Consider the following 72089-nt stretch of genomic DNA (forward strand, 5'->3'; position numbering starts at 1 on the left):
GATTCACTAAGTTTAAAAACTATTGTTGAAAGTTCACCTGAATTTATTCATTTATTTATACATTGGTACTTTTATATTATAAACCATGTTGATTTTTTTGAAAAAGAAGCTGGACAAGAATGTAAATGCATAAACCGAAGCAAGATGAAATCTTTCAACTTGATTTTGAATAAGTCAAGATAAATTTCCAGGACCAATTATTCAAATGAATAAATAAATAAATGTGTTTAGTTTTATAGTTTTAATATGGTTGTGTATGTTGATTTAAGTTTTAATTGAAAGCTGTTCAGAGCTGGTTATAACAAGAGTGGTTATATAAATGTTTTAAATAAATAAAATAAATCTCATTAACACAGTGGTTCTCAACCTGTGGGTCGGGACCCCATTTGGGGTCGAATGACCATTTCACGGGGGTCGCCAAACAACGCAGTCTGCCATTTTTTCCCACTTTTCCTTAGCTGTGCTACTCCCTTTTATTCTATTGGCTTTTGAAAGCCAATAGAATAGACTCTCTTGAATAGAGTCTAATTCTATTGGCTTTCAAAAGCCAATAGGAATTGTCCAGGCTGTCTCTGCCCTGCTGAGCCCGCCCAAAGTCCCATTCTGCAAACGGTGCTGCACCAATTGAGTAGTCCTCGACTTACAACCGGTTGAGTAGTCCTCGACTTACAACCGGTTGGGGGTCGCGGCATTAAAAAGGTTGAGAACCACTGCATTAACATGAGGTTCAACCTCATTTCTCTTATCAAAAATATGAACAATAATGTTAACATTAACCCAAATTTGTCAAGTCATAATACAAACTGGTAGACCTAGGCTACGAACTATGATGAAAATCATTGACAGCAAGCATCTAATGGTTCTACATCTTCTCCCACAGTATCATATGGAGATGCCTCAAAGAATGAAAGAGAATCACCATCTTTTTCCTTTTAGAAGCCAACAGAGATTTAAAAAAAAGGAAAAAGGAAGGAAGGAAGAAAGGAAGGAAGGAAGGAAGGAAGGAAGGAAGGAAGGAAGGAAGGAAGGAAGGAAGGAAGGAAGGAAAAGAAAAAAAAGCCTCTTTGCTGCTTCCACTGCCATGGAATAGGATTATAAAGAGGCCTTAAGGGTCCTACTTTGTGTTCCTCTACTCAGGGATGTCAAACTGCCGGCCCACGGGCCAGATGCATCACGCTAAAACTGCATCCACTGCATTGCTGGCAATGGGAAAAAAGTCACGATACGTTGTGACACGTCATGTGACGTTGTGAGTTTTACACTTGTGCTCTACATGCTCTCTTATACAAGTAAACTAAGTGCTGCTTTCACTTTGCTGGGGAGAAAAAGTTGCTTAGGAGCATTAGGTCAGCTGCCCATGTCATTTCCATGGTCCACAGATAGAGCTACAACCCTTTTCTCAATTTCAAACCATTTATAGACACAATTGCTTCTTACAAGCAACTAATCAAGAATGGAGTAGTATTGTTTTTTTTCCTGTGATGTCTCAGTATTGCTTATTTTGCACTATTGATTTTTTTTTCTGTATTCTTTTCATTTAGGAGAGGCCATTCCTTTCATACAAGCAGTGTTGTTTCTTAGTAATGATTCTCAGTCTGCGGTTTCTTTTTGTATCTGATTTGCTTTTTATGTGATCCATACTTAACTGTCAATCTATTTGTCTGACTCATTCTGGTCAGTTGCTTCCTTTAAGTTTCTTTCATACATCTTCCATTCTTCCCACTTCTTCTTCCTATAGGGAAACCCTCCCCTCTTTATTTCTGCTACCTGTATGGGTCTGTCTTGATCTGTGCTGAGTAGATTTTATTCATTGTGTGAAGGAGAATAATAGCAAGTTTTCTAATTATGAAATTTTATTAGGTGACATAAGCCGTTGTGAGCTGTAACTCACTTCATCAGAGGCATAGAGTGCCAAGACTCATTTAAGATTTTAAGTGGGGTGAAGTGGGGTTGGCAGGAAGGAAGCAGAGGACAGGTTGGTTATGCATATGCAAAATATGAAAGCGTATGTCTCTTGATAAAATATATTAATCAGAAAAGAGTTACCAGCCTCCTGATTTCTGACATCATGAACTAACATGGTTCTTCTCCTACGTCTTAATTTGCTTGCTCCTAAATTGTTATTCACAGTATTGAGGATTTATGTATATCACAGTGCATAATATATGTACTGATATCACACAAACTGCAAAAAAAAACCCATTGTCCAAGCAATATTCATTCTGATTCTGCTATGCCAATAAATCTGCCAAACTAAGTAGTTGAGGACTGTGGATTTTTTTTCACTTTTCAAAATCAAGTAGAACACTATAACTTGGTTATATTGGTTCCCAAAATATTTCTATAGGGTTTTTTTGAAGGCTGCTGTATTGTCTTTTCTTTTCTCATTCCTAGGATCCCTGCTTTAAAATACTGTAAATATTTCAAAAAGTTGTGAAAAAAAGAGATAGCTTGGCTAAGGCATCAGGTTAGAAACCAATAGACTAAGAATTCTGGTCCCACCTTAGCCACTTCATCAGTAGGGTGGCCTTGGGCCAGTCATTCTCTCTCAGCCCTTGGAAGGAGGCAATGGCAAACCACTTCTGAAAATCTTGCCAAAAAAACTGCAGGGACTTGTCCAGGCAGTTTTTGAGAAAAAGTCACATTTCTAAAAAACACTTCTTTTATTTTATTCAAAAGTTAAAATACAAACTCTAAAAAAGAAAAAAAAACAAAACAAAAGACAAAAAAGAAAGAAAAAATAACATATATTATCCTCCCAATTGAATATTGATACATAGTAGTTTTCTTTCCTTGCAAAACAAATCTACCATATATAAACTGTTATGTATTGAATATATATAAAGTTGTGTTAATCCCTGCTAAAGTGAAACTAACTTAACTCCAACTGCTAGTGAAGCTAAAATGAAACTAATCTTTAGATGACCCTGACTGTTAACGCCAACTGTTTTGGAGGGAAACTTTGAACATTCATATTTGGGCGGGTTTTTCACGTATTGTGATTGGTTAAGGCCCTGTGGGCTCAAAGTATAAATTACAGGAATTGCCTGCAATTCTCCAGTTTGTTTGTTTGTTTATTTATTTATTTATTTGTGAGACTTATATACCGCTTTAAGTGCAAGCACTCTCTAAGCGGTGTACATCAGTAAGCAATGTATATATATTTACATTGCCCCCAACAATCTGGGTCCTCATTTTACCTACCCTGGAAGGATGGAAGGCTGAGTCAACCTTGAGCCGGTGAGATTTGAACCACTGACCTGCTGAACACAGTCAGCTAAAGTGGCCTGCAGTACTGCACTCTAACTGCTGTGCCACCTCAGCTCAGTTCTAGTTTGAGTCAATAAATAACGTTGTAACTATGTTGGTCTGCTCCTTGCCTACTGAAGCTCACTACACAATATAAACCTCTACAATTCTATTTATCAGAGTAATTTGATCAACTATCTATCTATTAAAGAACCAGTTAAACGGCAAGCCCAACAGCAAAAACTAGCTTCAAAACCCTCTGTTAACACTATTACTGTATTCAACTCGCTGAAAGTCTGCAATGGCTTCAATTCCAGCCTTATCCACCACATTCAGTGTCTCTGCTCCATCTTATTAATAAAACTTTTCCTTAAAGTTATTACTAGGGTATTTCCATATAATTGCATTTCATTCCCCAAAGTCATAAATCTCTGTTGTAGATATCTCCATACTTCAGATCACAAATTCAGATCTTATCTGATTCGCATATTGATGCTAAACAGGAGGCTGTCCTTGTACTTTAAATAGCCATTTGCCATTGTAGGAGAAATAACAATTATCCATACGGAATAAAATTAAAAATAGGCATGAAATTGGAGTTCTCATTTATAAATTCCAAACCTCCTTCTGCATGCACTAATAGCAATGGAACATAGTAATGTACTGTAAATGCACATAATAATGTAAATGCAGGTATAGAATCAGATTTTATGACTTTACTATGGATAGAGATCAGTCCTAAAAACAGTTTCCAAAGCTATTCTAAGAACAAATCTACTCCAAGCTACCTTTTGGGGCAAGACAAAAAGATGGAGAAAAAGGTGAGTAAAGTGATGTATGTGAGAAATACTTTTGGAGTTTTCTTTGTGCCTGGCACAAATGTGAAGTCTCTTTCCTAGGAGAGAATCTCTCTGAAAAGAAATAAAAATGCATAAAACTGTGTTTAATTTATGGAATTTATACGGTGCTGACCAGTAAGTATAAAGTTCTGTTCCCCTGGTCCTCACTATCACTCATGTATTACTTGTCAGTAAATGTGGTGCACTCAGAACATAACAGCTACAGTAATATTTCTGTTCCCACTGCAGCTTTACTGCACCCATGAAACCCTGTAATCTTTAAATTCCCTCACTGTTAACATCTGCTGAAACATTATTGCTCCCAGCATAGCCAGGCTGCTTTGAAATTACATTTAGCAAAGTATTTAATGCTAACAGTATAATTTTAGAAGCAACTGGTTTTTTTTTAAAAAAAAAGATTTGATAAGTAGAGCAACAATCTTACTTCCTTTTATATGCTATTTTTTCCTGTTTCGGGTTTATGCTGTTATCTCGTGTGTCACTAATTATACTTTATAGGAGAAGTTCAAGGATTTTTAGAAAGATCAATATTCAATCTCCTGACTAATTTCATAAAATCCACGAAGGGGGGAGGGCAGAATACTGAAAAAGCAGTATACTACAGCAGTGTTTCTCAACTTTGGGAATTTTAAGATGATTGGACTTCTTAAAGTTTTGACTTCCTAAAGTTGTGAAATGCTGCTCTATAGGAATATATCATTTGAATCATATTATATTATTATTTAGTCTGGAAGTTGAATTGTAATCAGGTTTTTAAAAAATGAGTACATTCTACCCTGCAGCCAAGCTGGCTTACATGTTTGAAATATAGATGATTTTCCATATGAACAAAATAAACCAGTTAGCACAGATGCTTTTAACCAGAAAGTACATGTGCAGATTAAGATAAGAAAGCAAATAAGATATATTTGAATTATCCACTAATAATTCAACAAACAATTCAAACTAACAAAGTGCCATGTGAAAGAAGGTAAAATTCTTCCATTTCCCCCTTTCTTTTCCCCTTTTTAGATGAGCACAAGATTGGAAATACTCAGTTCCATTTGCAACCATGTTATTTCATAACACTTGGTCTAGAGTTCGCATCAAGCTATTGTCTTTGATTTTGATTTACTTGGAAAAACTGATACTAAAACAAACTACACTGTGCTGCAGAAACCTCTAAAAAAGAACTATCTATGTAGTGTTAAACTTCAGTTTTGTCCAGAAAAGCCCAATGTAATTATATCATTCAGATCTAATTAAATAGACTATATCACTTTATAATGATTCTCTTGGCCTTTGACAGATTCATCTGATTTTTTTCAAGTGTTCAGGGTTTTGCTTGATCTCTCATGAGAGTGAATATTACATGTGTGCTTATTTTTTGGCATTGTACATTTTATTGTTGTTTTGTTGTTATTGTTGTTTTGTGGTTATTGTTATTATGAATAATTTGATATTGTTTTACCACTTTAGTGGTAAAATATTTCCTCAGCTGCAGATCATCACAATTTCTCAGCATAATATAGCTCACAATGGTGGCATGGGTATAAAATTCGAAATTTTCTGTGTTAATGCACCATCTTGAGCTTTCAGAAAAAAAGGCAAAATATAAATTCAGTTTCAATGCGATTTTTATTGTGAATATCCAACATTTGTGGACATTTTTCTCTCTCAAACCTTAAAATAGATGATCTAAAACTCTGAAGTGAGTAACAAACAACATGAGGCCTGCCATATAGTGCTTAGCCACTCCCAAAGTGCTAATCATGATCATTTTTCTGAAGTTCTACTCCTGAAGTCGGTATCACCTAGTTCTGCAGAGACTCAATTTTTCCTGACGACTCTATTCTGCCAATTTATATTATACAATTTATTTAAAATTAGAAAGAACATTTATATTTACTCTGGAAATGCTATTGGACTATTCTTACATAGAATAGTTCAACTTCCTAACATAAAAAAAAAATCAAGATGATCAAGACCTTGTTAGGAAAATAAGGTCTTCTCTCATTATTATTTTCATTTTGGAATGCTCGGTACAAGAACAAGTGGCATAATTTTATTAACATAAGAACATCTAAACTACATTTGTTTATCTATGATTTATGAATAGTTACTGCTTGATTTGTATGATTTTTAAGGATTTTAAAATATGTATTTAATTGATATAAGTTTAATTTATGATTTTACTATTGTTTTTTAAATTTTACTACTGTCACCTGACATAGGTTTATCTACCTTTCAGATATTACATATTTGAAAAAGTAAACTATAAAGAGAAATACCTATGCTTACTTTAATCATCACATCATATAACAAAAGATGGTCAAAACGTCAGCCATACATATACTTCAAATTGTTGATAAATGCCTTTTAAAAATAAAGAAAATGGATCTCCATAGCAGGAACTGTGTTTTATATTAAATATATCAGCAAACTGAGTTCTAAATCTGACAGATCTTTAGAGACCTGAGTCATATTTTCAATAGCTGATACTACTCCAACAAAACATATTGACTTCTTCAAGGAACATATATCTTGAATGAACATATATCTGAGCAGGAATTTTTTGGGCAGCTATAAAAGAAGGTAAAATTGATAAAAACAAAAAAAGGGGAGATTTTACAAATTTTTTAAAATATATGTGGGTGCCTTATTTTAAACAGTATTTTAGAGAATGAAAGCTATCAGGCACATAAAAACAAACAAATTATGGTACTACAGCTCTATACTGGCTTTCCCTAAAAGTAAGACCTACCCCAAAAATAAGCCCTAGCTTGATTTTGGGGGATGGGCCTAATATAAGCCCTACCTCCAAAATAAGTTTTGGGATGAAGCGCACACCTAAAAATCAAGCTAGGGCAGGGGGGTGGGGGTGGGGATGGAGCTTACCATTGCAGCCAAGCTTCTCATGGATCACCTCTTGCCTCGCCTCATCGGCCCACGTCTTCTGCAGCCTAAGGAGCAGCTTCATTCTGCAGCTGAGAATGAAGCTCCGGCCTACATTTTGCAGTCAGAGGCCTTTCTGGAAGGCCTTTGCAGCTGAGAACCAAGCTATGATTCAATCTGTAGCTCAGTTCTCAGCTGCAGAGGCCTTTCCAGAAGGCTTCTGACTGAAAATGAAGGCCACAGCTCCATTCTCAGATGCAGAATGAAACTGTTCCTTTGGCCACAGAAGAAAAGGGCTCTCAGGACTGCTGCTGCAAAGAAGTGCCTCTTTTGGAGGTAAAAGTAAAATAAGACCAGGTCTTATTTTGGGGAAACAAGGTAGTCATCTAAAATCAGTAAACAATAACTAATCCATTAAATACAATAATTTTAAGTTACCAAAGAGTTTAATTTGAACTGCCCAAACTAAGTTTATACTGCAAAAGCAGTTAAGAGATTTGATCCAGTGAATAATAAATGTTGTTCATGTCAGAAACACTGACAAAATAACTGTTGCCATGGCATTGACTTTAAAAGCATTTGATCATGTTGAATGGGAGTTCTAGAAAAATTACCCAAGTAATACATAGGGGAGAAATCCTTAAATATATGTTGCCAGCTGTTCCACAAAACAGTATTTATTGACCCACAGAACAAAACTATCTGACTTATTCTTTCACTTTGTATTCGTCTTGACCAAAGAGGATACTTTTGAGATTAAATGGTTGAATAGAAATTTCCAGTGGGAAATTGCAGTTGGCTGATATTCCTTGAAGGAGTGGAGAGACACCACAACAAGAACACTGGCTAGAAGGTGAATTCTGACAGTGTAATCAGGAATTTTTGCAATTGGCCCAGAAACTGAGCTTCCAGGCATCCCAAGGTTTCATCTATGCTCCCAACTGCTGTGTAGCCTAAATGGACATTAAGTCCTGCCTTCTTCATTTCTTAATCACTTTTAAAAGTAATTAATCTACAGATATAGAGAGATTTCCTTTGTGGTAAAGATAAGACTCCTTGCAGTTAGTTAAATTTTCTTTCAGGAGTACAAAACTATCAAACAAACAAAAAAGACAGACTTTGATTTAAAGATTGAAAAATCATTTACTAAAAACTTAATAAAGAGAAGACTTAAGAAAGTTTTAAAATGAAAAAGGGAAAGTCTTTTTTATTTTTATTTTGGAAAAATGCTCTGATATAAATTCGTGCTAAATTTGAGTATGCTTTTGTTTACTGTTAAAAAGTACATCTACTTGAGGGACTCTAGATAACAAAAGATAAAGTAATGGATTAGAATGTGATGGTTTAGATAGATGGTGATTTTAGACAAGATTATTTTTAACAAAATAATTATTAATGGAAATTAGCCAAACCATTTGAAATACAAAAAGGAACAAGACAAGATTATCTACTGTACCTTCTCTTGTTTATTTTGGTTCATGAAATATTGAATAGACACAAGAGACAAAATAAGAGGATTGTGTATATAAAGATTAAAAAAGAAATAAATATGTTAAGAGTCTTTGCAGATAATTTGTTGTTGGTTTTGAAAACTGTTTTAAAGTGCATTGAACTATTAACAAATAAAAGAATTTGGTGTTCCCTGCTGTTGTTTCTTTTGGTGGGGTTTTTTTTGAGTCAGATAAGTTATTAATCAATTGCTTATGTCTTATTTATGCAATACTTCATCACCATCAGATGGATCCGTAGCTGGCTGACTGGCAGTACTCAGCGTGTGGTCCTCAATGGAACTGCATCTACATGGAGGGAAGTGTGTAGTGGGGTGTCCCAGGGCTCTGTTCTAGGCCCAGTGCTCTTCAACATCTATATCAATGATTTGGACAAGGGGATAGATGGGGAACTCATCAAATTTGCAGACGACACCAAGCTGGCAGGAGTAGCCAATGCTCCAGAAGACAGGCTTAAAATACAGAAGGATCTGGACAGACTTGAACACTGGGCACTATCTAACAAAATGAAATTCAATGGTGAAAAAAAGCAAGGTTCTACATTTAGGCAAGAAAAATCAAATGCACAGGTATAGTATGGGGGGTACCTTGCTCAATAGCAGTAACTGTGAGAGGGATCTCGGAGTCCTAGTGGACAATCACCTAAATATGAGCCAGCAGTGTGCTGCAGCTGCCAAAAAGGCCAACACAGCGCTAGGCTGCATTAACAGAAGGATAGAATCAAGCTCACGTGAAGTATTAATACCACTTTACAAGCCTTGGTAAGGCCACACTTGGAATACTGCATCCAGTTTTGGTCACTGCGATGAAAAAAAGATGCTGAGACTCTAGAACAGTGGTTCTCAACCTGTGGGTCGGGACCCCATTTGGGGTCGAACGACCATTTCACAGGGGTCGCCAAATAACACAGCCCGCCATTTTTTCCCCCTTTTCCTTAGCTGTACTACTCCCTTTTATTCTATTGGCTTTTGAAAGCCAATAGAATAGACTCTCTTGAATAGAGTCTAATGCTATTGGCTTTCAAAAGCCAATAGGAATTGTCCAGGCTGTCTCTGCCCTGCTGAGCCCGCCAAAAGTCCCATTCTGCAAACGGTGCTGCACCAGTTGAGTAGTCTTCGACTTACGACCGGTTGAGTACTCCTCGACTTACGACCGGTTGGGGGTCGTGGCATTAAAAAGGTTGAGAACCACTGCTCTAGAAAGAGTACAGAGAAGAGCAACAAAGATGATTAGGAGACTGGAGGCTAAAGCATATAAGGAACAGCTGTTGGAATTGGGTATGTCTAGTTTAGTGAAGAGAAGGATGAGGGGGGACATGATAGCAATGTTCCAATATCTCAGGGGCTGCCACAAGGAAGAGGGAGTCAAGCTATTTTCCAAGGCACCTGAAGGAAGGACAAGAAGCAATAGGTGGAAACTAAGCAAGGAGAGAAGCAACCTAGAACTAAGGAGAAACTTCCTGACAGTTAGAACAATTAACCAGTGGAACAACCTGCCTCCAGAAGCAGTGAATGTTCCAACACTGGAAGTTTTCAAGAAGAGACTGGACAGCCATTTGTCTGAAATGGTATAGGGTTTCCTGCCTAAGCAGAGGGTTGGACTAGATGACCTCCAAGGTCCCTTCCAACTTTACTATTATTATTATTATTATTATTATTATTATTATTATTATTATTATTATTATAATAAACTGTTTGGCTATAATTGGATGAAATGAGAGAATGAGTAAAATAGCTGATTTTGCCTAAATTGGATAATAGTAATAATGATAATGACAATGATAATCATCATCATCATCATCCTTGGGAAGGACTCGATAGGTAGACAAAAATGCCAAATCCAGTCTGAACATCTGGCTGACTGTGTGATGATTAATAATAATAATAATAATAATAATAATAATAATAATAATAATAATAATAATAATAATAATAATGTTGGAATGGACCTTGGAGGTCATCAAGTCCAACCCCCTGCTCAGGCAGGAAACCCTATACCATTTTGGACAAAATGGCTGTCCAGTTTCTTCTTAAAAACTTCCAGTGTTGGAGCATTCACTGCTTCTGGAGGCAGGTTGTTCCACTTGTTAATAGTTCTAACTGTCAGGAAGTTTCTCCTTAGTTCTAAGTAATTTGTGCCTTATAGCATTCAGTTTCCCAACTATTGCTATTATTTGTTGCTTTATGATTTCCAAAGCTTCTTTAATTTTTCTGCTGTGAAGCCATTTTTTAAAAATTAGGCTTGTCTTGATCCTTACATTCTTCACCTTTTGCTCTTTGAATTATTTATAAAAATAAAAATGGAAGGATAAAACATCTAAAAAAGTGATTGCTCTAAGTATTAAAAAGCAAACACACCTTCTAAAAAAACAACTACATACAACTCTTTCAGTTGCATCAATTTTCCTGAGAACATAAATTCTGTCAATCCAAATGACAATTCTTCGTAAATGTGCACAATAGAGTTCTCTATGGATTTTCTGTATGCATGAGACAGAGAAGAGGAAGTTTTACTGTTCCCTGTATGTATTGAGAGACTAGACAAGTTATTTAGAAAGTAAACACAGGGTTAAATGTCTATACACCAATGCACAGAGTATGAGCAATAAATAGGGTGAATTAGAAATTCAGGAAAATGAGGGCAGATATGATATTGTTGCCATTACAGAAACTTGGTGGGATGAAACCCAAAAATGGAACACACAGCTAGAGGGATTTAAATTATTTAAAAGAAACAGACCAAATAAAAGAGGAGGTAGAGTTGCTCTCTATATAAGAAATAACTACATCTCTACAGAATTAGAGCACAACAATGATGAAAACTGTCTTGAATGCATTTGGGTCAATATAAAAGGGAGTGAAATGACATTGCCATAGGTGTATACTTATAGGCCACCCAACCAAACAGAAGAAATAGATGAACTTTTTGCTAGTCAGTTAACTAAGGTATGTAGGAAGCACATCAGGATAGTAATGAGGGACTTTAATTACTCTGAGATTAACTGGGAGACAAACTCTGCACCAAGTGGAAGATCAAAAAGATTCCTGACAAACCTAGCAGACAACTTTGTCTCCCAAAAAGTACAGGAAGGAACTAGGGGATTAGCCACATTGGGCCTAATTCTCACTAACAGGGATGAAATGATAGAAGGTATTGAAGCCACAGGAACCTTGGGGGGGGAGTGCTCATGCAATATTGGAATTCAACATTGTGCAAGCACAAGCAATAGAACACAGTCAGACTAGAATCTTGGACTTCAAGAGAGCTAATTTCAATAAACTTAGAGAGGGCTTGGGAAGGACTCCATGGATGAGAATCCTCAAGGGGAAAACAACTCAAGAAGCTTGGGAAATTTTGAAAAATGAGATAATAAAAGCACAGTCTGTCATAATACCAACAGAGAGGAAAAACAACAGCTCTCAAAAGAAGCCAGCATGGCTGCATAAAGAACTCTCTGACAAATTGAAAGATAAAAAGGACAAGTATAGAAAGTGGAAAGAGGGGCACATAACTAAGTCAGAATATCAGCAAATAGTCCGAGCCTGCAAAGATGAAGTGAGGAAAGCCAAGGCTCAAAATGAACTAAGGCTTGCGACCAAAGTCAAAAATAATAAAAAAAGCTTCTTTCAACATGTAAAAACAAGAAAAAAGTGAAGGAAACGATTGGTCCATTAGTGGGTGAAAGTGACAAGAAGGTGACAAGCAACAGGGAGAAAGCAGAACTATTTAACTCATTTTTTGCATCTATCTTTACACAAAGGGAAAAAACAGACCAACCTATCAAAAATAGTCCCATAAAAAACAGAAAAGAAACACAAGTTAAGATAGGCAAGAAAATGGTAAGTGAACACCTGTCCAGCCTAGACGAGTTCAAATCGCCAGGACCAGATGGATTACACCCCAAGGTTCTCAAGGAACTGGCAGTTGTGATCTCAGAACCACTGAATTATATTTTTCAAAGATCCTGGAGCACGGGAGCTACCAGAGGACTGGAAAAGAGCTGATGTATTCCCATCTACAAAAAAGGGGGGAAAAATGGACCCAGGAAATTACAAACCTATCATCCTGACCTCAATACCTGGGAAGATTCTGGAAAAGATAATCAAACAACGAATCAGCCAACACCTAGAGGCAAACAAAGTCATTACCAAAAGCCAACATGGTTTTGTCAAAAACAGATCATGCCAGACAAATCTTATTGCATTCTTTGACCCAATGACAAAATTAGTGGAGCAGAGGAATATTGTGTATATAATTTATTTGGACTTCAGTAAGGCATTTGATAAAGTAGATCACAACCTACTACTTGATAAGATAGAAAAATGAGGGTTAGACAGCATCACCACCAGATGGATTTGTAGCTAACTGACTGGCCGTACTCAGTGTGTGGTCCTCAATGGAACTGCATCTACATGGAGGGAAGTGAGTAGTGGGATGTCCCAGGCTCTGTTCTGGGCCCAGTGTTCTTCAATATCTTCATCAATGATTTGGATGAGGGGATAGATGGGGAACTCATCAAATTTGCAGACGACACCAAGCTGGCAGGAATAGCCAACACTCTAGAAGACAGGCTTAAGATACAGAAGGATATTGACAGACTTGAACATTGGGCACTATCTAACAAAATGAAATTCAATGGTGAAAAAAGTAAGGTTCTTCATTTAGGCAAGAAAAACCAAATGCACAGGTATAGTTTAGGAGATACCTTGCTCAGTAGTAACTGTGAGAGGGATCTTAGAGTCCTAGTTGACAATCACTTAAATATGAGCCAGCAGTGTGCTGCAGCTGCCAAAAAGGCCAACACAGTGCTAGGCTGCATTAACAGAGGGATAGAATCAAGCTCACGTGAAGTAAGCTGCATTAATAGAGGGATAGAATCAAACTCACGTGAAGTAAGGCCACACTTGGAATACTGCATCCAGTTTTGGTCACCACAATGTAAAAAAGATGTTGAGACTCTAGAAAGAGTACAGAGAAGAGCGACAAAGATGATTAGGGGACTGAAGGCTAAAGCATACAAAGAATGGTTGCTGGAATTGGGTATGTCTAGTTTATGAAGATAAGAATGAGTGGGCCATGATAGCAGTATTCCAATATCTCAGGGGTTGCCACAAAGAAGAGGGAGTCAAGCTATTCTCCAAAGCACCTGAAGGCAAGACAAGAAGCAATGGATAGAAACTAACCAAAGAGAGATGCAACCTAGAACTAAGGAAAAACTTCCTGACAGTTAGAACAATTAATCAGTGGAACAACCTGCCTCCAGAAGCTGTGAATGCTCCAACACTGGAAGTCTTTAAGAAGAGATTGGACAGCCATTTGTCTGAAATGGTATAGTTTCCTGCCTGGGCAGGAGGTTGGACTAGATGACCTCCAAGGTCCCTTCTAACTTTATCATTATTATCATTATCATTAATCATCGCACACTCAGCCAAATGTTCAGACTGGATTTGGCATTTTTGTCTACCTATCGAGTCCTTCCCAAGGACCTGGGATAGGCATATGTGGATGTTTGATGGTATTACAGATATCATCGCAGGATGGAAGCAGTTCCTAGTAAGACCACCTTTTTACAATTGAGTAATGGCGAATTTGTCAATGCATGGTGTTCAAGTGGTGCTCCAGTTGTTTTGGGATTGCACCCGAGGCACCTATTACTATTGGTACTACGCTTGCTTGTCTTTCTTATCGACAATTGTTAATTGTTAATTGTTATGTTATGTTGTTGTTGTTGTTGTTGTTATTCCAAAGAATGCTGTTGAAATAACTCTTGATTAATCTTTTAAATTTTAGGAAAAATAGGAATTAATGCTAAATCATAAGTTTAAAAGTTCACTTGTATAAAATATAATAATAGCAAGAACAATTGCAAGAGGAAGTACCTTTTTTTTTGTTAAATTCTAGGCATACCAAATGATCTGAATAGATCCAACTGAACTATTTGTTCAAGATCAGGGGACCTGAGAGACAACTGAAAACCATACAAAAGCCAACAGGAGTTTTTGAAAACAGCAGTATTCAAATATGAGAGGAATTTCCCCCAAACAATCAGTTATGCAATATAGTAAATAGCTAAGAAATATAATCACTTGATAATTATTCAGTGAAAAGGCTAGTTAGATATGGATCTATGTGCTTTGTGTGCAAAGAATAGCCTTTCATATAATTTAGCATTCTATAAGTTCTTAAGAATGTTATCTTTATTACTCATCTTTGTTCAGTAATGTATACGGATGTTAACTGTCCTAAATAAATCAAACCAGTGCAGGTTTCATGAATAGCAGTAAATGACATCTGTGCCAGATGGCATTCATCATTCATGTTATTCACTCTGTTTGTGCCTCCTTCCATATATTAGTCTTCTTTAATTTTTTTTCTGGATAAAATGGCTACCAAATGACAAAAGTGCCAGTAATAGCCCCCTGAAAGTGTAATTGTCACTAATATTGTTAAAATGAAATGCAATATTCAGTCATAAGCTATTTCTATAATCTCTCAATCAATTAATCTTTATTCACTCATAGAACAGCAGATGAAACACAAAAGTCACAATTAATTAGGATAAAAAGAAAAATATAATTGTTGTAAAATATCTAAAAAGGATTAGAGAAAATACTATGGCATACTATACAAACTATAAAGCAATGCTTGGCTATGGTCAAGGAAATAAAATCAGATTGGTTCAATAATAATAAAATAAAACAAGTCAGAATGACCAGTATATTTAGTAAAGAATGGAAATAATAATTCTGACAAATACCCACACAGAGGGGGTATTACAGAACAATGTGTTCCATTGTTTCAATTATTCCTCCATTACATAGATACTGTCTCTTTTCAAGGGGGATCTTTTGGCATCTTCCTTCAGTAACAACTGTTGGGAGGGCATCAAGTCTGGCTAAGGATAAAGCCCTTCTGAGTCTATAATCTCTAAAAGTCTGTTCTCTTTAGCTTTGATTGATTATGTACCATGTTAGTGACCATACAGATATATTTTATCCAGGATGATATCGTATGTCCTCAGCCTAGCCCTTCAGCTCTTCAAATTATGTACTCATTGCCATAGTTAAGTCTATTCATTTTTCTGTTGGATGTCCTCTCCTTTTCTTTCCTTCTATATTTGCCAGCATTATAGATTTTTCCAGAGAGCTAGGTCTTTATATAGTGTGTCCAAAGTGTAATATTTTGAATCTGGTCATCTATGCCTTGAATAGTTTGAAAACATTATGCTTGTTTTTTGGCTATCCATTGTATTCTTTAGAATCTTCTCCAACATCAAAGTTCAAAAGCAAGGAGTCAACTGTAACCATGAGCTATCTTCTATTTGTAGCATCAATACTGCCAGACTTCTTCAAAGTCTATCTTTTGCTTCCATAGAGTATCATTAAAAATACACTGCCTATACCTGGCAGCCCTTTGAGCTAGACCAGGGGTAGGCAACCCAAAACACTTAAAGAGCCACTTGGACCCGTTTCCCACCAAAAACAAAACACTGGGAGCCGCAAAACCCTTTTGATATCTAAAATGAAGATAACACCGCATATATCCTTTTTTACCTTTATTATAGGTGTGTGTGTGTTGGTGTGTGTGTGTGTATGTGTGTGTGTGTGTATATATATATATATATGTATATGTATGTATGTATGTGTATATACTCACACACACACACACACATACAGGTAAAAAAAGGATATATGCAGTGTTATCTTCATTTTAGATGTCAAAAGGGTCTCTCTCTCTCTCTCTGTCTCTCTCTCTCCCTCCCTCTCTATCTGCCCTTGGTCTGCCACTCCTCTTCCCTCCCCCCCTCCCCCGCTCTCTTTCTTTCTTTCTCTCTCTCTCTTTCTCCCCCCCCTCCTATCTCCTGCTCACCTGGCAAGCTTCAAGCTGTTGTCCAACAAGCAACCTCTCTCTTTTATGACTCATGGACTTCAACTCCCAGAATTCCTGAGTCAGCCTAGCTGGGCTAGCTAGCTCTCTCCTGCCCTTCCTGCTTCCTGCTTCCTGCAGAGACGCAGCAAAGGGAGGAGCTCCGCCCAGTAAGCTTTTCAGCTGCTCGGAGAATACTGTGAGTGCACTCTCTTTTACACATACGCACACACACACAAACACACACAAACACACACACACACACACAGAGGGAGAGAGAGAGAGAGAGAGAAGGAAGCAGGGAAGCGCAATTGCCTCTCTCTGTCTCTGTCTCTCTCTGCAAAGGCAGAGGAGGCTGGGAGCCACAGGGGGAGGCTCAAAGAACCGCATGCGGCTCCGGAGCCGCAGGTTGCTGACCTGTGAGCTAGACCATACTAAAAAAATCAAAATTACAAATAGCAATAGCAATAACACTTAGACTTTACATACTGCTTGATAGTACTTTACAGCACTCTGACCAAGTGCCAGCATATTATCTCCAAAATCTGATCCCTCATTTTATGACCTCAGAAGGATGGAAGGCTGAGTCAGCCTTGAGCTGGTCCTGGCTATGGTACTGCATTCTAACCACTGCACCACCACTTCTTTTATCAACAGTAACAGAATCTGAATACCTTTCCTCTTTTTTTCTTTGTGAAAGTAGGAAGAGTCAAGAGTCTAATTACAATTCTGCCTTGGACTCAAATTTCTTTAATTGTCTTGGTTATTGCTCTTCTTCCTATTCTTCAAGTTTATTCTTACAGCCTGTAATAGTACTACTCAGATATATGTGAATATGGATGCAGTCCAACATTTGAATATTCTTCCCAACACCATTGTGGCTACTCTGTGGCATATTTCTTGAATGTTGATTCCTTTACTGTTGACAGTAAATCCTTAAAAAGCAGAAGCCATCCAACATTTCATTATCTCCATTGTCAATTCTGAGGCTGGTTGCTATATCTGTTGTCATTAATTTGGACTTCCATATATTGAATTTCAGTCCCATTTCACAGCGCTTCTTGATTTTCATCACTAGAACCTGCAAATCATTTACATTTTCAGTTATCATCTCTTTAGCATACTCCTATAGAAATACGGTATGATTTCTATAAGAAAATAGGAATCCCATTTCCCCCCCTTTTTTGATAAACCTTTATTAAGTGTCCTGTGGTAACTAGCATAATAAAATGTTACATGTGAATATTTCTGAAATTTATACATGTATATAAAGATATTGCTACTTATAAGTTATTAGTTCCAGCAGTATAAAGTTGTGTCTTTAGTAGAGATTTCTATTTTCACCCATTAGGAATGCCATCAAAGTCAAAAGAATATAGAAAATATGGAGAAACTGCAGTTAGCATGGATGGAAGAGAAGACAGAAGATAAGGAGATACCAGGACAAAAGAAAATGGGAACAGAACATATTTTTTCAGTATTCCAGACCAACAGTCTTGATTAGAAAACTCCAACAGATTTTTTTTCCCACTGAATTTATATTAAACTCCTAAAGTGTTTTAAAAAGCAACACATTTTCTAAAATAGCTTTACAGGCAAAGGCTGTGGACAGATGTTATGTTTTTCGTTAATATATACATACATATATATACTATATCAGTGGTGGCGAACCTATGCCACGGGTGCCAGAGGTGGCACTCAGAGCCCTCTCTGTGGGCACGCGAGCCATCACCACAGTCCTATGCCTTCAGCTGGGTTTTATAAAACCTTTTCACTTTAGGCTTCCGCTGCTGTGTACAAAAAAAAAAAAAGGTTCAATTAATCAGTCAATTTCAACTTCTCGCAGGGGGAAAAAAAGATCTTGCAGATTTGGAATTGATTGATTGAACTTTTTAGTCCCACCTAGTCTGCTGTTACCACCACAACCACACCCACCCAATGGGCCACACCCACCCAATTGGCCACACCCACCCAGCACCCGACGATGCATAAGTGGGTTTTGGGTTGCAGTTTGGGCATTCGGTCTCTAAAAGGTTCGCCATCACTACACTATATAAAATACATTTGCATACTATTTCTTCCTCCATCTTTTTTTCCAACATTTTCTAATAATTCCGTTAGTTTCCAATTAGAATAATTATAGATGGATAGTGATGATCATGATATTTTCAGTATATGCAAACTTCCCTTCCAATTCTGGTAATATATATGTATTAAGATAATCCACAAATTGTATTTAGCTTATAGTTGCTTCTAAAAACTTCATTTATTGTTGAAAATTGTTGCCCTTTTGCCACTTGCTTTATCACACCATTTAAGAGCCTCATTACAACAAGGTCAGGTCCGAGACTCTCTGAAGACATACAAGGTATTTTATGTTTGAAGGAAAGACAGAAAGGAGGAGAGAGCTCTGAAGCTTTTCTCTGAGCTCAACCTGAAAATTCATGAGTTAATGCTAGTTTTACTATTTAGAAACCTTCCTTCCTTCCTTCCTTCCTTCAGCTCTAGAGCAACTGTGAGTATCTTGTCAGACGTGCCTACCAATTTTTGTTTCAATTTTTCATTAGATATACTAAGCAAAATAAATAGCAGGCTTTGGTAACAATGGTGGCTTGGGTAAAGTGAGGGAGAACTAAATTTATTTTTAGTCTTGTTGGACGTATCATTCCAATCCACCAAATGTTACTTCAATCGTGCAGAATAAAGATCACTTGGTGATCTATTTTCCATCTGTATTTTGCTGCTTTTATATTTCATTTATTTATTTGAGTTTTTAAGTTGCCTACAACTCCAATGGACTTTGTACATAGAAGGCTTAAGCTGGAATAACAAAGGCCTTTCCTTTTGGGACTGTCTATGCTACCCACTATATTATTTCTAGTGGCTCTGGATAGTTCTGTTTTTTGAATAGAGATGGTAGATGTGGATTGTTGGTATTGGTCTCCACCCTTTTTAATCTCCTGTCTGTTGTTCATAACTTCTCTTTCCCTGCTTTGGTCCCATTTTGCCAGTTAACTGTTTTGGTATTTGCTGAACTAAGTGGTGTGTGTGTGTGTGTTTGCTGTGATCTGACTTGAATATAGGGATTGACTGGGAATATGATGAATGTCATTTAAAGTGAAATTGTCCTCAGTAATTTTCCAATAAGTCTAAGATTGCAGAAGTGTCTATGAGTAAAAGACTCCCAATGTTGTGGCCCTTAACAGCCAAAACCCAAGAATTTTTTTCCAGTGACAGATACCAAGGGTTGGGGTTTAATTCTGAAGCTCAAAAGTCAATAATATTTGGTTGTTGTTATATTTTAATCTTACTTCAGGTGCTCATCATGTGATAGGCACTGTTGCAAGTTAAGGAATTTAAGGTTTAGCTGAAATTGTCAATTAGCCCAAAGTGCCTAGTCCAGAAAAAGAACATTATCATCCTATCCCCAACAACCTCTACTTCTATTGTTTCCCAGTAGTAGCCATGAACAATGCTGTTGTGTCAGTTTTTAGTCATCCTCATGTTATTGATCCAAAACTACTGTATGTGCCTTGCACAAACTGTAATTCAACAATGGGCAAGTCTTTTAAGGATACTTTGCAGAAAGTTCAATGTATAATTTTTATGTCTTTTCTATCCAATTCAGACTCTGCTTCTCTTTCCAAAGACTAGGGAAGCTGAGGAATGATTTTATACATCAAGGTGTATACAGAAAATACATAGAGTTTCAAATAATAGAATAGAATAACTAAGCATTGTCCTATGCTTTTCTAAACACAAAAACATACTTGGAAGGTGGTAATCATGGTTTGGGAAGAAAGTAGTGAATGAAACATTAAGTTATATACACAAATGTTCTTAGAATGAGATGAGGAGGTAGAAGAGAAACAGAAAATTGAAATGGTCTGATGAACTTGTGGGGAAAAAATGACCACAGCTAGAAAATTAAGATGGATTTAGGCATTTTAGCTGCTGAAGAGCCACGGGTTCCAGGGTGGCCATGTATGTTTTGGTGTAGTGCTCTGAATCAATCAGTTCACTGTTACTGAATGAAAGTAACAGATTTTGAGAGATCATGTCTACTTGACAAGAGTACAACCCCCCCCCCAAAGATAATATTTTTTTCTAGTTACGATTGTCAGCACAATTAAAACCTTTGTTTAACTCTAAGGATAGAATGTAGCATGCAACATGTAATATAGCTTAAGTAAGGTGCGTATTTCTACATTGTAGATAGACACACTGACATAGCAGGAGAAGGTAAACAGATTGGAAAGGTAGAATAATAAGACTATATTAAGTTGCTACATTTCAACTTTTCTTCTGAAGTCTTTGCAGTCAGACAAAGGAGGGAGGAGAAATCTTTTTACTTATCTGCTTAAATTAATGCTCTTTATATTATTACCTTGCTTGGCCGATAGAGAAACTATCTTTATGAACTAAATGCAGAAAAATGGTTTAAAAGAAGGTCTTTGTGTGCTGAAATGTATCTTGCTGGATCCTGAAATCTCTAGCAAATCCTCCACCTGTGTTACTATTCATATTTCAGAAATGGGTTGAAAGAATTTACTTAATAAAGTTAATGCCTTTGGTATTTTTATCAGGTTTAAAAGGCATCCTGAAAAAAGTTAGATTAATTTGATGAATAATAGAGAGGAGATTCATTTATATTTATGCAAAGTCTGAAGCATCTCTTTCAAATAATTTTTAAATGGATAAATTGTAATTCATAGCCCACATGCAGATATGTCACACACATAAATGTATAATTACAATTACACTAATAAATATATATTGTACAAACACACACCCCTGAATAGGGACAATTAAACATTAATACCAAGGGGAAAATGAACAGAATGTAGACAAATATACTTCATGAGACAATTTGGACCAGGAATCTTCCATAGCTAATCCTGATTTACTAATGTATGATACTGTATGTGAAATAAGCCTTAAGATCAATATTCAACCCTTTGGGCGACAACATTTTGGCGATGCAAATAACTTAGTTCTGGTAGTGCTGAGTTTCTGTTACACAAAACCACTACAGCCCTTTTCAAGTAAGTGTGTGCATTAAATACACATTTCGAGCTGCCTGGAACTTATAAATGAAGGCACCAGCATGTGTCTGTGGATCGCTATTTTGTACCTTTCTGATCTCATGTCTCATATACTGATATGATTACAACTTATATTTTAAAAAAGAATAAGACCAAGAAAAACTGCTTGGGGATTAGGAAAGAGAGGCTAAGTGTTTGAAACTTCTAATTCATTGCCATTCATTGCTATTATTTTCATCTTCATAAAATAAGGACGAAAACCCCATGGTTTTGCAATTTTTTTTCCTTAGGAAACCCCCTCCCCCACAAAAAAAATGAATTTAAAATTGAAGAGACATATTGTAACAGCTTTAAAATACTCCTGGGCATGTTTTAATGGTCTATTAATATACACCTCAGGCGGATGAATGTGTGTAACTGCAAATCCATGGCGGGTATTAATGAACCACTAAAACATGCCCTGCCGTGTGCTTGTGTTGTATGGCAATGGTACATTGTCAGTAGAGAATGAAAAGTTTAAAAAAAACCTTTGAAACACCACGGATTCCAAAACAACACTTGATGAATTGCTTTTGTGTCTTTGTACATACACACATAAGGGAAAAGATCTGTTCAAAATTTTAAATAAGTTCCCTCTTTAATAAGAAAATAAGTCAATGGCAGGAAACAGTTACTGAAACCAAGTGGCAATCCATTGCATCTCAGAATAAGACCACAGCTTTGTGTCGATTTCTATCAATCTATGCCAGGGAGGCAAGGTTTTGGGAAACATAGGAGGAAAATGATGAGAAGGGAGGCAGGAGAATATGGGAGGGTTCCTCTTCCTCAAATCTTGATCTCCCAGGTGAGCTTTAATAAAGCTGCTGCTCCTTCCTTTTGCTTCAGAAATGAAAAATGGCAGAAATATGAATGAAAAAGAAATGAAAGTGTTCTATGGACCCATCTGAGTTCACACAGCAAACTAAGCCTTCTTGTTGCTATTTGCTTTGTGCTAGGTAGTCCCAAAAGGGCTTTTTCACGAGGCAACTGGACTTTCCTTTTTCTCTTTGAAGACCTTTCGCTTCTCATCCAAGAAGCACCATGACAACCATGACCTAGATGACTGAGAATCTCCATAGATATTTGTGCTAGGTACAATGGATGATCCCTAAAAGTGTAGTTTGTAAACCATGATTTAGCATTGTATAAACTAGGTCACTATGGCTCTTTCAGCCAATTAAAGGAAATCATGGCTTCAAAAAATACATGAATGCAGCACAATGAACAGGTAATCAGAGCCAAGTGTAAACTATAAAAGACCAGGCTTATGGCCAATGTCCTAGAACAGGAATAATTAAGGTTGTCCCGGGTTAACTAATATCCCTGTTTCCCTTTAATGTTTTGAAATTAAAAAAATGGAAGTTTTTAATCAATTCTTGATTTTTCAGATGCCATTTGGCATTCTTAGAAACAAAGAGGAAGCTACAGCCCAGTCTTCATTTGGATGTGTGCTCACCTGTCCAGAAAAAGAAACTGGGGGGGGGGAGATATGTGGAAAAACAGTTGGGGTAACAGTGGAGTTTTCCTCTAATAATAATGGGGTGTGTGTATGGCCATATATGTGCCACAGCAGCCATTGCATGAATGTGCAGACATTTTGAAAGAGAGTCATAACAAGTTCTCAAAATCTGGGCTCGCCAGTCCCAAACATTGCTTGCCTTACCTTCAGAAACTATACTACATTCATCCAGTGAGGCGGGTATTTATTAGGGACTAAAAAGTGAAGCCTAGTAGATATTACAATGCCTGACTGACAGATCTCTAATTTTCCTAAGCAGACAGGCTCTCCCAGGCTAGCTGCTGAGCAAAAGGAAAGATTAATGAAAAGATATCAGAATGATAATGTTGTTCGATTAGGAACTAGAGGGCTGTTTTTCACCCTACCCTGGGGATTGGAAGAAGGAACAAGAAAGAGAAAAGTGAGAGAAAGAGAAAAGTGAAATATGACAAAGAGAGAGACTGACTATAAGCTCCCTTTGACAACCCCCCCCCCCGACTTCATGCTTCTCCAGTGGAGGAATAAGATACCTTCAGCATTATAAATAGTAGCACAGATGTTGACAGAAAAATGCTCCCTTAATTACCATATAAACTGCTTTCCTTGAGTGAACCGTTTAAAGCGGCCTCTAAAAGAAGCTCACTCAAGCAATTCCACCGATTACAGCTAATGAACAATATTTCCTTGCTCCTATTTAGTACTCATTAAAATGTAAAAGCCTTTCATTTTCAACAGGCTCATGATAAATAATATTTTCTCTTTCTAGTGTGAGGACTAAGAATAAAGTAAAGAAGGGAGGGAAAGCCATTTTAGCACAGGGCAAAGAATTTGAGGGGTAAATAAGTGTATTTGAGAGCAGCTGACAATTCATTGAGATTCCCACAAATGCCGCTATTGTAATGCCTGTGAAATGGGCTGCTGTAATTTGAGCCAGGGGGCAATTCTCAAAGAATGATGAGATAATTCAGATGGCCATTCCAAGTTAAATTCATTAATATTGTTATTTATGGCATTTCTATTCCACCTTAAACGAGTGTGCAAGGCTTTGTTTCTCCATCTCACCTCGTTTTTTTTTAAACCCCAAACTTTTAAAGTTGTTTAGTTTGAAGGAGCTTAACTAGCTCAAAGTCATACAATTTGCTTTTGGATTTCCAAGTCGGAGAATAAGATTTGAATCCAAACCCTCCTTACCGATTCTGATTCAATATTTTAGCCATTTGCTAACACTTGCTCTCAGAAACAGGTAAAAGCAGTAGAAAATGATGCAAACGTACTATCAAGATAGGCTGAGGATAAAAATGCAAAGCAAGCTTGACTTAATGGCATTAGAAAATGTGATTTAACACAGGAATGACAGTTTATCTAGATTGTCAGACATTTCCTCAGTTGGCTTTGTACAGTTTGGCACAATAAGCCAATGAGTTCAGGCCTAATTAAGGGATTGTGATAGCCATGGTCGCCTTTGCAGAAAAGAGATACTGATTCTCCTTGATCTTGCAATTGCTTTTGACATCTTTGAGCACAGCATACTTAATACCTGGCTCTGTGGATACAGAGGATAGAATCACATGCCAAAAACACAAAGGAAGAATGAAAGGGTCAAGAAAAAGACCCCCAAAAAATTGTAGTTGGATACAGCTGATGCCCAGAAAGAAAGAAAAAAAAAACATATTGAAAGTATGAAGAAGAATGACAAACTAATTCTGAAAGAGTCAACTCGAACCTGAAGGCACACAAACACACATACACAGACACACTTCTTACTCCTTTGCATTTTGCTTTCTACCTAAAAATGGAATAGCATGACAGTGTGTGTTTGTGAGTGTGTGAGTGAGTGTGTGTGTGTGTGTGTGTTATTCTTTATCCTATGAAACTATATTCTGTTGAATTATTCGTTTAAACAGGCAAATCTGCTAAAGTTCAGAGGGTATTATTTTATGCAGCATTACTGGTATTTATCACCTGGCTTAATTTATGCTTAACTAAGCTCATTTGAACATTGTCCAGAATTAGCATTTTGGTCTTTTAATGTAGCCAATTTAATATTGCATTTGAAGTTATTAATTAATTTGTGATGAAGGTTTCTTAGGCAATTCTTCTGTCAATCAACATTTGCTGTGATCTCAATACTGAGCACAGAATATGAAATGATTCTATGAACAGTGAATAATGATAGTTAATATGTTAGTATCAAAGTGGGTTTGTCTGTGACTTCATTGTATATTTAGATAAGTAATCCCAATACATAAAGGACAAAATAGAAAAGTGCAGAAACAGGCACTACAGTTCTATTATATAATCATCACATTCAAACAGTGAGCATCTGAGAAAGTACTTTTATAAATATTATCCCAATATCTTTTAGAGTTTCAGAGTTGCCGGAAATGAATAAGTTTTTGTTGTTGTTGTTTTGTTTTCATTTCATCTCTTGGCAGGAACAAGCTTCATCTGCTAAATATCCGGCTGGCCCGTGGACTTTCAAAGATACAATAGCCTTGTCAAGTGAAAAAAAAAAAATAGTCACCAGCTTTAAGTATTTCCAATGATAGGCCTATTACATTTGCAAAGAGATAATTCTTGCATTATGTTTCCTGCAAGAACACAAATGACACAGCCCAATGACACAGCATCCTACTAAGCAAATGACACAGCCCAATGATGCCCATGGACCTTCTTATCTATGAGCTAAAGGAATGGATTGAATAAAGACTTGGATAGCCAAAATAAGACTTTACTGCTTTACGGAAGAAGATCAGGTTTAATAATATTTCTCTCTTTTTTATGTCCCTGTAGTTTGCTTCATAAAGATGTTTGTATGTGCAGTAGGAATAGGAATCTTGTATAGCTATGGTAAAAATGACAATCTCATTCCACTATTCTGCCTGCATATGAACAACAGATTTGTCAGTGTGTGACAGGTTGACAGCCCAGCTCCCAGCTGCTTGTCCACTGTTGTTAAATCAGTACCTTGTCTAAGTGTTCAGCAAAAAGGCAGCCTGTTTCCTCCATTCACAAAGGCTAGGGTGGTTGCCAGTTAAAAACAAATAATGGCTTTAGGCTGCACTGCCATAATGCATTGAAAAGATGCAATCTAAACCCTTGTGTACTCCTTAGGCAACACATAATTGTGCTGGAAGTTCAACCTTCTTTTGCAAAACAACAAAGACAAGTCTAAATAGGATCAATGAAAGACAGCAGTGAGTACCTAAACTCAGTTATTTAACTAATAGGACAATGAAAGTTCAGTTTGGTTTCGAAATGGGGGGAAAAAGAGCTGTACATGACACAAGTGAAGATGTGTAGTATGTTTGTGGCTTTGCTTTTGAGAATTAAAGAGGAATCCTAGAGTGAAATTTAGCATCCTACTAAGCTAGAACAGAAAATAAAATGCAAGGGAAGTGAAAATTCAATGAATATAAACTTACTTGTAGTACTTAAGATTTTCAGCAACATTAAAAAATCCTCCTTTTTGAAAAGAGATTATTTGAAATTGTGCTCACTTTTCAAGATTCTCATTTGCTCTCTATAATGGCATTCCACAGTTTTTCTTCCTTTTGTATTGTTTATTTATGAGGAGGAAATAGTGCAAGAGGTAAACTGATTATGATTATTAGGATCAGTTTGGGCCCAGCTCTGATCTGGAACAAAAACAAACTTAACTTATTGTGAGAAACTTGCCATTCTTCTTTTTGTGGGTAGTTGTGTGGTTTTGGAAAACACCATCACACTTCTGGACATAGAAGCAAAGTAAGCTGCTATACATTGAATCAGACCTTTGGCTCTTCTAACATTGCATTGTTGACTCCGGATGGTGACATATCTCCAGCATTTCAGATCAAAGTTGCTCAAACCTGTGATCTCTAATACGTCAAACAGGAGAAAACATTGTTGACACTTGTGCTCACAAGAATTGGAAAGACTGAATCTGCAAACAAAATTTAAAATGTAAAGTATTCTTCAAAAGCATTATGCAAACGAGACCAACCGGAGTAAAATTTCAGATATGATTGTCACATCTCAGCTTGAACACAGAGCAACCTTTGACTTAATGATAATTATTGGTGAACTAAGAAAGATTTGCATCCTAAATCATAACATTTCTTTCTTAGCTGTCATGGGCCGTTGAATCATTAATAAGTATTATTTAAGAGTCACTAGGTACACATTTATACAGTATTGGCTGTTGGCTCCAGAGGAGGTACTAAAAGCAGTTGAATCAATAGATCTATCATTGTCTTTAGTCAGGTGAAATGCAGAACATAGGCCTCACTATGGAATGTGTTGTATTTATTTCAAAGTTCTCTTTCTACTGCCTATTAACTAGGCAGTGTACAATAATAAAAACCTCAACATAAATGTACATTTCAGTAAAACAATCTGGTTAAATTTATATCATAAACCATCAAATGTCAAAGCACATTAAGAAAATGTTTTCAGCATGTGTTTGAACTATATTTGCATCAGTGGAGCAGTGGAATAAGTATTCCAAAGGGTGGGTAACAGCCAGAAATGTCAGTTTTTCTGACAATCACCAAATGAACATTCTTACCTAAGAGTAAGAGAGTTTTCACATCATGATCACCTGGCCAGTTTGATCTATATAGAAGAAGTCATTTTGTCAAGTATCATGCTTCCAAGAATTTTGTAGGGAAAATACCAAAGTCTTGAAGCAGCCCCTCTAGAAAATTAGTAGCTAATGTAAAGTGACAGGAGTTACGCACCACACCATAACCTTGTCACTGCAGTTTGCATGAGTTGAAGCTTGTAGACCATGCAGACCTACAATGTCCCATTAAAGAGATCCATTCAAGTCTTACAAAAGTGTATAACCCTTATTATGACAGCAGTGATGAACATTACCCTCTTTAATACCACTTTGGTGAGACCAGTGAAGACCTGCTTGGGATTATATGGAAAACTTTATAGGCAGACTGTGATATACAAAAGCTTTTTTGCTGCAGACTAGTGCGCTTGATGGGACTGACATAAATTTATAGAGGAGGAGGAGGTGCTTATTTTCTACTCACTCACATCACTCACTGATGAACTCTGCATTTCTTTGTAAGGCCTTGAAGGAGATACATGTACTTAAATGTGTAATCCATCACCTTCATGGTGAGTTCTTCATCAACTACATTCTTAGCATCACCTAACCTATTTCATTGTTCATTTTTAATATGAATACCAGAGCGCTTGGTATTAGGAAATGTTCAGTTCTGCATTACAATCCTATTGAAAATGTTAGCTGATAATGCCATGAAAAGATTATTAATTATTCTTATTTTGTCATATACAGGATAATATGTAGCTTATCAGCAACCAAAGGATTATCGTCCTGAAAAGTAAAGGTGGTAAAGCATTTCCTTTTATTCTAAGTCACACATTTCATTTTTGTATATATAAAAAAGCACCAGAGATTACAGAAATACTACATGTATTTACGTTTTAAGTTTTCTTCTAAAGTTTTAATTGTAAACATACTGATCTGACATAAACTTATTTCTAACTACGTATTTTTTTTCAGCTGAACAATAACAGCACAAATAAATATGAAAAAAGGAATGCAGCATGGCTTCAATTATATTCTGATTTACGGGAATAATTTAGCTATTTTACTGTAATTAAGTGTTTGTCTTGGAATCAATAAGAATTAAAATTGATTATGTGCTCAACTTAATTGGTACAACTTAAGACTTCTAAATTGCTTCATTTTAGACTCCTTATCTTTTCTCTTCCCTCCATCACATTGGAAACCATGGCTTCTCTTTTTATTGTGTTTTTTGCCATGATTAAAGTTTTCATCCTCTGGCTACAGTGTTCATTTCTTGCATGTTGGAAAGCATTCCTGTGTTTGCTGGCTCAGACAAGCATATAAAGAACAGCAGGTGGATTGGCAGATGACAAATATGGCCACAGAGCAAATGCAGCTTATGAAAGAGAACTTATACCTGTTCTCATGACTCTCTCATTTCAATCTATGACAAATTCTACTCTTAATCTGTTGGTATTGACTTGCTCTCATGAATTAAGATATTAGCTTTCCTATATGCACAACTCAGCATGGATCGAGTTTTAGAGATCTTTATTACTTTTATTTATTTTTTCATTGAATTTTCTCTGTCTGCCCGTCCAATAGACTCTGGACAGCTTACAGAATTTAATGCAAAGTTAAAACAATTAAACACATAGACAAAACAAGACAGCCTGGACTAAAACAGCCATTATAAAACATAACATGGTATTCTCGCCTCCCACTCCACCCCCACCCCCACACACATAGAGCATATTAAACCCAGGCCTGGGACCAAAGACAGATTTTAAGGGCTTTTCAGAAGAGAATGGGGACCATCCATATCTCTGGGCACATGCTATTCCAGAGGGTTGGGACGAAAACATCAGATTTTCTAGTGTATTTATTTAAAAGAGTATTATGATGGCTTGTATTAAAAAATAACTCTGAGCAGCTAACAACAATTGAACAAACAACAAAGTGAAGGAATTTAAAAGCCTTTTCAAACATCAAACACCATAACAAACCCATCACAACCACAAATTCCAGACTTCCCTTATCTAACATTGCCTGAGGGAAAAGTCAGGTATTAAAGGCCTTCTGGAAAAACAAGAAAGGTAGATTTCCTCTTCACATCATGGGGGAGGCTATTCCACAAGGTAATAACAGCAATGGAAAGGGCTCATTTTCTCGATTCCTCCAAATGACAACTTTAAGAAAGCAGACTTAAAATGAGCCCACCTTATTCAATCTAGTGAAAATGGGTAGATGTTTTCAGGGAGAGGTAATCCTGCAAGTAACCTGGCTGAATGCTTACCACCAGATGAACAATCTTCCCTAGAAAACAAAGACTATAAAAAAGTTTTCCAATAAAATCATATCCAAGAATGGCCTCTTGAGAATGGTGGCACCATTCTCTCCCAAAAGGAGGCATTAACTACCGCATAATTCATCTTGGAAGCTTTTAACCAACCAAGATGAGCATGTCTCCAGAACTCAGATGGCAGAGCCTCAAGGATCCTGTCCACTTCTTTGGGGTCTGAGAATGTTCCAATATATCCAAGCAAAGACACACATCAGTCAACAGGACCTGCCCAGCTGAGATCCAATACAGAGTGAATCCAAACTGTTTTGTCTGACAGATGCCAAGTATCCCCATAATGGCCTAGCCAGTGTCCCTTAGTAAGGAGGAACAAGGTCACCTGGATGCAGTACAAGTGATGTAAGCTTGCTTTGCCACTCTTATTGCCACAAGGTAAGTCCTAATAAAACTCTCACCTGAGTTTAGTCATATTTACTCCTTGTCTCACATGTCAAATGCAGTGCCTCTCTAAAGGCATCATAGATTCCTGGATGACAACTGCCACATCCTCACACTGACTCATGCTACATTTCAAATCTGGAAGGATGCATTTATGAGAGAGAAACCCCTCTCCCTGTCACGTCCAAGCAGATTTTTGCAACATATAGGATGTTAGTCCTCTCAAATCATGAACGAGGTGAGCTTTATTATAGTCTAACCTGACAAATTAAACAGCAACAATCAGAATACAGGGTCTCCTAAGCTTCAGAGATCAGGTCTTCATCATACTGTCAACCAGACCCCCACCCCTGCTCTCCTACCCCAGGCCAGAGGGACCCATTCCCAATCTCACTAACATATTCTATCCAAGGTGAGGGGCAGAGAGCCCAAGCTATGTACCCAGTCCTTCTCCCAAACATTCATTGCCTATAACTAGCAATCCTTTCCTTTCATACTACATGTTCACATTAGCCCAATCTACACTTTATTTCTTCACCACCATTCTTTTCTCTCCTGGTTCACTGGAAGAATTCCATATACACAACAAGCTAAAAGCAGACAGAAATTATTCTCCAACCACATTGTCTCTTTACCCAAAATGGGCAGGCAAACCCAACCTCATGCAGTCTACACTTCCAAAATCATCCCAGCACTGATCTCCTCCTCCAAACCACTACAGTCCACAAATCTTTCCTACAATTCTAAATACCAGGTAATATCCAGATCTGCCTTGCCCTACCTCTGGGCAGTTAAAGTCAAGCAATTCAGTGGTGATTCAACATCTTCTAGGAGTTTGAAGGTTCTATATATCTGTCTTTCTGCCATGATCCAACCTCCTGCAGCCAGTAGAAGTATTGGGGAATTGGTCATCTGCAAAACTTTTGATATATTTTCATTTCATATTCATAAGCTTTTACATACAGCCAAGTAACAGTTTCAAGATTTTTCTGTGAAATTTTAAAGGAGAGAAGTCAATATCAGTGCTGAATTTTAGTATTATCAATGGAAAAGTTGCACTGATGTCAGCATTTGGCCCTTCCTTGGCTAAACAAAAAAAAATCATTATTGAAGGATGGTCCATTTATGCCAGATGAAACCTGAATTTTCTAAAATTATTTTCTACAAATTATGATACTGTCTGAAACAGAAATATATAATATTTCTTACTTGTCTTCTCAGGAATATTTTTATTTTTAAGAAAAGCATTTTACTTGGCTCTATAGCAACTTCAATTTAGAGATAACATCAAGCTCATGGGAAATTATGAATCCTATTTAAGTATTCTTAAGATCTCTCACTTAGAGTTAAGTGGCAGAAGAAAAGGCAAAATTGTCTTTGCAGATGTTGAGACAAAATTCATTGCAGACAATCATCATTTAATATCCAGTGCTGACTTTTTGAACAAGTGCTTTTGTTAAATGATATATCAAATGAATTGGCACTAACAATAATCTCATAGAATATGAATGAGAATAGCAGGAGTATTAAAACAATAGAAATATTTAACATTCAAAAACCAGATATTAGGGGAAAAAACAGAACTATGGAGATGCTCAGTTAGAACTCTGAAGCACATGTATTGTTGGTTGGAATTGTGAACTAAAATGTTTTGGGATTACCTAGACCAGGGGTAGGCAACCCAAAACACTCAAAGAGCCACTTGGACCCGTTTCCCACCAAAAACAAAACACAGGGAGCCGCAAAACCATTTTGATATCTAAAATGAAGATAACACTGCATATATCCTTTTTTACCTTTATTATAGGTGTGTGTGTGTGTGTGTGTATGTGTGTGTGTGTGTATGTATGTGTATACACACACACACACACACACACATTAAAAATAAAAGTAAAAATATGACTCTTGGGAATATCCATGCTATTAAAACAATGATCACCAAGAGAATGCTTTAAGAGAATAAAATTACATACACACAAAGGTAAAAAAAGGATATATGCAGTTTATCTTCATTTTAGATGTCAAAAGGGTCTCTCTCTCCCTCCCTCTCTATCTGCCCTTGGTCTGCCACTCCTCTTCCCCCACTCTCTCTCTCTCTCTCTCTCTTTCTCTCTCTCTCTTTCTCCCCCCCCCCTCCTATCTGCTGCTCACCTGGCAAGCTTCAAGCTGTTCTCCAACAAGCTGGGGGTAGGCAACCTCGTCTCTTTTATGACTCATGGACTTCAACTCCCAGAATTCCTGAGTCAGCCTAGCTGGGCTAGCTAGCTCTCTCCTGCCCTTCCTGCTTCCTGCTTCCTGCAGAGACGCAGCAAAGGGAGGAGCTCCGCCCAGAAAGCTTTTCAGCTCCTCGGAGAATACTGTGAGTGCACTCTCTTTTACACACACAGACACAGACACACACACACACACACACACACACACACACACACACAGAGAGAGAGAGAGAGAGAAGCAGGGAAGCGCAATTGCCTCTCTCTGTCTCTGTCTCTCTCTGCAAAGGCAGAGGAGGCTGGGAGCCACAGGGGAAGGCTCAAAGAGCCGCATGCGGCTCCGGAGCCGCAGGTTGCCGACCTGTGACCTAGACCAGTGGTTCTTAACCTGGGTGATATTGCCTCCCAGGGGGCGATTTTGTTTTTCAGGGGGGCGATGGAATGAAAAGGGGTGACGCGGGGCCGAAGGAATGAAAAGGGGGCAATATGGGGGCGATGGAGCGAGAACTTTTGGGGACACTTTTGAGACTTTTTCGTACAGTGAATCGCTGTATATCTGTCATACAAAAACATCAGATCGCTCACTATTAGTGGATTGAATTGTGTTTTCAAATGTTCCTCCAGCTAGCTTCAGTACAGAACGCCATACATATGTGAATACACATCGGCTTTGTTTTCTAATTGTTGTTGTGCTCTGTAAAACATTTTGTGTGTCTCTTTGTATTGTACTTTTTTAGCGTGCACTCCAGTTCAATATTATATTTTCTTTGTGTCTTTTTAATCCTTTTTACAGTGTGCGTGACTATATATACTTTCCTCGAATCTTAATTTAGTTTCAGAGTTTTCATCTTGAAATTCTTAGTTCCTGAATTGCGGTTTGTTCTTATGCCCTTTTAATATTTCTTTTTGCGTCTTAAATTTCACTTGTAATTCAATCATTAAATGTTACTGTTTTTCTTTTCGAGCATTTCACTTTCTTGCAATTGAATTTTGTTTTCAGTGATTATTACATTTAAGTGTCTTGAATAAATAAGATAATAATGAAATACATGCATCACGAAGTTTGGGAATAAAGTGATGGGTAGCACCAAACTTTTTCACACAGTTGAGATATGGGAAAAAGACTGGAAATAAATTATTTGCATCAATATGTCCTGAAGACAATTTTAAAGAAAACAAAAAAAGTGTTTGCATAAATTGAAGAATTATTTCCTATGGAAGGTTATGTTGGGGGAGGGGGGCGATGACAACTTCCTTATTGGCTCAAGGGGGCGATTCATTCAAAAAGGTTAAGAACCACTGACCTAGACTGATCCAGCTATTGGGATTAGAGAAAAAAATAATTTAGTATCTAACACTTTTTGGAATCAACAACACTATCACTGTACCTTCATTGTCGCAAAGCTGGTTGTTCATCTGAGAAGATCCTGCTACAATATAGTGATGAGATCAGTATACGCCTTCTTCATGGACCTACACTCTGAATGATAGGCTTTCTTCTTTGGGAGGTGTCTATGTATGATGTTTTTTCAATACCTGTACAAAATCTATTTAAACCAGCCCTTCCCTCTACAATCAGCCCTCCCACTACATGTGATCAATGGTTTTGTTTTTCCCAACCAGGTTTTTAGTGAAATATTTATACTACTACAATTTACTGTTTTATGATGGTATTTAATATTTTATTGTAAATCAAAAAACTGAATTACTGATTACTGAAAATTTGAAGGTAAAAAAGACAGAATGAGATAATGCCAAGTTCCACCTTTCAGAAGATGATACGGCGTCTATATGCAATGTAGTAGATTTGAAGCTTATATTTTTAAAAGGTCCCTTCCTCCTCTTTTTCACACTAGAAAAGAACAATCAAAAGTCAAAAAGATCACTTGGACTGAGTTGTAGTTGTCAAAATATGTACTTTGTTGTAAAATTCTCACTTTATTTCTAAAGAAATGTTAAAATGTACTGAGGGAAAAAATATCTGAATCCAAATTAATTTTGTTTGTGTTGCTGAATATTTAGGTATCACATGCATAACTCCAAGAAAGTATCTAATAATCAGCCTTATCAGAACAGTAATGATCCAATAACAAGTGGACCCCCTAGTTAGTGGATGTCAATTAAGGTTAGGTACTTGCATACAAACATATTCACAATACTATCCTTTTTGGATAAGCAGTGTTAGGCTTAGCACAGAAAAGGAGAAAGTAATAATACAATGCCCAGAATCAGTTGAAAGATGAATGGCTATATAAAAGTCTTAAATAAGTAAATAAAACCAGTAGGCAAAAGTAATTAAAGGCATAAGATAGGAAAAAAGAAAATATAGCTAAATCCTTGCTTTGATCATGTCCATATTACTTCAAACACTATATTTTGTTTCACTATATTTCACCTGACTCTTCTTGAGGAACTCTTCAACTCCATACAACTGTAAATTTCTTAGTCTTCTCTTCCTCTCAATTCATCCATTCTTCTTTCATATATTTGTTTTTTGTTTCATGCTCATTCTTTTTTTCTATATAATCAAACCATCTTAACATCCACCATCTCCTTATTCTTATCATATTTGTGTACATTACTGAAACTTGACTGAGCATGGGGAGGGGGGAGTTTCCTTTCAGAAACGTGCCTGGCTAGGTTTCATATGAACTCCAGCTACAATGGTAGAAATGTAACTATTGCTATTTGACAGATTCTGATAGCTTTCAGAAGGTTTGCTCCACCAATAACCAGATATCAGCCCCTTGATGGAAGGGATGGCAGGGGCATTTCCATCTTGGACCTGGATGGGGCTATTAAGGTGACCAACCGTCCTCCTTTAGGGAGGACAGTCCTCCTTTTGTAAGTTCTGTCCTCCCTCGAAAAGTGTCCTCCTACATGTCCTCCTTTTTAATATTTGAAGACTAATCTGCAGGGCTTTTTTTTTTTCTCATAGAATGTTCAGAACAGCATTCCAGCACCTTTTTTTTGATGTTTTTTTTTTCAACTTTTGCATGAGCTGTGCTACTCCCCCTATTGGCTTTCGAAAGCCAATAGGAATTGCTGCTGAGCGTGCCAAACACCGAACCGGCAAACTTTGCACATGCAAGTTGTCTGCAGCGAAGGCAAATTGGCAGGAACTTAGCACCCCTGCCTGCTACCCAACTACACCATCTCCTAGTTAGTTCTGAAGATACCGTGCTGTAGGAACCACAGGGCCCTCTCTATACAGGGCTGTGCAGGTGGGGCGGCTGCAGGCGGAGTGTGTTGATGGTGGGCTGCCCCCCCAGGGCCGGAGCTGGCGCGGCTGGTGCTTTGGAAGTCGAGGGGTCTGCTCTACATGGCAGGGCAGTGGTGCTGGCGGGGTGGCTGCAGGCGCGGGCGCAGCGGGCGGTTGACCTTCCATGGGCTGAGCCAGTTTTTACGATATTTTATTTTCTTCAATTTATTTGTGTCCTCCTTTTCATTGTAAAAAAGTTGGTCACCTTAGGGTTATGTTTTTCCATTCAAGACTGGTGTGTATACATTGGGGCGTCCTCCTGGATTCACAACTCCTGCTCTAAGTGCAGGTGGTGGCAGTGGCCTGGCCTGACAGCTGTGGCCTGTGTTCCAATTGCTCCCTTTTCTCAACTGATGATCACTCACACACTGATTACCTTACAATTGGACTACTGCAATGTGGTCTATGTGGGATTGCTTTTGAAAGCCATCAAGAACCTACACCTGTTACAAAATGCAGCAGCATGAACAGTAACAGGCACTGCACAGTAAGCCTATGTGCCAGTGCTGGTATGTGAGCTGCATTCCTTGCTAGTTCCTTTGCAATTCAAGGTGCTGGCTACCTCCTATAACACCCTATATGGCAAGGGTGTCAAACTCAATTTCATTGAGGGCCACATCAGCATTGTGGTTGCCCTCAGGGGGGCAGGGGTGTGTGGCCAGGGTGGGTGGGGCCTACTGGGTGGGTGTGGCCAGCTCTACATCGTTCGCATCAAGGGTGCCTGTGGGGGCCTGGGCAGGAGTGGGATAGATCTGAGGGTCTCTGGCAGAAGGGGGTGGGACCAGGGCAAGTGTCAAGGCATGGTCCAGTGGAGAAGCCTCGCTGTTCCTCTCAGACCATGCAGGGGGGGAGGCTTATGGAGCTAAGACTGGATGCATTTCAGCATCGATGGCCATCACAAAATTGTACATTGGCTCCCAGCTGGCCTGGGCCAGGGCCAAGGCAGAGGGGGCCATTCCCTCACTGTTTCCAGGATGGCTTCGCGGGCCACATGAAACCACTTCACAGGCCGCATCCGACCCCTGGGCCTTGTGCTTGACATGTCTGCTTAATGGGATAGGGCTTGGTTATCTCAGGGATCAGTTATCTCCAATTGTTCCAAACATTCAGGCAGAGTGGGTATGCTGGTATCTTGCAGGACCGAAGAAGCATACCTTCTCTGTCATGACACCCAACATCTGGAATAGCGACTTCTAGGAGATTCCACTTTCCTGGGATTTTGGAAAGCCCTTAAGATTTAGGTCTGTTTAGTTCTGAAGTTAATGTGGGTGGGACTCATTGGTTGTATTGTTTTATTCATAATGTTCATTGTTCTAATTGATTTAGTCAGGCTGCTCATATTTGTGGATATTAATTGTTCACTTTTTAATGGAATTTGTAGGTTGCTCAAGGTCTTCTGAAGTTGGATGGCAATATTACATTGCATTAATTGATTGATTAAATTACACCTTGAAAACTATGCAATGTCAGCATGAATCGTCCAAACACAAATCTTAACAGATTAATAACATTTCATTTTCTGAAATGTGATAGTCTGTGACTTTGGTACTAGATCCAGTCCTCTTCAGAATTTTCATTAGTGACTTCAGTAAATTGTATTGATGGCCAAATCCTAATAAGAACCTGTATCTCAGGAATTGTGTCTATTGGCCTTTACCTTCTTTCCCATTTGTCCTAGTTTAGTAGATACTCTGGGTTCAGAGGATACATCCTGTTATTCAAATAATGAATCTTTTGAAAGCGCAAAAATGCCTAATTTGACATTCATAAGATCCAGAATGAAGTGGTCCTAAGAACTGTGATAAAATTTCTTACAGCATTAAAGATACTCCAAAAACCTTAATAGTCGATATAGCTATTTAATACTCTGCCTACTCCATCTGACTGCAACGGTTAAATTTCTGGCAGTCTTATATGACCATTAATGCCAAGAAGTAGGATGATTGATTTTAACACAAATATAAATCTCTGCTATTTTTTTGTTAAAAATGTAAAAAGATGTGGTGATGTAACTTATTTCCATTTCCCCCCACTCTGTTCTAGAAGTTGAGAACTGGCTGTGTTATATCCAGAGTTGTATGTTGTCTGCGATGTTGTGCTTCAAAGAAAAAAAAAGTAACAGAAATAAAATATTCAGTGTAAAAATTTGGCCATCATTCTTTTTCTTTTTGAAGTGTGATTGTTATGGAGAAATTCATGTAGAATGTATATGAAATCCAAAAATCTAAAGCGATTGCTAAGTAAATTTTTCAAATGCTGGGAAGTGATTCCATACCGTAATTGTTCATGCCTTTAATTCTATTGCCAAATGAATAATTCAGACATGTATTCAAAATGAAAACTTTGTTTAATTTACATAATTACATATGAGGACTTGTAATTTAACTTTGTTGCAAAATTATTTTGTCACAGGACAAGCACAGCTCTGTAAATGCCTACTACTTTAACTTACTCACCATCTAGTGAACTCCAAAATGGAACAGGAATTTGAAAATGGCTCTCATCTTTGAAAAAATGAATCTGTTCAGGACAGCTTCCACATATATAAATGATTTCCTTCTGTTCAGAAAACTGTTTGAAATAATTTATCATATTTCTGTCTATCTTTTTGCTCCGTGCAATGGGGCCTTATCCAGTGGTGATCTGTCTGTTGCTTATCTAAGTCATATTTATCTTAAATGGGACACGTGCCAGAAACATTCCTGGTGAATTGTATTTTTATCATTGACAGGAAAGACAGCCCAATTTTCATCTGATAAGCTCTGATGGTTTTAGTCGACCATTTCTTAATCAGAAGCCTTGAAAGGTGTCTGGAATTTTCTTTAATATTTATCACAAGAAATTTTAGCAATTGAGTTCAGTCTTCTGTTCAAAAAGCTGGGAAAAACAATTGATATAATGGAAGTATTTTTAATTTTATTATCTGTTAGCGGAATGTTCATCTTCTAATTGTCTGTCTTGTACAAGAGATATAGACAATTTCTTAGGATACCATGAGTGTTTAACATCCGAAGCTGATGACACAAGGTGTACCCATTTTGTGAGGTAAATCTCATCCAAGAGAGCCATAGTATAAAAAGTGTTTTAAAACCTATTTTGCAAAAAAAGAAAGACAGCAATTCTAAAATTACAACCAAATTAAAAAAAATACATCTCATATCTTATAGTATTGTTTTAAATACCACCTCACCCAAGTTTTAAATTTGCTGTCTGTTAAAAAAGTGTGAAGAAAATTACTGTTCTTTTTTCATAATCAGATTCAGTGGGATCTAATCCTAGATTATATTTAAGGCTGTGTGCTGGCTATTCAAAATTAAAATGAACTTTCCATCCGTGTGTATCATAAATAGGCATTTATCAGAATTATATGATTTTGCAATCCATCTGAATATGTAACCGGAATTTGTTTTCTTTCTGTTTCACTATGTAATTACCATGCAACAATAACAAAAGTGACATGTTTGAAGAACAGATAAAATGCTGTAAATTGGCCAGTAATGGTGATATTTCCTCATCTTCTGAAAAACCCATTTATTCTCTCTCTCAACAAATCAAGGCATTGTCAGCCTGCACTCATCTCGTGACCAGAGGGGCCCGACCAATTTCTAGCTGAACGTGAATACTGGAATGCAGATGAGGGTCTTCTAACGAAGCCTTTCAGCGTAGGCAGCTGGTCTTAGCTTGCCTCAATTTCTAAATCATCCATAATGGGGCCAGGACCTCCAAAGCACTAAAAAGAGCGAGCTGACATGCTGGACAAACTGTTAATTTTTTTTCCTGAAGAAGCTGCGATATTGCACATCTGTCACTGCTATGAAGACAATTACTCACAGAGTGGAGAGAAATCTGCTGCTTGTTTCTAGCATCCTTCTTAAATAGCATAATGGCGTGATACAATCGTGTGGGAGAAGCATAAGGGTGGGCCTTCTTACTTCCTTTTAAAAATTCTCCACAGTTGTTGTCTGCTTCAATATTATGGAGCATTTTGCAATTGTAATAATATAATTCCAATATTATTAAAAGGTAGGTACAGTATTTGAGATTTGGGATCCAGCTTATTTTTCGCTTTTTCTTTTTTAAAGAAAAAAATCATTCAGTCATTTTTGATACATATTTTTGTGAGGATACATATTTTGAAAATCCAGTTTGCAGAGACTCTTGACTAATTTAATTAGGAAGAGCATATTTCTTTTCTTTTCTTTCTTTCCTTTCTTTTTCTTTTTCTTCTTCTTTTTTTTTTTTGAAGAAAAGGACACTCTGGAGAAATGCAAAATGTATGTCTTTCTTTTCTTCCTCTGCTATGGTTTCTTTGGTTACTGTCACCAGAACTAACTGGGGCTGAAGCAGTTTTCAAAATCAAAAGTTTCAGTCACATAATACTGTGTTTGTAGTATAAATTGTAACTTCGGCTGCCTAAGCGGGTAATAATAAAGACATTTTAAAAGTCTCTGCTAGTCTTTATACAAAATTAAAAGGCTGTCTACATATATACCCTGGACCAGTGGTGGCGAACCTATGGCACGGGTGCCAGAGGTGGCACTCAGAGCCCTCTCTGTGGGCACTTGCGCCGTTGCCCCAGTCCTAGGCCTTCAGCTGGGTTTTATAAAACCTTTTCGCTTTAGGCCTCTGCCACGTGTGCAAAAAAAAAAAAAAAAGGTTCAATCAATCAGTCAATTTCAACTTCTTGTGGGGAAAAAAAGATCTTGCAAAGTTGGAATTGATTGATTGTACTTTTTAGTCCCACCCAGTCTGCCATTACCACCGCAGCCGTGCCCACCCAATGGCCACACCCACCCAATGGGCCACACCCACTCGGAACCCGACGATGCATAAGTGGGTTTTGGGTTGCAGTTTGGGCACTCGGTCTCTAAAAGGTTTGCCATCACTGCCTTGGACTGTGCCTTCACGGACTTTATAACCTGCAATATCTTTTATTTTTATGCATGCTGGTTACACCCCCTTTCTTTCACACATCAAATCAGAAGGCAGCAGCCAGCATGCTCTTTTCCAAGGACTATAGCTCAGAACTGCTGCCCTAATTTTTCCTAAATATAGAGAGGATTCGACTTCCAACCATTCATTTAATGACTGTTCAAAATTACAATGGTGTTGAAAAAGGTAACTAACAAACAATCCTTGCACTTAATGATTGCTGCAGCATCCCCATGGTCAATTTGGGCATTTGGCAACCAGCATGAATTTACAAAGGTAGCAAATCCTGGGGTCCCATGATTGCTATTTGTGACCTTCCCAGAGGATTTCCAACAAGCAAAATCAGTGGGGGAAGCCAGATTCCCTTAATAAATGTGATGATTCAATTAACTACCGAAGTCAAAAGATTTGTAGAATCAGATATGACTCACTTAACAATTGTATCACTTCACAACGGAGGATCCAGTCCCAACTGTGGTTTAAAATATACAGCTTCATCTTCTCTGCCCTCAATCAGGTCATTGTTCTTTTATAGAATTTAGAAAAGTGTTTATCCTTCTGTTTAAAAAAAAATAGAGAAGTGGATGAATTTTTTTCTATCCTCTGCCTAGCACCTTTGGAGAATTAGGTCTGAGAGCATTTGTCTATGACTGGATCTGATGTGGCATTCAGACAACAATGGGAACTTCTGTTTAGTTCTTTTCTGTTTCTGCATTGAAGAAAATATAGCATTTTACAACTCTTCATTTGAAGGGTTCTTCAATACAAATCTGGTTTTATACAGTCCTATAGATAGAAGACAATGGCATTGCTTCTTTAGAACTATTGTATTAATAATTCTGTCTGCCAAAGAGATTAGCTAGAAAGTGATGATCTGCAATTTGCATATCAGATGTACAAGATTAAAACTTTCTATCCCCAAACAAAAGTCTGAAACAACATAAAATGGAAGGGCATCACTAATAAAAAATGCATGAAAGATTAGTTAAATATGTGCTAAATTTACAGAAATTGGAAAACTAAGATTACCTGAAGTTATGTGGCTATTTTTATCATGTAAAATTGATTTGAAGTTTTAAAAATAAAGAAAGACAGAAACAGTGGAATTACAGTCAACGTTCCCAATCATTTAAATGCCATTCATGTTTGAGAAGACAATTCTTAATGTCAGTGGAGTTTAAAGAGTTGCCTTGACCAGCAAAATACTTCACAATTCAAGTTTTCCAGATCTGGGAATGAAACCAGGTTTTTACCACTGGCTTTAAATTCGGATTGGGCTAACTATACAAAGAAGGAAATGATGAAGCACTTGTAAAAATGTTGCCATGAAAACCATAAGGACTTGTCCAGGCAGTCACCAGGAATCCAACTGACTTGAAGGTATACTTTAAAAAAAAAAATTAATTGTGGTTGAAGTAGGGGAGACGGGGTCTTTTGCACTTTTTAAACAAATGATCAAGAGGCTGTATTTCATGTCTCATACATTTGCTTTCCTTTGGACATGTACATTTCCCCTCTCTTCTCTTTTGTTTCCTACTTCCAGAAGGCTAGGACATTCATGATTAAAAATGGCAGGCAAATATTCAATTTTGCACCATAGTTAGATTTGTCACATTTCTAAAACATTGAAATGTTTTATGGTTTATATCTTAATGAATTTAAACTGCATAATACATTTTTAACTATAGTAATAGCCTATAAATTTGATTTATAATTATTTACTATAGAAAAATAATTATTAAGCAAATTCAACAGAAGTGGAATAAATTTGGAAATGTTTATCCTTTTGTAATTAATCCAGGGAAAATAGCACATCATTAGGGGAGGTGCTGTTATATGGCACTCAAGTAACAGTGTTTGCATTTTAAACCAATCAGACTAAAAGAATGCCAATATGAAATAGTTGTTCAGCTAAAAATGTTAAACTGATAGTAAATCATACGTCTTAATATGATCCAGCTTGAAAAAAGCCTAAAACAGAGTAGAATTGACTTTATGAAGGCCACCAGGATATCCAAGGATTGTAGCTTAGCCTTAAGGTAATAATTATTCAACAATTTAAATTATAATTATTAATAAACTATGTAATAATTATATAAAATAATATAATATTATATAAAACTGGAAGAAGGCAATAGCAAATTTCTGTCAAGAAAACAACATAGTTGCACAAGAAGTCTCTAAGAACTGACCTAATTTCAAAGATATCTTGCTTTACCATTAATATAATTAGCCTTATTAAGCAGTCCTATGACAAATCATTAAATGTTGTAAAATTTTGCTTGCTGAGTTGGGAGAGATTAGCATGGCATTTTATTGTAGGAAACTGTTATAACTCCTCACTCCTAACATAACTTGGCTGTGCAAATATAACAGGCAACTGTGACAAAATGCACACACTGACACATTTTTCTGAAAAAAGTTGACAGGAAATCAGGTCTCCTTGTTCCACTGCAAACACAGCAATGTCTGAATCAGGGTGATGATCTATACTATCTGACAATTCAAAGACAGGGGACATCTCTAACATACAGAGAAAACCAAAAATGGCAATTGTAGATCATTGCACTGACAGCTAATGGGATTGACTAACTGCAGAGGAATCTGGATTGTTTAAAATATCATGTCTGTAAAGTAATGAGTCTATGCTTAGTAGAAGACCACCAGAAGGAGTCTTCATGGTCCACTTGTCAGTTGAATATATATTACAATAAACCTGCTAAATCAATGAGTATTTAATACCTAAAGACGGGATGCTATGGAGTTGGGGGAGGGGAGTCTTTTTTCCTTAATATTCTTTTATCCTGATGGTGATTTGTGATTGTAATAGATCAATGTTTCTTTAAGTATAGTCAATAATATTGGAAAAGCTAATGTAGCAACAAAGGCTGTTTAGATTTCATCTACTAGAAATAAGCCAGGGAATAATAATAAAAATAGAATGCTTAATTGACTCATTAGATCATGTCAAAAGATTTTTACAGCATAGGAACTCTAGGCAGCGAGCAGTGGGAATCAAGAAATTTAGCATGACTTTAATCAAAGCATTTCTAAAAAAAATGGTGTATGTAAAACAGGACAATTCTCCTCCTAATTTACAGAAATTAAACCATGTGGAAGATTTATGCAGTATTGCATATGATAGCTGGCAAGACTGATGGTACCTGAGATTTAAAATCACGTGAAATGTAAACTTTTATTCCTGTGGGGATAGGGAACATGGTGACACAGAGGCTTAATGATACTGAACCTGCTGGCCAGAAATGGTCTGTACTACAGCAGTTCGAGCCTGGCTCTGTGAGATGGAGTGAACTTCCATTGCTTGATCCCTAGATCTTTCCCATCCAGCAGTTTGAAAGCATGCAATATTGCTGCCTAGGGCCATGGTGGTTAGAATGCAGTATTGCAGGCTAACTCTGCCCAGAGAGAGGAGTTTGATCCTGACCATTTCAAGGTTCACTCAGTCTTCCATCCTTCTGAGGTCAGTAAAATGAGGACCCAGATTGTTGGGGGCAATATGGTGACTCTTTAAAATGCTCAGATAGGGCTGTAAAACACTGTGAAACTTCAAGGCATCACAACATGAGGTGAGGCAAGGTGAGACTGGTAGAGGAGCCCAGAAGAGCCAGCAACCCAAGTGCCACTATTTAGCTGGTGTAAAGCTAGTTACTACCGTGTTTTCCTGAAAATAAGACCGGGTCTTATTTTATTTATTTTTTTCCTCCAAAAGAGGTGCCAGGTCTTATTTTCAGGGGATGACTTACTCACCTCCAGCACCGACAGCCCTGCCCAACCGGTCGACTTCTTCTGGGGCCGAAAAAGCAGCTACATTCTGCAGCTGTATTCCAACCTGTATTTCGCAGTCAGCCTTTCTGGAAGACTTATGCAGCTGAGTACCCAGCCATGAATTCAATCCATAGCTCAGTCCTTGGCTGCAGAGGTCTTGGAGAACCTAGCTATGGATTGAATCCATAGCTTGGTTCTTGGCTGCACAGGCCTTCCAGAAAGACCTGTGACTGAGAAATGCAGGCTTGGCTGCAGAAGACAGCGCAGAAGAAGTGGGCCGGCGAGGAAAGGCCTGGCTGCAAGGTAAGTGGGTGCAGGATGCATGGAGCAGCTCCATACCCCTATCCCAGCTCTAGTGTCAATCCCTACGGGGCTTGCCATTCGCTGGTGGGGGGAAGTTAGAGGACAGCTCATCGCCGCCGTCCTCTTCTCCCATTAACCAGTATGAGACAGAGTTGCTAAGAAGTAACCTAAATTAATAGATGTGAACTGTTCTGAGGCTATAGGCTGCAGTTGGCCATACTGTATACAAAAACACTGTTGTTAAAAAAACATGCTAGCAGACCCTAAACTATGGTGATAGACTCTTCCATAGCTAAGCCATTCTGCTGTTTAAGCTATACTGGTAGAAAGAGTAATCTTAATTGGAGATGGGTACAGGGGGTCCACAACTTACAACAGTTCATTTAGTGACCATTCAAAGTTACAACAGCACTGAAAAAAATGACTTATGACCATTTTTTTTACATTTATGGCCAATGCAGCATCCCCATGGTCATATGATTTACATTTGAATGCTTGACAACTGATTCATATTTATGACGTTTGTGCTGCCTGGGGTCATGTGATCATCTTTTGTGATCTTCTGACAAGCAAAGTCAATAGGGAAGACAGATTCACTTAACAACAGTGTTACTAATTTAACAACTGCAGTGATTCACCTAACAAATGTGGCAAGAAAAGTTATAAAATATTGGGCAAAACTCACTTAACAAACGTCTCACTCAGGAACATAATTTTGGGGCTCAAGTATGGTCATAAGTCAAGAACTACTTGTATTTGTTTTCCACCATGCTGCTAAAATAATTAGATGCAAATTAAATAAATGCTTTAGTTCCTGACACCTATAATCCAAATGCCTTTTCTTTTCTTTTTCTAAAAAATATGCGTACATTATTAACTTTTTTTACAAAATATTTGAAAAGCTTCTTCTAGTTAGATAAGAATATCTAACTGTTCTTGAGCAGGCCAAATGCATCCTAGTTGTTTATATTATAGATGGTGAAAAGTTAGGCTTTTTCAAATGTTGCTTTCTAGCAACTAGAATTTAAGTGATACTGATTGTTATATGATGTGCAACAGAGATTAGCAGCTGCTGGTATCTTAATCCCCATATTGTTTTTCTAGTTTTCTTTAAGACTAAACTGGGGCTATCTTCACATCTTGATTGTGGGAGTTTCCGTAAATTAACTATACACAGAAGAAAATATTACACAGAAACACACACACACAATCTCCTCAAAACATAAATAATACTGCAACAACTAAGAAAACAAAAATGTATTTTCCCCCTTGTGATATATTTTAGAATTACGTTGTTTTTATCCTATTGCATTCTTTACCCCTCTTGGTGTCTGGTTTTCCCATTTCCCAACAAGCACTTCTGTTTCTTCCTGTCATGGATTCAGAGTGACAAGATATCTGCTGGTGTATTTTTGAGAGAGGTGAAGATAACAAAAGTCAGGACAATCTTCTCTAGTCTCAAAGTGTCCCAACCTTGTCAGTGATATTGTCAGTAACATGGTTGAAAGAAGCTTGGAAATATATTTAGTATGGTTATTAACTATACTTCTCTTTAGTATAGAAGCAGAGAAATAAAATAGAAAGTATATAAATGGATATCCCAAGTAATATGGTTCTTTGGCTTATATGACCACTCTACATTCAAAGGCAGGTATCTTAAATTTGCAATTTTATTTTTCTTGCCAACTTCAGTATTTTTCTAAGGAAATTTCATCTTTATTCAAATAAGGAAACAAGTGCAATGGTGATTAAGGAAAAGTGACAGGGTATCTGGATATATTTTATCAGAGGTTCAATCTGAGTAAGACACCTAAGGTTTCTTTCTACCTCACTCTTCAGGTTATCTGCATTTTGGTGAGGGAAAGATGAAAACAAGAGACAGCATAAACTGAAAGTGCAAAGGAACAATTTCTCCAGGAAAAAAAAAATTGACAGCTGCTTGACATTCTTTTTTCTTCATATGCCCAGAGGGTTGTCATGTTAAGGTCGTGGGGAAAATAACTTCTACAAAGCAAATGTTAACAGCAAAGCATATTGGATACATACATTTGCAGACCTACTCTAGGCCTCTTTTACCAGGGGAGAATGTAACTTTATCTGAATCATTTCATAATGCTTGAAATTTCAAGGGTGTATCTATCCTGTATGTTTCCTTGCTACTTGTTTTCTTCACTAGAAACATGAGCTTACCCATACCTCATCTGTTTGATTGCAATTTATTGAAATGATACAAGTGACAAGTGTCTCAATGTTAGGACAAAAGATGCATCTTTGGCAGCCAGGTATTTACTTTTTTCCATTGAACTCTTTCCCTACATGTCCAGATATGCTGCCTTATTATGGCAGGGGTGCTCTTGGGATGAATGAGTGAAGAATGATTGAGATATATAATAAGAGTAAATATTTCCAGCAGGCTCAGCCAAGGCATGAAAGTTATCCCAACTATCCAACTAAAGCAAGTGGGCACCTATAGTAATCTATAGAAAAATGGTGATTGATGATATAGTGCCAATTGATGGACCCATCTAAGTACATTGTTGAGGATCTTTCAGGGTATGAATGGTGTTTATGATGCAACTAAACCTTATGATATCTAGTTATTGAAGTTTGCATGCAGGAAAGGGCAATTCAAGTTGCCCCCCCCCAAAAGAATTACAGTGGGAAAAGGGAACATGAGATCATTAACATGAAAAGCTCAATATGAAGAAAGATTAAACAAATCAACAACATATCGATATCTGAGGCATTAGTAAATTCAAATGGACCAGAACTGGATCCTTTAAGTGAGAAGATCCTACTAAGGGCAGGAATATCAAAGAAGAAATAGCATGGATTTCTAGTCAGGAAAGCTATAATAAAGACAGTATTGAGATAAAATACAGTCAATTAAATATCTATTAGATTTTGCAGACAACCCTCTAATATGATGTTTATCCAAGTTTATGTGCCAATCAATAATGCAGAAGTGTAGTTGATGATTTTCATGGCCAAGTCTATCAATAGAACACGGATCATCCTGGAAAACGTATATCTACCTGGTCACTAAGAGTCAACATTGACTTGATGGCATCCAATAATCACTGAACATTTTGGTAGCCATTCAGAAATCATCCTGTCTCTACTGCAATTACATGTTTTGCTCAAGCTGCAATAATGGAGTGCTTGCTCATTCATTCATAAGCAGAATCAGGGAAACTAAATTTCATTAACTTATCTCAAATGTTATTTTGTACACTTGGAAATGAAGGGTAACCTACTCCTGCTGTAAACCCTATGTCATTTGCTACTTTGTAGGGTCAACTGCTTCTTGAGAATTTGGAAGGGGGTGCAAGGATTTGCAAGGGGAATAAAACAAAAAATATGTAAGAATTCTAGTTCTAAGTCTTTGAAACTGGTCATTGAGTTTGATACAGTAATCTGGATAGGCTGACATGCCAACAATAGCAAAGAGAGAGGTATAGCATCCAAATTCTGCTTGGATCCTGGTTATGAGATATGTTCCTAAGTCTGTCTTTAATTCAAATCTGTAGGCAAGTTGAAGTTACTTAGTGTCAGTTAGTCAAATGGTCATCAGATCATTCGGGATAGTCCTGATAGTTATGCTCACCATAAATAATAGGCCTCAAAGGCCTGCTACCTTGGGGGTGGCTGACCAGATAGAGAAGATCCCACCCTGAGACCCACCCATTGTCTTGGTTTTTAGCTTTTCCATTTAATTCCTCCTAATTTTAATTGTCTTGTAGTACTTTACTTATCATATCGTAACCTGCCCAGAGCCATTGTACCATTGAGATGGGCCTTATAACAAACAAAGTCATGACTACCTGATCATTAGTTGCAGTATCTATGTGGTGTTGGGGTGTGTGTGAAAATATGACCTTTACATTGACTTGAAGATCATCTAAAATATCTGGGTACATTGTGAAGCCCAACCAGAATCTTGAAAGAAAATGTCTTGGTTATGCAATAATAATCTTGAAAGAAAATGTCTTGGTTATGCAATAATATTTAACTCTAGGGACAAAATAGTTCAAGAATCAATTTTCAAAGGTGCAATTGTAAACCAAGCCTTTGCATTTGCCTTCCAAATAATGGGAAGAGATGCCTTAATGATGTAGCAAAGTGTCTTGGATTTAGGGAGTGATATATAAGCAAAGGCTTGATCCTGTAATCCCTGGATGCGTCACCCCAAATAAAAGCGTTAGTTTGCCTTTCAATACATTACTGACCTTTAGTTTATTTTTGTCCTCTTTCGAAATGTAGATCAGGTATTTTTTCGCCAAAATAAGCCAATCTCATCTATATTAAATATTTTGTCTGACAAATAGCCTCCCTCCTCATAAATTTATTTCAACATTTCAGGACATCAAATGCAGCATTTATATCGACACTTGCTACTTCACCTTGTATTTTAATTTTCTGTAAATCTGCCCTCATTTTGGAACAATTGAACCAATACCTACTTGTAACAAATTCCTTGTCACAATTACCTTCACTTGGTGCATGTGCAGCTTTTAAATCATTAAACTTTTCTTGCAATAAAGGCTAATAGGCATATTACTTTGATTTTAACATCTAACCATATTATCAATAGCCTTTCCATTTCAATGATTAAATAACGGTGTTGTTTAGTAATAATTGTAGTTTCCATGAGGACAGGGTCTTTCACATCCTCCGTTATTCTCACATTATCCTTCAAAAGTGTTTTGATCATTGATGGATTGTAGCCTAATGCTTTTCTAGTGACTGGTGATGTTTCACCCCTTTCTGCTCACGTTATTATTGACACTTTATTTTCAATCATGATCGTTTGCCTTTTCCTTTGATGCATCATAAGCACTTTCAGCAGACTTACACTTTGGAAGCATGGTTACAAGGGTAAAAAAAGAGAAAAATTAAAACCAAATAAAAAGTTATACACTCAACCCAGTGCTAATGACAAAGTGATCTGATCTGAAGTTCTCCTTCCTCAAGACAACAAATTGCTGAAGCCGCAGAGTTTTCAAGAGCATCACAAAGTAACATGAGTTCGTTATTATCAATCACTGCATTTAACTTAATTTTTTAATATAATAGGCTTTATGGCAGTTCATTCATAAGTACAAGTTCCTTGTAAGTCAGATTTCTTAACCCGGGAACTGCCTTATGATCATATTCTGGTAGGAGTATTTTAATGAATTCAAAGGGCAATTAGTTTGGGGAGCAGATATGCCATTCTAGCATAATAATTAGAACACATCATTAATGCATTGATGGAAGTCCTCTTTAATGAATTTGAGATGTCAGCACAATGACAAGTCCAAAGATTAAGTATAATATTGTTAATCTTATCAAAAGACTGTCTGTTTTACTATTCCCTTTGTCATTTTTTTTTATTTAAAAATTTGTGCCTGGGAAGCCTTCCTTCTCACTAGCAGGCACCATTTGTCAATTACAGAAATATTCCCCAAACTACCATGGATGGACTCTAGTTAATATGGTCCCATTTTAAATCCATCCCCTCAAGTTAGACAGTCACAGTGACATGGTAAAAGGTGACAGTAGGTTTAAAAATTTATTTTAAAAAGAATACAAGCTAAGACACCAGAAAGGAAAGTTTAAAAAAAAGGTTAATATTGTACTTGGAGGGCATGTAAATAAAAAAAGAGAATTGAGTTACCTGCTGCAAATGTTGGAAGACAAATTCATCATTTGTCATTTTGCATTTCTCGTGCAAAACTGCACATTTTGAAGCAAGATGCAACGTAAGACGATCTAGAGAGATTGCATATAACAATACTGAACCATTTAGAAGACCCAATGAATCAAAGCTATATAGAGTCATATGGCAATATTTTAAAAACAAGGTTGCATCACCTGAGGCTCCAGGGCTAAATGTGACCCCCAAAATTTGATGTAGCACCTGTTGCAATCACAATTATAGTGCTCAAAGATGAGAAATATAAAATATCATATTACTTGTATGTAATTAATTTAATTATATACACACAATTTAATTTAGGCTTTGCCCCTAATGTTTTGGACTACAGATTGGGGGCATCTGTGGAGAGACAGATATATATAGCACAAAAATAGTCCATGCCACAAAGCAATTGAAACACCTTACCCTGTTAACATTCATTACATTTATCACACCCATGTAAAAAATGACACTGTTAACCCCATCTAACCCCATATGCTGTGTTTAGCTCAAAGCATTTTGCGCATCTCAATTCAAAAGGTAAACTCTGATTTCTTTTCCTATTCTATTTTTGCCTCTTACTACAAAAAGAATTTTGTAGCCAGGCTTTCTTTTGTACTATCCACTACAATTTTTTGGAATGAATGTGAGAAACACAGCAAAATACTTCCCAGACAAGATGCCTTAGTAACTAAGCAGCTTTCCAGAGTAAAAGACCTATGTTAAACCAGCAAGAGATAATGGGTTTATGTATGGTGTTGGCAAGGCTTTTAAAAAATGGCAGGAGAATTTAATAATTTCTTTGAATCTTTGACAACATAACTAAGACCACAGAATTTTTTTTAAAAAAAGGTACAATTTAAAAGATGATCATTATTACACACTCAGGATAAAGATTAGGACTGCCCTAAAGACTGTCCCCACACAGCTTTAACAGAAAACAATGAAGCATCTCTATTAAAAAATTACAATAAGAATCACTGGATGTCTTGGCAACAAATTAGAATGTTTTCAGATATTCAAAGTTCAAGTTAGTTTTGTTGATGTCTGAACCAGCAACTGGAATCTCTTTCTGTCAGCTGAATCCAAGTCCAAGTCCCTTTGGCCTCTGAACTGCCCGGATTGGTTCGGCTATCCCTTTGCCATCTGGCCCAAGGCCTGTACCAGGTGTCCAGCCCATGCTTTGGAGCATCCGATTCCCAATGTTGCTGTCTGAGATTGGCTGAGCGTTTTCACCAACAAACCCTGAGACAAAAAGGAATATTCAACATTAATTAGTACAATCACATGAATACAATAATCTCCCAATAAGCTCTAAACTTTCTTTTTCTCTTAATTTTTCTAATAGGTTGCTGAACAAGATGTCTTTGTACATATTGACTTCCAGGTTGAATGCTAATTTGAAAATGGTATAGGCTGATTTCCTTCCTTATTTCAAAGAAAATGCTTTATGTGAATGTGACAATGTCATTATATGATATAATTTTGTTAAACACTCCTTATTGCCAAACGCTTGAAAGATCTATATAAATTTCAGAAACTAAACTTGTACTAATAGAAGTAGAAATACAGATAGTATTTTTAATGGTGGGCCTCTATCACACACATTTAAATTAATATGTTAAATCTATATAGCATTTCAATTCTGAAAAAGTGCTTTGAAGTGTATAAAGCAGAAATGTTTCATATGTTTGCAATCTTCTCATGGCTGCAGTTTTTCTTGGGATTATGTGGTTACTTTACAGCGTTGCAGGCAGATGCTATGCTTCTGCAGGATTTCACAGACTCAGTTCCTTTGCATATCCAGGAAGAGTTAAAGTAAGCTATATCTGAATCTCTTCACAGTTGGATGGCTCAAATATCATACTCAGAGTCATGCATTCTCCTTTTATAAAGGTATAGAACTAAACCATATCTATAGTTATAAGCTCGCAATCACTTCACACCAAATTAGAAGCAGATGGAAAATCAGGATCTCACTTTTAATCTGCTAATTAGCTTCACTTATTCTTAGCACAAACGACCAGTGCAAGATGTAATAGGATCTCCTTGCCAAATCATGTTCTGGGGATGGGAAGTTGTTCTCTCATTTTGCTTTCGATTTTAGAGACAACAACTGCCATCACCCAAATGTTGTGACAACATCAGAAGGAAATTTGCAAAATGCAGAATGGCAGCATGGCTGCTAATAGCATGACTGCCCTACAGAGATACAAATTAAAATGGAAGAGCAAAATTCTCAGATGAAATTTGAGAAGAAAAATTAATATCCAATGTCCAATTCAAGATCCTAACCTTCAAAGTGTGGCTTGGTAAGTTAGCTGCTTTATACCTGAATTATATATGCTGTGTAAGTACATTTGTATATACTGAAAAAAATGATGCTCTAATCAGAAGAGATATAGGAATGTGGCATTTGGGGGAATTCTAATTATGTTGATTAAGATTAATATAATCTATTCCCATCAATAAGAAATATAACCTTTCAAACAGCTTGTGAACAAAGCAGTAAACATTTGTGGCAATCACCTAGTTAATGCTGTTTGCTGATAGTTTTCTGTTGATCCATTGGCACACCAGCCTCTCTGTCTTTTTAAAATCTGCTAAATTTGACTGGTATCTAAAACCTGGCAACAGTTAAAAGGTTATCATGATACATGTATATATACCCATCCACATCACCTTGATATTACAGTAATTTATACTGACAAAACAAAATCTTCCAAACTCACAAAATTACACCATAGTAAATGGCACTCAAATAGTAAATTAGCCTCAAATTTTTTGATGGCACTTTTTATTATGCAAATGTTTTGAAAATGTAATACAAAGTTTGTAAAACCAAAAGGCAATAGTATATATGTAATAAATCAGGGGAGCTCCTTAAAAACAGGCAAAAAGGGGCAAAAAGAAAACAAATTTGCAATTTAATTTTTATTTCAAAATAATGTGATATCATTAAGGGTAGATTTCTATGAAAATTAAGGCATACAATTTTTCTCAACAGCTGTTGGTACAGGTACATTCTAGTTAAACAGAGCACTAGCATTCAATGCCATACCTTTTATTTTACAGGGTTTGGTATGAATTAATTTAATTCCATCTGTATGCTAAAATCAGATCAGAGGTCTAATGCTGCTATAGGCTTCACATCTGTTTAATCATTTTAGGATACAGCAGCTTGTTGAAGTTCAGACTATAACTACGCAGTATTTAAAAATGGGGAGAATATTTTAATAGTTGGAGAATTTCAGTAGGTCTTAAACTGAAAAGAACGTCAGAAATATTGACTATAGTTCAATATGCAAAGTATTTTCTAACATTTATAGTTTTTGATATGCTAGTTTTTAAATGCTACTTTTAAAAAGACTTTTGAAACCAGCTGGATACAGAACAGGCCTCAATTAAGTAAAAATGTCATTTTCAATATGTGTGAACCTTTAACTCATAGCGCTACAATTGAAAAAAAATCTTCTCTTTCATGTCTGTAATCAAATAACAGAAGATTGATGCTGCCATTCAAAGTATGCTTACCAGGAGGAAAGATTCACTCAGGATAAGTAGGTTGTAAATATTGTGCTCCTAGGCCATAGGAATACAATTTACAGGATTATGCTTTTTAGAAAAACACCACACTGAATACATTTAAAAGATTCAGAATTGGGAGAAAATGCCATTTACATGGGATATAATGTTTGATTTAGATGTTTGCATTTTTAGAAAGAAAATTACTTTCATGTACTATATGCATATATTTAATGGCTAGACATTTATATAAAGGGGGAGAGTGGAGGAAGGGAAATAAGCGACGGAGCAGCAGCCCCAAATAACATCAAGGAATGGTATGTGAGGTGCATGAAAGGTATTACATGGGTTGCAAGGGGTGTGTGAGTGTGCACCAGAGATGCTGTGCAGATGGGTGGCATAGGTCTGGAAAAGTTCCAGTGTGTGTAAGGTGCTGTGTTGGTCAGGAGCTACAGTGGGGATGCAGGTAAAGAAGAGTAAGGAGTCATGGGGTTGTATAAGACAGTGGCCCCAACCTTTTGGAAACCATGGACCTGATCTGTGGAGAGAGGTTCTTCCGCGGACTGGAAGAGGTGTGGTTTTGTGTGCTGCCTGCATCTGGTGGATGGGGCTTTCCTTATTTGCACAGCCTGGTTTCTGGCATGCTGCAGACTTGTGCTGGTCCATGATCCAGGGGTTGGGGACCCCTGGTGTAAGAGATCCCTCATGGGTCAAGTAGGGTATGCGGGGAAAGTGCAGGACAAGAACAATGCAAAGGGGTCACAGTGATGTGTAAGAGCTGCTGTGCTAGTTGGGGAGGACATGGGTTGGAAAGGGTATGGTGGGTGCCAAAGAGGTATCGTATGGGTCAAGGAAGGCACACAGGTGCAGGTCAGGAAGGGTATATGGGGGTGTGCAAGAAATACTGTATGGGTTGGGGAAGGCATGAAGAGAGAGCAACATGAGTTGGGGAAGTTGTGCAGAGGTAGCACAGGTTCGGGAAATATGCAGTGGGTGGCTTAGGCCAGGAAGGATACACAGCTGTTCCTTCTTCCCCTTTCCTTCTTTCCTTTCCCTTCCTTCCCAGCAGGCAGGTGAGTGATGCTGCTGGGTGAAGAACCAGGGATTGTGAGACTGGCTGACAAACTGCCACAGAACATTGAAAATGAAGATCACATGACCGTAGCAGCAGTACAGCAGCAGCCAGCAGTCCTGAAGCAACTACAACCTTCCAAATTTCAGTCCCTTGGTGCTACTTTTGGGATATATTCTGTACGTTAGTCCATTTGAGATACCTTGGTTCAGAATAGTTGCCCTAAGATGAACTGTTTTACCCAGTTAAAGATCATGAAAGTTGTAATAGTAAATGGATTCTCTTTCTTTTTTCTGTACCCATGTACATATATATATATATATATATATATATATATATATATATATATATATATATATATATATATATATATATATATATATATATTCAGAAGTATAATGGATTTCCATCAGTCTGTATAGTATAGTCAAATCATTTTCATATGGTATTGTCTGCTCTTATATATTTAAACTGTCTAATGATAAATGCATGTAAAAGATGATAAATTGAACATTTTACCATAGCAGAATTCTATTCTATACTGAATCAATGTTAGCTCCGATTGCCTCCCTTTATAACTTTAACATACTTAAATTTAATTAAGTTTGCACACTCATTATTTTCTTTTCCAGCACTCCTAAATCCTAAATACTTTAAGTCTTCTCATAGATAGGATTTTTTTTTTCCTCATTGGCCAATCTATATGATCTGACAACTCTAACCTTATCCTGAGTCTCACTTATGCCTATCATAGCTGAGTAAGTCTTTCTGTCTTAAATTCCCAAGGAGCTCTGTGGATGGTAATTCACTTGAGTAATTGGCTCAAGAGATGAAAATCTTGTAACTGCTTCTCTTAGCTACTAATCTATCCAGCTGACTGCAAGCCTAATTGGCAGCTTGTTTAGTAATTTGGCTTCTAAAGTGTTGTATTGATGTTGCATAAACAACCAATGGGAAACAGGGAGATACATGCTGCTTCACTTATAACCTAGTATACCCTTTCCTCTATTCTCTGCAGACATTTAAGATTCAGGGTATTACTATTGGTTCTCTATTTGTGATTGTCAAAGCAACTCGCAAAATACAAATGTTTTAAAATGCTAGGCTTTGATTTTGATACAGGGAAGCTGTGTATCTAGCTGTACTCTCAAAAACATGCACTCTCTGCTATTTTTCCCCAAGGATCCCTTACAGAAAGCAGATCAGTTAAAAAAAAGAGTAATCGATTACTGAATGATAGATCTCTTTTAACTATCAAGCTACAAGTGAATTTTGAATCAACTCTTCACTATTAAACAAAATTATTCAAGTCTTCTAGATAACTGGTACAGACTTACAGTCAGGTCCAGAAATATTGGGACATCGACACAATTCGAACATCTTTGGCTCTATACACCACCACAATGGAGTTGGAATGAAACAAACACAGTGTGCTTTAACTGCAGACTGTCAGCTTTAATTTGAGGGTATGTACATCCAACTCAGGTGAACGGGGTAGGACTTACAGCAGTTTGCATATGTGCCTCCCACTTGTTAAGGGACCAAAGGTAATGGGACAGAATAATAATCATAAATCAAATTTTCCCTTCTTAATACTTGGTTGCAAATCCTTTGCAGTCAATTACAGCCTGAAGTCTGGAATGCATAGACATCATCAGACGCTGGGTTTCATCCCTGGTGATGCTCTGCCAGGCCTCTACTGCAACTGTCTTCAGTTTCTGCTTGTTCTTGGGGCATTTTCCCTTCAGTTTTGTCTTCAGCAAGTGAAATGCATGCTCAATGGGATTCAGGTCAGGTGATTGACTTGGCCATTGCATAACATTCCACTTCTGTCCCTTCACAAACTCTTTGGTTGCTTTTGCAGTATGCTTTGGGTCATTGTCCATCTGCACTGTGAAGCGCCGTCCAATGAGTTCTGCAGCATTTGGCTGAATGTGAGCAAATAATATTGCCCGAAACACTTCAGAATTCATCCTGCTGCTTTTGTCAGCAGTCACATCATCAATAAATACAAGAGAACCAGTTCCATTGGCAACCATACATGCCCATGCCATGACACTACCACCGCCATGCTTCACTGATGAGGTGGCATGCTTAGGATCATGAGCAGTTCCTTTCCTTCTCCATACTTTTCTCTTCCCATCACTCTGATACAAGTTGATCTTGGTCTCATCTGTCCATAGGATCTTGTTCCAGAACTGTAAAGGCTTTGTTAGATGTTGTTTGGCAAACTCTAATCTGGCCTTCCTGTTTTTGAGGCTCACCAATGGTTTACATCTTGTGATGAACCCTCTGTATTCACTCTTGTGAAGTCTTCTCTTGATTGTTGACTTTGACACACATACACCTACCTCCTGGAGAGTGTTCTTGATCTGGCCAACTGTTGTGAAGGATGTTTTCTTCACCAAGGAAAAAAATTCTTCGGTCATCCACCACAGTTGTTTTCCGTGGTCTCCCAGGTCTTTTGGTGTTGCTGAGCTCACCGGTGCATTCCTTCTTTTTGAGAATGTTCCAAACAGTTGTTTTGGCCACGCCTAATGTTCTTGCTATCTCTCTGATGGGTTTGTTTTGTTTCTTCAGCCTAATGATGGTTTGCTTCACTGATAGTGACAGTTCTTTGGATCTCATCTTGAGAGTTGACAGCAACAGATTCCAAATGCAAATAGCACACTTGAAATGAACTCTGGGCCTTTTATCTGCACATTGTAATTGGGGTAATGAGGGAATATCACACACCTGGCCATTGAACAGCTGAGAAGCCAATTGTCCCATTACCTTTGGTCCCTTAACGAGTGGGAGGCACATATAGAAAACTGTTGTAAGTCCTACCCCGTTCACCCTCAAATTAAAGCTGACAGTCTGCAGTTAAAGCACATTGTGTTTGTTTCATTCCAACTCCATTGTGGTGGTGTATAGAGCCAAAGATGTTCGAATTGTGTCGATGTCCCAATATTTCTGGACCTGGCTGTAAATTCCTTGTCATGGAGCTATTACGATGGGTGATTGGAATTTGATTTCTGAAGTATTTCTGAGGTATTCAGAGCAAGCAGGAACTGGCAGGAACAGATTCTCCCTCACACAGAAGTCCACTTTGTTTCCATATGTATAATTTATTAATCACTCCCTCAGTAGCAGTGGTGGGATTCAGCCTGTTTGCACCGGTTTGATAGAACCGGTAGCTAATTTTTGCTACATTTGGAGAACCGGCTGGCTCCCAGAAATCCAGTCTAGGCCTTGCAGGCCTGGAGGAGGCCTCCCAGGCCTAGAATGGCCCACCAGAAGTGCGTGGATGCCACTTCTGGCAGTCCGTTCTAGGCCTCAGAGTTCAGGCCTGCATCGAATAAGAGAACTGGTTTTTCAGGTATTTGAATTCCATCACTCCTCAGTAGTCTTCTTTTGAGATTGATAGCATGAATTCATATCAGTTGCTATGAGTACTGAGGAAGCTATCATAATATCTAGTTTCTTAAACAGTGTTTTGTATCAAAATGTTATTTTTGCAGGTAGAGTATTTCACTCATGTCCAGATTCCTTTTGTTCCATTATTAAATCTCATCAATACCATATTTTGGGATTTTGAGATAGAAGGCAGAAGCAGGTGACCAGCCTTTTCTTCTTCTCCTTATGAACCAAGTTGTTGTTAATTGCGAAGTCGTGTCCGACCCGTCGCGACCCCATGGACAATGTTCCTCCAGGTCTTCCTGTCCTCTACCATCTTCTGGAGTCCATTTAAATTCACGCCTACTGCTTCAGTGACTCCATCCAGCCATCTCATTCTCTGTCGTCCCCTTCTTCTATTGCCCTCAATCTTTCCCAACATTAGGCTCTTCTCTAGTGAATCCTTCCTTCTCATTAGGTGGCCAAAGTACTTGAGTTTCAACTTCAGGATCTGGCCTTCTAAAGAGCAGTGGGGTTGATCTCTTCTAGGACTGACCGGTTTGAACGCCTTGCAGTCCAAGGGACTCGCAGGAGTCTTCTCCAGCACCATAGTTCAAAGGCCTCAATTCTTTTGCGCTCAGCCTTTCTTATGGTCCAACTTTCACAGCCATACATTGCAACTGGGAAAACCATGGCCTGGACTATACGCACTTTTGTTGGCAGGGTGATGTCTCTGCTTTTTAGATGCTGTCTAGATTTGCCATAGCTTTCCTCCCCAGGAGCAAGCGTCTTTTAATTTCTTGGCTGCAGTCCCCATCTGAGGTGATCTTGGAGCCCAGAAAAATAAAATCTGTCACTACCTCCATTTCTTCCCCATCTATTTGCCAGGAATTGAGAGGGCCGGATGCCATGATTTTGGTTTTCTTAATGTTGAGTTTCAAGCCAACTTTTGCACTCTCCTTCTTCACCCGCATCAAGAGGCTCTTTAGTTCCTCTTCACTTTCTGCCATTAGAGTGGTATCATCTGCATATCTTAGGTTGTTGATATTTCTCCCGGCAATCTTAATTCCAACTTTTGATTCATCTAGCCCTGCCTTTCTCATGATGTGCTCTGCATATAAGTTAAATAGGCAGGGCGACAGTATACAGCCTTGCCGGACTCCTTTTCCAATTTTGAACCAATCAGTGGTTCCGTGTTCGGTTCTCACTGTTGCTTCTTGACCCGCATATAGGTTTCTCAGGAGACAAATGAGATGGTCTGGTACTCCCATCTCTTTAAGAACTTGCCACAATTTGTTGTGATCCACACAATCAAAGGCTTTTGCATAGTCAATGAAGCAGAAGTAGATGTTTTTCTGGAACTCCCTAGCTTTCTCCATGATCCAGCGTATGTTGGCAATTTGATCTCTAGTTCCTCTGCCTCTTCGAAATCCTGCCTGTACTTCTGGTAGTTCTCGATCCACATACTGCTGGAGTCTAGCTTGTAGGATTTTAAGCATAACTTTACTAGCATGTGAAATGAGTGCAATGGTGCGATAGTTTGAACATTCTTTGGCATTGCCTTTCTTTGGAATTGGAATGTAAACTGACCTTTTCCAATCCTGTGGCCACTGTTGAGTTTTCCAAATTTGCTGGCAAATTGAGTGTAGCACTTTTACTGCATCGTCTTTTAAGATTTTGAATAGCTCAGCTGGAATACTGTCACCTCCACTAGCTTTGTTGTTGCTCAGATTTTCTAAGGCCCATTTCACTTCACATTCTAGGATGTCTGGTTCGAGGTCAGTGACCATCTCATTGTGGTTATCTGGGATGTTAAGCTCATTCTTGTATAGTTCTTCTGTGTAGTTTTGCCATCTCTTCTTAATCTCTTCTGCCTCTGTTAGGTCTCTGCCATTTTGGTCCTTTATCATGCCCATCTTTGCATGAAACGTTCCCTTCATATCTCCAATTTTCTTGAAGAGATCTCTGGTCCAAGTACTCAAGTTAAAAAAGTTCTAGGTAATTCTTTGCAAGATAATAGTCTCATTTACCCATTGAGAAGAAAAGTTATTTTCACATGGCCTACTACCTGCAGGTCTATATCTTAAGATCTCAGAAAATGTACACAATTCATAAGGGATCCTAATACTATATAACTGAATTAATATTTATACCTAGTCTCCATAATAGAAAGGCCAAATGAGAAAAGGCCTTTGCATATCAGTCAAATGAAAGGTGGACACTTGGACTTCCGGTCCTGTGTGGTAGTGACTGGTCACAGGCTTGCGGACCGCCGTACCCCCACAGCTATTTTTTGCCCTGAATGGACACCCTAATGGGTCCGAGCCACCTCTGAGAGGCGGCGAAGAAAGAAGGATGCCCTGGCGACTCTGGTATGACGGCGGTCGTTCCATTCGTCTTGGAGAAAGCCTTCTAACCCGACAGAAGAAAGGCTGTATTTCACCGATCAGCCCAAGCTACTTGCAACCAAGTCCAAAAGAAATAACCAGCACATGAGTAAACAGTGTGCTTGAAACTGGGTGAGAAATCTAATTTTCCCTTTTCTATTCTACACTTAATTTCCTGGAAAAGATCCCCAAGAAGCAAAATACCTCTGAAAGTGAAGGAGGGGGACTTCCGCCCCACTCTTATACTAACAGAAGCGGCTAATTAAAATTTACATGGAGGATCAAAACATATGGTAGCGAAATAAATTTATAAACTTGAAAGCTAAAATTTAATTTTGGACAAGGTTAAAATTATTGAATGGTTAAGACTCATTTTAAAGACCATTGTTCATACTGAAAACTAAATAGATGCTGACACCTAATGGTGGATGAAGATTATGACAGTTATAATCTCCATAGAGAATTTGTCAAAACCTGGGAAAAGCTAATCTGTGTTTGTGACCTTCAAAGCTTTAATAACAAAGAACAGCTGTGACAAAAAAGACAACAATCTGGGCTGCAGACAAAGAGAGAATTATAAACTTTATGGAAAAAATCTTTTTTGAATTCTTTGGATTACAAATATCTATTTAACCGGGATTCTAAAACTATTTGCAGAAAAGAAGGAAAACTTCAACTTTTGGCCATCATGGATCAGAGACATGTAAATAGAACACACCAAGAAAACATAAATACCTCTCAGGAGGAGATATATAGTACACTGCAATTAATTCAAACAACGAGTTCAAATCACAAAGAAATTCAAAATAAATTTGAAAATATAAATCAATCTATTTCTAAGTTAACTCTACAACAAAAAAACTTGCAGGAAGCAACAACAGAGAAGGAACAGACAAAACAAATAAGTGGACATAAAATTGAAAATAGAGACTCAAAGATGGAACTTAACAAAGCAAGAAAACATGATTTAACCCTAGTGGGAAAAAATTCACAAGAAATGGAAAAAAACAACTCATCCCTTAAGACTACAAAATAAATCTAAGGATAAAAAAATAAAATGGAATGTAGAGAGGTTGAAAACATCAGAGAGAAAGGAAGTGATAAGAGAAGCAGAGAAGAAGAAAAAGATTTTCAAGAAACATGGAAAGGCAAAATCCTCATATAAAGATACCTTATTCGATTTACTTCTTATACCTACAGCAACAGTCATGAATATATGGAAAAACTTTTTGATTAAGCAAAACACATTGATCAAGAAAGATACTGGTCAAAGGAAAAAGATTAAAGTGAAAATTAAGAAAATAGATGATAGGATCTACCAGAGAGAGTATTTAAAAAAGAAACATTTGTTTGAATATGGTTAAAGAAATAGAAAAGATTTTGAATACGTATGTCATTCTAAGAGGGATGAATTCCTTAAATAATACTGTATGCTTTTTTCCCTTTTTATTTTATTTCTTGATATAAGTAATATAATACTGTTGAAATGGCTTAGATGAAGGAAATGCTTTAGATAATTAAATATGTTTGAATTTAGGGAAATTATAATGTATAAAAAAGAAAAAATGTTTTGAATAAGAGTTAAAGGATTAAATGACTAGACACATTAAATGGAATATTTTTAATTTTGGTTAAAAAGCATAAGAAATTTTGGGAATGAATATATATTAGCTTAGGAGGAATATATATTTTAAGTAGTATTTTACTTTTTATGTTTCTTTACTCTTGCTCTCTTTTCCTTTTGTTTACTGTTTTTACCTATTCTTTAAGAAATGTAAAAGTGCTGAGATGGTTTATATGGAAAAAATGTATTTAAATCTTTAAATGTAATTAACTGTTGAGAAAATCTTAACCAGCAAGATACTTTGAACTTTATGGGAGAAACAAATTTAAATAAGGACTGTAACAGGATATAAGATGAGCCAACCAGAATGATTAGATAGAAAAGAAATATTATACTGATGTGATCATTATTTGTAGGAATATTGGGAAAATCATATATGTAACTGTTATTTATCAAAATAATAAGAACTGTATTAATTCAAGGTTTGCAAATGTGGTTAAAGACAATAAAAATATATAGTATATTGATAACTGTGTTTTAGATTTTTGAGAAACAAATAGCAGAATGTTACATTGTGTATCATAATGGAGTACTGTCTAATCCAGGGGTAGGCAACCTTGGCTCTTTTATGACTCGTAGACTTCAACTTCCAGAATTAAAAGTCATAAAAGAGCCAAGGTTGCCTACCCTGGTCTAATTAGAACACATTTTTGTTCTTCAACTTTCATGTAATTGAGTAATTTAGAGAGAAAAAAATGAAGCATCCATTTTTTGACAAATATTGCTTAATATCTTTGTGTCACTGCTGACCACTACAACATTTGAATTTTAGCTGGAAAAAAAAATCTAAAGTCTGTCTGAAACTTTTTACTCTTCTAAGGGCTATTTTGTAGTTATAGGATTTTCCCCACAAAAAATGTTTGTATTCTAGAACATATACAAGTATGTGAAGCAGAGGCAAATTACATAGAAATCTAATAATCCATACCTCAAAGCAAGCAGCTACTTTGAAAATTTTAGCATGAGACTTCCAGTGGAAGAATTTGTGGACAAGATGGCTCTGAAAAGCAGAGCTGATAGAAGAGAAGAATGAATCAGTAGAATGAAGAGCCAGTGAGAATTGTCTTTGACAATTCCTTTCTGGATAAAGGAGGATTTGAGATAGCTCCAGGCAGTTGTTCCTTGGAGGGAGACTGCAAGACTGTGGTCTCTGGTGGGTTTAGAGCTCTGGGATACTTGTTCAAATAATGGTCAGTGCCTCTGAAATGACACTAGGTTTGCACATTACTTTTCTTAATTACTTTTGAAAAAAATTGCCTGTTAACTACTTTTTGGCTATTAGAAACTTTGGATAAATGCTACTAAGTGAATTTCCTTCAGTCCTTAGTGAAAGAAAATTTTAACTACAAGTTTAAGAACTTAAAACATTTTTGAATAAAGCAAAAAGGTGATTAAAATTGATTTTAGAAAGCTACTAAAGGTCCTGATAAATTTTGATCTAAATGCAGATAACAAATGTATTATGGACTAATTAATGGGGGACTCAATATATCCACTGATATTTGTATTTATTTGCCATTTGCCCCTTATCAATAGAAGTGATAAGTGTATATATGGCTGTGGACTTTTCTTCTTCTTTTTTTTTAATTGAAAATTGTTTATTTTTTAAACATACAATCATTTATAAAAATACAATAAAATTTTAAAGTAGAAAAAAAAACCCCTTACCCTCCCTCCCACCCCCAACCCCCCTCCCTTCACTTCCCAGAGCAGAATACAGGGTTAATAATAAAAAAATTATAATAATTAAGAAAAAAGAAAAAAAAGAAAAGAAGAAAAAATATCATAATTAACCTTTAACTCCATAACCTATAAAACAATTCTCTATAATATTTAAAATTCATTCATAAAATAAATGAAACTTTTTAATTCCATACTTTTTCTGAATATAATCTATCCACCTTCCCCATACAATAATATATCTTTCTTGTGTATGATCCTTTAAATAAGCAGAAATTTTTGCCATTTCTGCAAAACTAGATACTTTAAATATCCATTCTTCTAAAGTAGGCAAGGAATCTTTCTTCCAATATAAACCTACTAGTAACCTTGCTGCAGTTAATAAATTCAACATCAAAGTAGTTTCTTTTTCATTTAAGTCAACAAAAATACCAAGTAAAAATAGTTGAGGAGTAAACTTTATCTTTTTTCTAAAAATCTTTTGAATGTTCCACCAAATCATAATCCAAAAAGCCTTTACTTTTTTACAATTCCACCAAATATGAAAGTATGTCGCATCATTATTGCCACATCTCCAACATTTGGGCTGTATATTGGAGTACATACAATTTAGTATTTATTCCTAAATGACTTAGGACTGCCCTAAGAACACCAAAGCATCTAGTTATACTATATAATTTTTTTAAAAAAAAAACATAGTAATCTGCGGACAATGTGTGAAGATAATTGCATTTTGTTTCACTCCATTGTTGCTCTATTTTTAAACAGAAGCTTTATTTAGACTTTATCTTAGTCAAATATTTCCTGTTCCAACAAAAATATAAGATCTTTCTATTCCAGTTATTGACTGGAATCTTCTAACAGAATTCACCTTATTTTCTTTGTTGCTTTAGTTCATCTTTACAGATGACATTTTTAAACTATAAAATGTTCTTCTCTGATAAAAGTTTCTTGCTTCAATAGTTTTCTTTACTGTATGATAAAATCTACATCCTTTGTTACTAATGCACACAATGCTATTGGTATGTGACTTTGTCTCAAGGCTGAGAAGAGGCTATAAATTTAGAAATCAATAGCTAACTCTATCAATATTCATTTTACTTTTTCAATACAAAATACAAAGGTGAAAGAGCAGTAAATAAGCTAGAGCGCTGAAATAAATTGGGTGTTCTTGTCACAATTAATAAATGTTTAACCAATAACATTTCTAGCTACAGTAGTCTATAGCCCTGTCATATATCTGAAAGTACACAGTCACACTGACGCTGAACACAAATTCAGAATCTAGAGAAAACCTCATTCCATCAGCCCCATCCTCATTCTGTGTTAGTTCCATCATGCTATCTATCTTCTGAATGTGCATTACTAAGGCCATTCAACATACTGCATACAAAGACAGGGAAAACCATTTGTCATCAACTGACATTTAAGAAAGTACCAACTGAAACCTTGTATTCATAGGCTTGCTAGGTTCATAAGTCCAATAGTAAGAGATGGATCTTACAATTTCACATATTTATGTAATTAATTTGACAAACAAATAAATGAGACAGAAGGATTAAATCAAATTTATCCACCAATATGAAGAATGTCTTCTTCGAGTTATACATATCTAATTTTTTTTTGTTGAAGGAGGCACAATTGATTGGGATTAGTGTTACCATATAATATCCCCATAATAACATTTCAACATATCTAATTTATAATTTTAAACTGCTTAGAGTTGCCTTGGGCAGCACAAGATGGGCAGCAAATAAATTTAATAAAATAATCTATATACCACTAACACACTTCCGTCTGGCTGTTTATTTGTAACCTTCTATTGGGCAAAATTGGAAAGTATAATTACTGAATCAAAGTAACTCAAACAGGCTAATTTACAGAATGCCAGAATCCATGACTCCCACAAGAATGAAATTTGGGAAAGTAATGGCTGCTTCAGTGCCACCATGCCTTTCAACTACATTTACTAGAAACCCGTAGGTTAAGGGAAAATAGGAGAGGTGTATCCCTGCTCTCTGTCAACCATCCCATTGCATTAAACAGCAAAAGAAACTCCTGGGACATTTTTTTCTCAAAGAGTATAACTTTACTGAAAATCTTTTTCTTGTTTCCCTTTGACCCTGCACCCAATGAGCTGGGCTCAAGGGTAAGTTCAAGGTGCAAGACTCAATGGGCAAGCAGCCATTGGCTATTTTAGAACCAAGCCTGAAATCTGAGTTCTCTTAATGGTGTTGGCCAGTGAGAGAAGGACAAGGGAGTCATCTGAAGGCCTGTGGGCAAGGTAGGGTTGGCTGGCGCCAATAATGGAGGCGGCCCTTGGGGACATAGCAGAAAGGGAAGCAGGGATTACCTCATAGTCAGTGACTGATCATATTTTTAGAAAATGTGACAACATGACTTAATGCTAATTAAAAATATATACTCTCATCTGTAGGCATTTTCCCTAATAATTGAGGACTTTTTGTAGATAGTGAGATTATTGAAAAGTGGACTGTGCACTTGCATAAGGTTTGCTTTTTTTCTTGCTTGGTATGTTTCAAACATGACATGGACAAATGTTTTGCCTTCATTTCTTTCCTCTCTGCCCTCTACAAGAAGCTCAACTCTGTTAAACAACCTCTAACCTTCCAAATTACAAATGTGGAACATACAAATTTTACTTCTACCTATTAGCATACATACTATGTTAGGGGCAACAGGAATGGTTACCCTTTCAAGATAATATCTACATTCTTGAAATTCTTTCCCTACTACCAGTTTTTACACAGTTCTACAAAGAACAAATGAGTAGTGATCAGACAACCTGTGACCCATTGGATTTTTCTTCTTTCCTCATATAATATAGATGTGTATCATTTCCTCTATCCTCACAACCCTCAGGGGAGCCCAGGTGAAGTCACTGCTTCTTCCTCCTCCTCTGTTGCCACAGAACTGCCTGCCACTTTGCTGGGAAGAGGGGAAAGCAAGGGAACTGTGAACCATGAGAAAAACTGTACCCCGCTCTCCATTCTGACATGTCCCAAGGACCCTCTCCCTCCAGGGAGGAAAAGGGCCCATTCATCAACTATCAATATCCCCACCAACAGGGATCTTTTGTCTTTTCTCTTTCCACATATAATATAGGCTTCTTTTAACCATATTCAAACAAGTATATTAAAGAGATAGTGCCTGCTCTGATAGATCAAAAACTCTGTTTTTTAAGTTTAACTCTCGCTTTTTCTTTGCCAAGCAGCTTTCCAAGCCAGGGCAATTAAATCACCCAAGAATTTTCTATTTTTGTGAAAGCTAGTTGACATGAGAAAGACAATTTAGGTAGAGTATTTTTTGAAGGGAACTCCGCCCATCCACATTCCTTAGACATTTCCCCTGCCCACTCTATGTTCCATTTTCTAGAATCTTCTTCCTTGTCATCAGGTGTATTTTGGAGAAAGGAGTAAAGGGTATTTTGTATTTTCATTGTTATAGGTAGGTCTTGCAGTATTATATCTGTGTATGGCAGTCCATATTTCCCTTCTCCTATCTGCTCCATCTCTAAGTCCATTACTTTTGCTTCACCCTCTGATTTCTGGTTTATTTGTTTATACTTTGCAGTTGTTATCTGGGAGCTTTCCAGTTGTAGCTTAAATTTGGAGATTTGGTCCTTTATATCATCTAGGTTATTTTTAGTCTCATTATGGTTTCTTTTTATGTCCTCTTTGTGTGCAACAATTGTTTGATGAATTTGTTGTAGCATAGAAAGCATTTCCTTTTGAAAGGTATTTGTTTTTTCTTGAAGCATCATTCCTAGAAATCCTTTAGTATCACCAGTTTCAGTAAGAGTGGAACAAAATTTCTTCTAGTTTTCTGGTCTTTATATATAGCTTTATAATCCAGCCCTAATAGCAATATTTTATAATAATCCTTTGTCTCAAATATCCTGAAAATTATCAATCAGGCAAGGTTGTAATCCACAATGTTCCAAGTGTTCAAAATGTTCAACCTCCCTGCAGCCAGATGTATTCAAAAGTCAAATTTTTCTTTCTCTCCCACTAGCTCTTGAGATTAAAAGACCAAGCTCAGTAGGTATTTATAGTCCAAGAACATCAGGATGATAAATATGCTAAAATATTTTCCTTTATTGCCAGTTGTTCTCCCTTAAGCTGAAATTTACCAAGCAGCCAAGAAGCTATAGTGCTGTACTCAAATCCACCACTAGATGTCATTCAAAGTCCATTTTCCACTCTTAAAACAAAAGGTTGATTTCTTATATTTCACCTCAATATTTTTTTTTCCCAAAGAGAAAATCTTAACAATTTATCTCAGTTCTCAGATTTATCAAAACTGTAGCTTTGTATTACTTTCACTTCAGTATTATGTATTTCTGTCCCCATAAAAAATTTAAAACGCCACTTCCGTTCACATCCAGAGGTTTTAAGCTTCTTGGGAGCCTTTTCCAGGAAATTCAGTTGTAAAATAGTAAAGAAAGGATCGATATTCTCACCCAGTCCAAACATGCTGTTTACAGTGTGCTAATTAAAGCTTTTGTTCTTTGCTTGTCAGCAGCTAATGGCCAGCCACAGAGGTGTGGCTGGTCTTTCCCCTGCCAGTTTAGAGGGCTTTCCTTGGATCGAACAGAGAGACAGCCATCGCTCTGTGATCAACAAGGCACCCCTCCTTCTTCATAGCCTCTTCGGGGTGACTTTAGGCCTTTTTCAGGGCCCCCAACATGGCAAAATCAGGTGTGGAAGGCACAGCTCTGCCTTCCTGCATCCTGTCTCACCGCAATGCAAAATCGGAACTCTAAGATCTCTACTTCTAAATACAAGCAAGAGAAAATAAGCTGTTCTTAATTTTATTTGCTACTATGTATTTAGTTAACATTAGTTATAAGGAGAATAGCTAGCACAGAATTGTGATGGAAAGAGGAAAAAGATCAGGATCAATAACTGAGCTACTTATACTGTTTTCCCCAGCTTTAGATCTTTTTTTACACTTAATCTGCAATCACATGCACATTACACAGAACTGAACCCCACTAAGGTCAATGGAATTAATTTCCTAGTAATTACTAATTTCCTCTAGGGTTTAAAGGATCTGCAGCCTCAAAACCCTTTGGCCAGGGTTTTGTTCAAGTGTGTGTGTATGTGTGTGTGTGTGTGTGTGTGTGTGTGTATGTATGTGTGTATGTATGTGTGAGTGTGTATGTGTATATATATATATATATATATATATATATATATATATATATATATATATATGTATGTATGTCTTTGGTTGTTCGGGTTTTCTCCCGCGTAAAATTGGAAGTGTCTTGGCGACGTTTCGACGAAGTCCCATTCGTCATCTTCAGGCTGGTGTTTTCAGCTTCGTGCTTCGAGCAGCAATGTGTGGTCTTAGCTGTTTCTTCCTTTTAACTGCCAGTGGGGGTATGAACTGATTGGGTGGGAGCTTGGCTGTGTTCTGATTGGGTGGAGGTGTGTTCTGATTGGTTAGGGGCGTGGCTGTGCTCTGATTGGCTGGGGGGTTGGCTGTGCTCTGATTGGCTGGGGGGTTGTCTGTGCTCTGATTGGCTGGGGGAGTGTTCTGTTTGGTTGTGCTCAGGTTAGTCTGAGTTGCAGAGGGATTCAAGATTTTGGGCTGCCCTGCCATTCCTTGGCTTCGTGTTCGTGGTCGTGCTTCCTCTTCATGGAGGGTGTCAGTTTGCTTCATGTATGGATTGGGGGGGTTTAAAGTGGCTAATGATGCAGCTGTGGTCTGGCTTATGGTTTGTGGTCGTGCCTCATAGTCAGTGTGGCTTTGGGTTTGTTTTTTGCGTGGATGTTTGGTGGTGACCTCCTGTGTGGTTTTTGTGAGTGTGGGTCGGGTATCATTTTTTGTGTTAGGGAGTCGTTTGTCAATGAGGGCGGGTTTCCAAATGGCTGGTAGGCGGGAGGTATCATCTCGCTTGTTCATGCTGTGTGGGCGTTTTTCTATCTCGATGGCTTCTCTGATTATTCTGTTATTAAAATGTTCAATTTTGGCAATGGTTCTGGTATTTTTAAAGTCAATTTCATGTCCTGTAGCTTTAAGGTGTTGGACCAGGGAAGATGTTGGTTCCTCTTTTTTGATTGAGTTCTTATGTTCTTCAATGCGTGCACTTATTCTTCTGTTGGTTTGTCCGATGTATGTGGTGGGACAAGTGGTGCATGGGATTTCGTATACTCCTTGATTTTCTTCTTGATTTTCAGAGCACAGCCACGCCCCTAACCAATCAGAACACACCTCCACCCAATCAGAACACAGCCAAGCTCCCACCCAATCAGTTCATACCCCCACTGGCAGTTAAAAGGAAGAAACAGCTAAGACCACACATTGCTGCTCGAGGCACGAAGCTGAAAGCACCAGCCTGAAGATGACGAATGGGACTTCGTCGAAACGTCGCCAAGACACTTCCAATTTTACGTGGGAGAAAACCCGAACAACCAAAGACCTACATACAAATACCCGCGAAAACCTCAGAAAACATATATATATATATATATATATATATATATATATATATTATATATATATATATATATGTAGTAGTCTTTGGTTGTTCGGGTTTTCTCCCGCGTAAAATTGGAAGTGTCTTGGCGACGTTTCGACGAAGTCCCATTCGTCATCTTCAGGCTGGTGTTTTCAGCTTCGTGCTTCGAGCAGCAATGTGTGGTCTTAGCTGTTTCTTCCTTTTAACTGCCAGTGGGGGTATGAACTGATTGGGTGGGAGCTTGGCTGTGTTCTGATTGGGTGGAGGTGTGTTCTGATTGGTTAGGGGCTTGGCTGTGCTCTGATTGGCTGGGGGGTTGGCTGTGCTCTGATTGGCTGGGGGGTTGGCTGTGCTCTGATTGGCTGGGGGAGTGTTCTGTTTGGTTGTGCTCAGGTTAGTCTGAGTTGCAGAGGGGTTTAAGATTTTGGGCTGCCTTGCTATTTTTTGGCTTCGCGTTTGTGGTCGTGCCTCATTTTCATGGAGGGTGTCAGTGTTGCTTCGTGTATGGATTGGAGGGCTTTGAAGTGGCTAATGATGCAGCTCTGGTCTGGCTTCTGGTTTGTGGTCGTGCCTCATCATCGGTGTGGCTTTGGGTTTGCTTTTTGCGTGGATGTGTGGTGGTGACATCCTGTGTGGTTTTTGTGAGTGTGGGTCTGGTATCATTTTTTGTATTAGGGAGTCGTTTGTCAATAAGGGCGGGTTTCCAAATGGCTGGTAGGCGGGAGGTATCATCTCGCTTGTTCATGCTGTGTGGGCGTTTTTCTATCTCGATGGCTTCTCTGATTATTCTGTTATTAAAATGTTCACTTTTGGCAATGGTTCTGGTATTTTTAAAGTCAATTTCATGTCCTGTGGCTTTAAGGTGTTGGACCAGGGAAGATGTTGGTTCCTCTTTTTTGACTGAGTTCTTATGTTCTTCAATGCGTGCACTTATTCTTCTGTTGGTTTGTCCGATGTATGTGGTGGGACAAGTGGTGCATGGGATTTCGTATACTCCTTGATTTTCTAATTCAATTTTATCTTTGGGGTTTCTAAGGATGGTGGATATTTTTTTGTTTGTGCAGAATGCTGTTTTGATGTTGTGTTTATGGAGGATCTTACTGATTCTGTCTGTGGTGCCTTTTATGTATGGGAGGAGGGCTTTGCCGTTTTCTTGTTCTTCGTCTTGGATTTTAGTGGGGGTTTCTTTTTGGATTAGGTTTGTAATCTTATTTCTTTGGAATCCATTGGATGTTAGTACATTGGTGAGAGTGTGTAGTTCAGTTTTTAGGTGTTGTTCGTCAGCTAAGCGTTTTGTTCTGGAGATGAGTGTCTTGGCTACAGAGTTGATCTGTGCTGGGTGGTGGTGTGAGAGAGCGTGCAGATAGCGGTTTGTGTGTGTTTTCTTCTGGTAGATGGTGTGTCCTAGGGAGCCATTGGATTTCTTGTAGACTAAGACATCCAGGAAGGAAGTTGGTTGTTAGCTTCTGTTTCCATGGTGAACTGTATTTTGGGGTGTAGGCTGTTGAGGTGTGTGAGGAAGTTGTCCAGTTTTTCTTTCCCATGTGGCC

At 37.4% G+C, this 72089-nt stretch overlaps 1 long non-coding RNA gene across 1 annotated transcript; it reads right to left on the reverse strand.

The window, feature by feature from the left end:
- Window positions 1-49948: 49948 nt before the first annotated feature.
- Window positions 49949-55273, reverse strand: LOC120305121. The gene is made up of 2 exons (XR_005555934.1): window positions 52913-55273; window positions 49949-51628 (listed from the first exon to the last, which is right to left on the reverse strand). It is a non-coding gene; the product is annotated as an uncharacterized LOC120305121 (long non-coding RNA).
- Between the last annotated feature and the right edge of the window lie 16816 nt (window positions 55274-72089).

Source organism: Crotalus tigris, unplaced genomic scaffold (genome assembly GCF_016545835.1).
Source record: "Crotalus tigris isolate CLP2741 ecotype Arizona unplaced genomic scaffold, ASM1654583v1 scf7180000017546.9332058, whole genome shotgun sequence".
NCBI classification, from domain to species: Eukaryota; Metazoa; Chordata; class Lepidosauria; order Squamata; family Viperidae; genus Crotalus; species Crotalus tigris.